Here is a 72,089-nt window from a genome sequence, read left to right as displayed (position 1 = left end):
TGCCATGCTTTGCATTACATTCCTTATGACTTATTTATTTTTATAACTTATTTATTTTATGCCTTTTATCCCTCTTTATCTATTTCTTCCATCCCAAACCCCCACCTCTAGCAATTACCAATCTGTGCTCTATATTTCTGAGTTCTGTTTTTTTTTTTTTAGATACCTCATATAAATGAGATCAGAGAGTATTTGTCTTTCTCTGTCTGACTTAGTTCACTTAGCATAATGCCTCAAGGTTTGTCCATGTTGTCACTAATGTGAAGATTTCCTTCTTTGTAGCTAAATATTATTCCATTTCTATATATCTTTTTTCTTTATCCCTACATTTTCTTTATTCATTTATCTATTGACTGACACTTAGATTGTTTCCAAATCTTGGCTAATTCTTATTCATACTATGAGCAATTTAATGGAATATCCTCTCGTTGTTTATATTTGATTTATTTTTAAGTGTGGGTCACAACTTTCTAAATGGATTTTATCACCCACTATATATGGCATTTGGTTTGACATTCATCGAAACATTCAGTTCTTATTCTAAAGAGACTTACATTCTAACTAGAGAGATAAGACACATATACACCAACATCTAGGGGACAGTATAACTTAGATAAGTTATGGCATCTGTGGCACTTGGGACTCTTCACTGGTAGTAGCTGGAGTTTCAGAAACCATAGATGAATGGTGATATTGGTCTAGGCTGCAGCCTTGACACATGGAAAATTTATTTGAAAGGAGGAGTGGGGAGAAATAAGTGAGGCCTGATAAGGCCTCACTTTAAGAAAAGAATAAGTCTTCCAAATAAAAATGCAGCTGAGGGCAGTTTCTTCTGATTCCATTCCCAGGATGAAGGAGGAGAGCCTCAATTAAAATTTAGCAGGGATTTGTTTACTGGAACAATATGTGAGAGCATTAAAGAAAAACGAAAGGTCCACATGATTCATTTCCAGAAGCCAAATGGAGTTATGGAAGGAAATGGTCTGAGAAGAGTATGATTTTCTAAGTGAAGATAATGTTTTGGAGAGAAGAGACAAAATTTGAAGATTGGTGAGATCAATCCAGAATTTTTTTTATTGGCTATTAAGATTTTTAAGTTAGGCAAATACGGAAATACTTTGGTAGTTTTCTTTGGCTGGGGGCCCCTAAATGGTCAAATCTGGTGTGGTTTTGGATAGATAATGGGGAAAAGAACCAAATGGGTAGTCAAATCATCAAGCAGATTAATTAACTTTGATAGCCACATTTAAGTTATGAGTTAAAACACATTGATTGGGGGCAGCCTGCGTGGCTCAGCGGTTTAGTGCAGCCTTCAGCTCAGGGTGTGATCCTAGGGTCCTGGGACCGAATCCCACAACAGGCTCCCTGTGAGGAGCCTGCTTCTCCCTCTGCCTGTGTCTCTGCCTCTCTCTCTCTTTCTATGTCTCTCATGAATGAATAAATGAATAAAATCTCTCTAAAAAAAATCACACTGTAGGAGTGAAGAGGCAAGGAATGGAAGGGATGGAATTGGCAGAGGGCCCAATAATCAAAATTACAAAGCAATTTTGTAGACTGCCATTAACATAAAGACTCTAGAAAGCAGGGGACCCTTGTAGAAGAGTTCTGAATGTGAGAACCAAGCCAAGTTGAAAAAAGTAAAATAAATAGAAATACAAAAAAGCTTGGGACAGATAAGCCCAAGAGAGACAAGTATATTTGAAAATCAGAAAATAAAAGACTGTATACCATAATTTAAGAAAAAAGGGCACAAGGCATGAAGAAAATAGAGGCTTAGGTTGAAACTGGAAGGGGAGGAAATAATGTAAATAAATACTGTTTTTCATTTTTATGTATGATTCTAACTTTATAATAAAAAAATCAACAGTAGCAAATGTCTTATGTAAAGATCATTTTCACTTGGATAATTCTACAATAGAGTTTTCAATTCGACAGGCTTTATGCAATAAACAAAAGAAATAAGAAAGTAATATCAGAAAAGGAGACAGAACATGAGAGACTCCTAACTCTGGGAAACGAACTAGGGGTGGTGGAAGGGGAGGTGGGCGGGGGTGGGGGTGACTGGGTGATGGGCACTGAGGGGGGCACTTGATGGGATGAGCACTGGGTGTTATTCTATATGTTGGCAAATTGAACACCAATAAAAAATAAATTTATAAAAAAAAAGAAAGTAATAATGAAGGAGAACAGATGGCATTCTATTACACAAACAATGACATTGGAAATCAGTCTGGTTTATAAGACATTTAATGGAGGGTGTCTATAATTATCTCCCAATGATGTGTACTGCCAAATGTTTCTCAAAATATAATTAATTTTAAACCACTTTTAAAAAACCTTGGATGTTATGAATAAATCTAATGCTACTAAGTTCATGAGAAACCAGGCTTCATTTAGTTTACTGACATAATGTGCTTCACACAACACATTTAGGAAAAACCATATATATTTTTAAAGCCATATATTATATTCTCTCTTAAAGTTTATCATCTTCCAAGTGGTTTATCCTATGTTTCCAAAGCACATCTGGAACAAATAATCTTTAGCAGTGGTATTATGGTTTCAAGGGCAAGGCTTATTGACCTTGGTTTCAAAGACCTACTCAAGATTCCTTCACTTCAGAAGAAAGGTCTAAATCTTTATCCTAATACTAGTTAAGAAATAATAAAGAACAAAATCAAGCAGCAGGACAGGTCCAGATAGTTTTGAGCCTCTATGTGAAAGAGGGGATAGAGGCTCCCATTCTGGAACCTAAAAGCTCAGGTACCTTGGTAATGGAAATGCATTGAAAATAAAGAGTAGTAAGAGTCATAGACCATCCATCCTAGCTGTGGGACTCTTCTTCAGGATGGGATCCCATCTTTGTCATTTGCTCTTGAGGACGACCCACTATCTTCTCTCTATTCTAGGCAACTTGCCCTAATGGATGGCTTTTACTCATACTATGATAGAAATTTTTTTCCTGGCCACTACATCAGCCCCCAGTGTTATTAAAATATTAACATTTTGTTACATTTTCCCCTCTCTTTATCATAGTTTATTTACAGAGGTAAATTCATTATAAACATAGATATGTTTGTGTATGCTGTGTAGACTGGCAAACAATAATCTGACATCCCATGTTATTATCCCCACACAAAATGCAATAAACAATATTAAATGAGAGGGGAAGTTATTATAAAGTGTCACAGACACCAAGCAGTGACCTTTGAAAAGTGAGGATTTCCCTAAATCTTTGCACAAGACCAGAATTTATTCTGCACATGTTCTGTATTGCAACTCACGGCATGGAGATTTCAGTGACAAGACTTCATAAGAGGCAGAATAAAAATGACTTGATTTTTTTTCAGGAAAAGAAAATCCTTGTTAGAAAAGAAACTGCATCCTAGAACCAAAAGCATATAACAATATTTTCTGAGTAAATAGGAAGATATTTTCAGGCTAAGGTGACATAACTTCTTTTCCTTATTGAAATGTCACTCCTAGTAAGCCAGGTCATCTAACTCTTGGTCACTTGGGAAGTGTGGCCAAACAAAGCCCAGGAGTAATGGTTGCAGGACTCAAATTGGAGTGCTTGCTTCGGAGGCACATATGCCCAAATTAGAAAGATACAGAGAAGATTAGCATGGCCCCTGCACAAGGATGACACACAAATTCGTGAAGTGTTCCATTTTTTCACATTTTCTGCATATTAAAAAATCCTATTGTACCAATGGCAAACTATTACATATCTATAAAATCAGAAGATTAGCATGGCCCCTGCACAAGGATGACACACAAATTCGTGAAGTGTTCCATTTTTTCACATTTTCTGCATATTAAAAAATCCTATTGTACCAATGGCAAACTATTACATATCTATAAAATCAGAAAAAAAAATCCTATTGTACCAATGGCAAACTATTACATATCTATAAAATCCAGAAAAAATGCTGGAGGCCAGCATACCATATCTCAATATTTAACTTATCAATCAAGCTAACACACTGTAAAAAAATATGTCTTATTCTCTTTCTTTGACATATGTCACTGTTAAAATGACAAAATGGGAAATATGTACAAATATATGGTTTTCATATGATTGGAAGTCAGCAAATTATCGAAGACATGCATATTAATTTTTATTGTACACATCTCAGTGTTCTGCTGTTGGCCCAATGATACTCCTGTGACTGATGTAATAGGTATATAAATTTTACAGTAATATAATAAATATTCTAGAAACTAAAAGATATTGCAAAATGTTCCATGGCCACCATATGCAACTGCTATGAATACCACACTTGTCTGGGAGTATCTGTGGAACCATGGATCAGAACACAAAGACTAGCAGGAACAATGGATACTCAGTACTAGTGGGAAAGCACACTGGGGTTATGCAAGAATGAATATGCATTCATATTATCTGCAAGGAGGGACTCGATAAATCACTCAATACGTTTTCTCGTACTTAAGGGTTTCTGCTGTCCAAAGTCTGTCTTCACTCCAGAGTAGTTTCTTTCTCCAACAGCAACAGAGACCCAGATATAATCACCTTTTCTAGGACACAGGGCACAAGATAGGTATGAACATTACCTGGAGCCTAAACAGTGTTAGGTCCAGTGTCAGTGTCTATGGTAACAGGTTGTGCTGTGCTGGTGCTGACTATCGACTGGATTCATAGTAAGGACACCCATGTTTCCTCACAAAATTCTTTTATTCTGTGTTCCTGATAGGCAGGGCTTGAAGTGCAGGACAAGGGAAGGAAACCTTTTACTCCCATGTGAATGTAGTGCTGGATTTAGGTAATTTCCTGAGCTCTTTCATAGATGTGTAGAATCTAAAATGGCTTAAGGCATGAACAAGCTTCCATAGAAAGATGTCACTATGAGGTTCCTTGACAGACTAGAATCTGGCGATTGTATGTACTACATTGGATTATTAAGATGGCCACTGCCATGTAGGAATACAGTTATAGATTCACTTCATGCAAAGGAACTTCAGCAATATTTTTTTTTCTCATGGTCTGGTCTATCCCAGGGGAAATCGGGTTTTCTCTAGTGTTTTGTTTTGCTTTCTTATGAGAATTCCTGATCCAACTGAACTTGACAACTCCTTGATCTTGAGTCCTGTTTTCTTGCTCTCCTGCCTCTATATCCTTTGACTCAAAAAATCTCTATCACCACTGGTTTAATTCCAGTTTAATTACAAGCATTTCAATTTCTGATCCATCAAAAGTTTGGTCTTCTCTAAGCATACATTTCCCACTGCAGTCTCAATACTTTATAAGTTCTGAACAATGGGTGTTCCCTCCTGCTAGGTTTCCAGAAACAGGCTTTAGAGAGCTGCCATGTGTTTGCCTTTCTTTGTACTCCAAGCACCTCTCTGTGACTCACAAGCCAAAAGCCCTGAATGGCTGTTTATTCTCACCAGCTGGATGACCCTGCACTTGGCTCTCAGCATTGGTGAGGATTAGAGATGCTGGAGAGATGTGTCATGTAGATCTAAGTATACACAAAACTGCATCCACTTGCACTTTGCTTAGATCCTTTAAGGAAGTTAAGAGTTAACCATGAAACTCAACTCAGCTCATCATCTTTGGTTTTCCTCAATTATATTCAAATGAGAGAGGAAGGATCAGATTGAGTGGCTGAGAGAAATACAAATACAGTGGGGACATATCATTTTCAAGTGTTTACAGCACAATATTCCACCTTTAGAACTGATGCTCTGTGGATAGGTAGCACATGACTCTTGATGGCCTAATTAGATCAACTTGCTACACCTACTTCAGAGAAAATGGACAATCCTTTACCCTAATCATGAATTATTCATGAGTTCTAAGAATTGTTCAGTTCAGAGCCCCCCAGTCATGCAGTTATTTTCTGCCTAGTTTTGTGGAGTTCTATCCTATGCATGCCCAGTATTCAACAAAAGACACATGTTGGATTTCAGTTATATCAAGATCATCCAGAGGGATGTCCAATAGGCAGCCTGGATATGTGACCTGAAGAGGAGAAATGTTTGGAAATTTGGAGGTCATCCGTGTATGGTCCTTGAAGCTGTGGTTATGGAGAATATTGCTCAGGAGAATAAGGAAGAGTGAGGGTACCAGTTTTAGTGGGGTACATGGTGAAAAACAGCCAACAACAACAAAAAACCTCACATGCCATAGTCAGAAAAGAGGAGATAAAAAAGAAACCAGTCCTGCAGATGTCATTTTGTTTATTGTATATATCCGTCAATTCTGGTCTTGGGGGACTATAGTACTCTCCTTGTTGAGGATAACAATTTTATCCTGCCCCTTTCCTCTCAGACATCTGAAGAAGGTTGGTTGGGTAAAATCCCAGATAAATCATGAGGACTAGCCTATGAGAAAAGGAGTACACACTGGATGTAAAGGGAGAAACTTGTGGAAACAGAGATGGATCTCAAGATTTAATGTAGCCAAGTCACATTCACTCTTGTTAACTTTGGTTATGTAACACTGTTATTTTGTTATTTTGGTTTTTTTTTTTAATTTTCAAAGTAATCCAAAACAAAGCCATAAAGATTACAACTCCTTAAAAGAAAAAGTTGTAAATAGGAACCATGTTGTTTACCAATAGTAATAATCATTTTTAAATGTACTTCTCTGAGTTTGACAAGCTTATGCAATAAAGCAAAGGAGCAACGGGTTTTTTTTTCCCCCACCAAAGAGCTAATAATCCTCTATGTATTAAAGAAATGTAACCAGAAACTGCCATTACAAGATTACTGATTTGGTGATTCCTTAGTGATTTTTCTTTATAGAATCACAAATGTCTTCAAAATAGCTGGGCTCAGAATTCTATAATGCCATAGTGCAAAGCTTTTAAAGAAATAAAATTTGGGGTTGGGCTCAAATAGGTTTAGAGGAGTACTATTTTCCTAAACTAAAGTAAAAGGAAAGGTATCTCTAACCATCAACTACAAACTAAAGTTTCAGGCTTTGACATATAAGTTGGCAACTGCAGAAAGATGCAACCAACAAATTAAAGCCTAGACAAATTCAAGATTACCTTGACATATACACATAAGGACAATCAACATTAGAAATAAATGTATTTGAATATGTGAGTTTGGGGCTGTTTTCCTTTAGAAGTGAAGATTATGTGTAGGATTACAAGGATTTAATGAGAGAATGCACATAAAGTACTTGCCCCAGGGCCTGGCACCTAGAAACACTCAAATGAGAACTATGATTATTATGACATCATCATTACAGCCAAGCCAATTCCATTATGTTATCCTTATTATAATAGTGTGAGATTTTATTTTTGCTTTCACTGGTATGGCCTAATGATCTGTCTACAAAGATGGGTAATATCAGTAGTCTGTTTGAGTTTAGGAAGTGGTAGATGAAGGTGAGCAAACAAAAAGTCTCTCCCTCAATAGTCCCAGTACTGAGCATGAGTCAAGAAGTGTTGAGGCTAATGATTGAAGGGAGCTCTACTAAGATGTTGCAATTACTATGGCTAAGGGTTCCCAGTCTTCTCAGCCCTACCTCTTTAAACCATTGTACCCATTCTACCTCCACTACCTTCTACAGGTAAGAGGGATACCAGATTGTGCCAAAGGAAACCAACTCTCTTGGACAACTCACTAACTAGTTTTATCTGTCTCCTTCCAAAGAGTGTAAAATAACTCAGCATCTCTTCAGGCTCATTATTATTCTACCTTTTGGACTCTGTACTGTTAACTCTTATAGCCTTCTCTTTAGGCTTACTCTGTTTAATATCAATTCTAAATGAGATATTCTTTTTCTGATAAAAACCTAGAAATACTGAAATGGCTTCAGAATATGCATCAGTGTGGGTCACAAAAATCCTATGAATTCTGTTTACCTCATTTTAATTTTCAGGTTTTTTTCCCCTCTTAGAGTCTTTTATAAGGTTTGATAAAGATTTGAATGCTTAGTGATTTACCAATAAAATTTATTGAAAGAGGGTTGACCATGCTACCTCAGTATCTTTGTGGCCCTACTGTTGAATGTCTATTAAATTCTGGGTACTTCCATGCTCAGTTCTAGGCTCCTTCATCTTTTCTATTAAATTGTCTCTCTTGACAATACTATCCTTCTACATGTTTCAGTTATAATCTATATGCGGACAACTTCAATATATTTCCAGTATAGTCCAATACCTAGAGCACAAAGTAAATACTACCAATTTTCTTACTATACCTGGATACTCTACAGATACCTTGACCCTGTTCCCATCATCTTCCCCCAGAAGCCGTGATTCTCTGTACTTCTATCTTCAGTGGAACTGAAGTCCACCAGGAGTCCAAACCAGAAAGAAAAATGTCTCCTCTGTTTTAACCCACATATTATTTAAGACCACCTGATTTTACCTCAAGTATTTGCTAGTTTTTCCATCTGTGTACAACACTATTGCCTTCCCTAGTCTTGGCCACTAAGGATCTCTAACCTAGATTTCTTGAAGAGCCTCATAACTCATCTCACTGACTAGTCTTGCCCTTGTTTATTTATGCTCAAGTCACAATGATCTTTCCAAATATCTGTGATATAACAGAAAAGCAAGTACACAAAATGGGATTAACACCTACTGAGAAGTAATACTAAGAGTTTATTAGAGTTTTAAGATTCATTAGGTCATTTGGGGTCCAAAAGAAAAACTAGCTCAGATTCACTGAGGGCTTTTCTTAGAACTGCTTGCAACATTGACAAAAATGATGATGATGAAGATGATGATAGTGGACATAAAATAATAAGATGTCTTGTAGGTTCCTAACTAATGTGAAGAGACCAGTGGGGAAGTAAATAAATAGGGCGGTAGTTAGGTTAGGCTCACAGAAACCAATCTATCTTCTATAGCTGGCCCCAGACTGGGTAGGGAGGACAGAACAAATCTGTATCCAAACAAGCAGCATTCAGGCAGATATCAATGCTGACCTAGTGGGTAAGTAGGACAGTGGAGATGTCAGCAGGCAGTACACAGGAACAGGTTAGGACAGCATTCTTGTCCTGGATGTCTGATAGATATGGAGGAGTAATAGCAGTGGGTATTAAAAAGGTATGTAGAGGCATCAGGGTCCTAGCAAAGCTGGCTGAGATTTAAGATAGGGGTATACCTAGAGTATAGGTGGGGACATAGAGAATAGGATAGAACTACAATTTAAAAAATGAGTCGAATACTGAGCAAGCATCTCTCTTCAGACACACTGGATATAGATTTAATGAAAGAAAGAGTGGTCTGGTCACCTGGCCTAAAGGTAGTGGATCTCAGTACTCGCAGTTGGATAGAAGTGGACAGAAGAGAGGCTAATGGAGCAGCAAATAGACTCTTTAGTTCAACAAATGCTTCCTGAAAGCCACTGCATGAAAGACACTTTAGCGTCTTAATGTGTCAGGCCCTGCCTGCAGTAAGTACTTCACATATATCTTCCCATTGAATTCCTACAGCCTTAAACATAACCTCAACTTCCATGACTTTTTGAAGTTTTTCATCAACCATGCAAATGGGCAGCCCTGATTTCAAGTAACATGGCAATAGTAATCAACGTTGTCTTGGCATCTAGAAAAATAGCTGGCAGCAAAGATGAGAGAAACCTCCTCTGAAAAGCTGCTGTGGAACTCAAATGCAAAGGATAAAAACGCAAAGTCACACCAAAAGATACCTTTAAGGGGCACCTGGGTGGAGCAGGTAATTAAGCTGCTGACTCTTGGTTTCAACACAGGTCATGATCTCAGGGTAGTGTGATCAAGCCCAGCTTCCAGTTGTGAGCTCAGTGGGGAGTCTGCTGGAGATCCTCTCTCCCTCTCCCTCTGTCCTTCTCCTGGCTCATGCACACTCTTTCAAATAAAAAATAAATAAAAGTTTTTTAAAAATCCCTTTAAGCATCAGTCCTTAAAATGTCCAGACTCTTAAGTTTCTGGACATCCTTTCAGGGGTCTGCAATGTAAAAATTATTTGCTTTATAATATTGATATTAGCTGCTTCTTGCACTGTGTGAACACACTCATAGTGCAAGAACTACCAGGTTAAAGGTTCTTATGCTTTAGCATGACTCAAAGGCTGTAGACTCAAACTACACTAGTAGTGATTCTATCCTCACTGCAATGCACTTGTGATTAAAAAAAAAATCTAGGGACACCTAGGTGGCTCAGCAGTATAGCGTCTGCCTTTCACCCAGGGCATGATTCTGGAGTCCCAGGATCGAGTCCCACAGTGGGCTCCCTGCATGGAGTCTGCTTCTCCCTCTGCCTAAGTCTCTGCCTCTCTCTGTGTGTCTCTCATGAATAAATAAATAAAATCTTTTTAAAAATCTAGTTTTGCTTAATATTTTTGTAAATATTCAGTAATAAGAATTAATGTTAGTAAATCTAAACCTTTAAGTACGTATCTTTTTAATATTATATATGATGAAATGGGAAATATGGGAAATACATATAAAGCACTCCTTGCTAAAATATGTTTGCTGTCTTCAGGAAAAACGTTTGTGATCTTTTTGTGTCAGAGTCAAGGAACATGATTTTCATTTAAAAAAATGACTGACAGACAAGCTACAGACAATTCACACTTGGGTATTTATCAGACATTTTCTCAAAAATGAAGTGATTCTATTACTCCAGGGAAAACAACTGACAGTTTTTGATACCAATGGTAAAATCAGAGTGAAAATGAAGATTGGGATTTTGGTAAATTTAAATTTTTCATTTTGAATTTGACACTTCCCAACAAATTAAGACTTCTAATGAGATGGGTGATGATGAGGGAGGGGGGCAGGGCAAGACGGCGGAAGAGTGGGGTCCCCAAGTCACCTGTCCCCACCAAATTACCTAGATAACCTTCAATCATCCTGAAAATCTACGAATTCGGCCTGAGATGTAAAAAGAGACCAGCTGGAACGCTACAGTGAGAGGAGTTCGCGCTTCTATCAAGGTAGGAAGACGGGGAAAAAGAAATAAAGGAACAAAAGGCCTCCGAGGGGGAGGGGCCCCGCGAGGAGCCGGGCTGAGGCCGGGGCGAGTGTCCCCAGGACAGGAGAGCCCCGTCCCGGAGGAGCAGGAGCTGCACCAACCTTCCCGGGCGGGCGGAAAGGGGCTCGCAGGGAGTTGGAGCAGGACCCAGGAGGGCGGGGGTGCCCTCGGGCTCCCGGGGACACTAACAGACACCTGCGCCCCGGGAGAGTGCGCCGAGCTCCCTAAGGGCTGCAGCGAGCACGGTGGGGCCGGAGCAGCTCGGAGGGGCTCGGGCGGCGGCTCCGCGGAGGGGGCTGCGGGGCGGGAGCGCGAATCCCACAGCGCAGGCCCCGGAGCACAGGGCGCCGGGACACAGCCCAGGATCCGGCCTCCCCCGGGACAGGCAGAGGCCGGGAGGGCCCAGGACAGCGAAGACGCTCCTGCCCCGAGCTGAGCAGATCAGCGGCCCCGCCCCGGAGCCTCCAGGCCCTGCGGACGGAGAACCGAGAGCCCCGAGCCCCGAGCCCCGTAGTTCCTGCGGAGGCTGAATCCAGGCTTCCAGAGCTGCCATAGCCACTGGGGCTGTTCCTCCTGGGGCCCAACGGGGTAAACAACCTCCACTGAGCCTCACAGTGGCCTCACCAGACAAACAGCTTAAACATCTTTCACTGAGCCCTGCACCAGGCAGGGGCTGAGCAACTCCCCCAAGTGCTAACATCTGGAAATCAGCACAGCAGCTCCCTCCCCCAGAAGACCAGCTGGACGAACAGGGGAAAAACAAATTAGTGACCAAGCAGCACTGGAAAGTTCCAGGGGAAGTCGAGGGACTTACAGTATACAGAATCAGAGGATACTCCCCCGTGTTTTTTTGTTTGTTTGTTTGTTTTTTGATTCCTGTTTGCTCCCCCCCCCCACCGTTTTTTCTTTTTTTTCTTCCTTTATCTTTCTTTTTTTCTTCTTCTTCTTTCCTTCTTTATCTTCTCTCTTTTTCTCCTTTTCCCAATACAACTTGGTTTTGGCCACTCTGCACTGAGCAAAACGACTAGAAGGAAAACCTCACCTCAAAAAGAATCAGAAACAGTCCTCTCTCCCACAGAGTTACAAAATTTAGATTACAATTCAATCTCAGAAAGCCAATTCAGAAGCACTATTGTAAAGTTACTGGTGGCTCTAGAAAAAAGCATAAAGGACTCAAGAGACTTAATGACTGCAGAATTTAGATCTAATCAGGCAGAAATTAAAAATCATTTGAATGAGATGCAATCCAAACTAGAAGTCTTAATGACCAGGGTTAACGAGGTGGAAGAACGAGTGAGTGACATAGAAGACAAGTTGATGGCAAATAGGGAAACTGAGGAAAAAAGAGACAAACAAAAGATCATGAGGATAGATTAAGGGAAATAAGTGACAGGATGAGGAAGAAAAATCTACATTTAATTGGGGTTCCTGAGGGCACTGAAAAGGACAGACGTCCAGAATATGTATTTGAACAAATCATAGCTGAAAACTTTCCTAATCTGGGAAGGGAAACAGGCATTCAGATCCAGGAAATAGAGAGATCCCCCCCTAAAATCAATAAAAACCACTCAACACCTCAACATTTAATAGTGAAGCTTGCAAATTCCAAAGATAAAGAGAAGATCCTTAGAGCAGCAAGAGACAAGAAATCCCTAACTTATATGGGGAGAAATATCAGATTAACAGCAGACCTCTCCACAGAGACGTGGCAGGCCAGAAAGGGCTGGCAGGATGTATTCAGGGTCCTAAATGAGAAGAACATGCAACCAAGAATACTTTATCGAGCAAGGCTCTCATTCAGAATAGAAGGAGAGATAAAAAGCTTCCAAGACAGGCAGGAACTGAAAGAATACGTGACCTCCAAACCAGCTCTGCAAGAAATATCAAGGGGGACTCTGTAAAAGAAAGAGGAAGTCCAAGGAAACAATCCACAAAAACAGGGACTGAATAGGTATCATGATGACACTAAACTCATATCTTTCCTTAGTAACTCTGAACGTGAACGGGCTTAATGACCCCATCAAAAGGTGCAGGGTGTCAGACTGGATAAAAAACCAGGACCCATCTATTTGCTGTCTACAGAGACTCATTTTAGACATAAGGAAACCTACAGCCTGAAAATAAAAGGTTGGAGAACCATTTACCATTGAAATGGTCCTCAAAAGAAAGCAGGGGTAGCCATCCTTATATCAGATAAATAAAATTTACCCTGAAGATTGTAGTGAGAGATGAAGAGGGACACTATATCATACTTAAAGGATTTATCCAACAAGAGGACTTAACCATCCTCAATATATATGCCCCGAATGTGGGAGCTGCCAAATATATCAACCAATTAATAACCAAACTTAAGACATACTTAGATAATAATACTTATACATGGTGACTTCAATCTAGCAGTTTCTACACTCGATAGGTCTTCTAAGCACAACATCTCCAAAGAAACGAGAGCTTTAAATGATACACTGGACCAGATGGATTCCACAGATACCTACAGAACTTTATGTCCAAACGCAACTGAATACACATTCTTCTTAAGTGCACATGGAACTTTCTCCAGAATAGACCACATACTGGGTCACAAATCAGGTCTGAACGGATTCCAAAAGATTGGGATCGTCCCCTGCATATTCTCAGACCATAATGCCTTGAAATAAGAACTAAATCACAACAAGAAGTTTGGAAGGTCTTCAAACACATGGAGGTTAAGGACCATCTTGCTAAAAGATGAAAGGGTCAACCATGAAATTAAGGAAGAATTAAAAAGATTCATGGGAACTAATGAGAATGAAGATACAACCATTCAAAATCTTTGGGATGCAGCAAAAACAGTCCTGATGGGGAAATATATCGCAATACTAGCATCCATCTAAAAACTGGAAAGAACTCAAATACAAAAGCTAACCTTACACCTAAAGAGGCTAGAGAAAAAAACAGCAAATAGATCCTACACCCAACAGAAGAAGAGAGTTAATAAAGATTCGAGCAGAACGCAACGAAATCGAGACCAGAAGACCTGTGGAATAGATCAACAAAACCAGGAGTTGGTTCTTTGAAAGAATTAATCAGATAGATAAACCATTAGCCAACCTTATTAAAAAGAAAAGAGAGAAGACTCAAATTAATAAAATCATGAATGAGAAAGGAGAGATCACTACCAACACCAAGGAAATGCAAACGATTTTAAAAGCATATTATGAACAGCTCTACGCCAATAAATTAGGCAATCTAGAAGAAATGGACGCATTTCTGGAAAACCACAAACTACCAAAACTGAAACTGGAAGAAATAGAAAACCTGAACAGGCCAATAACCCGGGAGGAAATTGAAGCAGTCATCACAAACCTCCCAAGACAGAAAAGTCCAGGGCCAGATGGCTTCCCTGGGGAATTCTATCAAACGTTTAAAGAAGAAATCATACCTATTCTCCTAAAGCTGTTTGGAAAGAGAGAAAGAGATGGAGTACTTCCAAACTCGTTCTATGAGGCCAGCGTCACCTTAATTCCAAAACCAGACAAAGACCCCCCCAAAAAGGAGAATTATAGACCAATTCCCTGATGAACATGGACGCAAAAATTCTCAGCAAGGTACTAGCCAATAGGATCCAACAATACATTAAGAAGATTATTCACCATGACCAAGTAGGATTTATTCCCAGGACGCAAGGCTGGTTCAACACTCATAAAACAATCCATGTGATTCATCATATCAGCAACAGAAAAAACCAAGAACCATATGATCCTCTCAATAGATGCAGAGAGAGCACTTGACAAAATACAGCATCCATTCCTGATCAAAACTCTTCAGAGTGTGGGGATGGAGGAAACATTCCTCAACATCTTAAAAGCCATCTACAAAAAGCCCACAGCAAATATCATTCTCAATGGGGAAGCACTGGGAGCCTTTCCCGTAAGATCTGGAACAAGACAGGGATGTCCACTCTCACCACTGCTATTCAACATAGTACTGGAAGTCCTAGCCTCAGCAATCAGACAACAAAAAGACATAAAAGGTGTTCAAATTGGCAAAGAACAAGTCAAACTCTCCCTCTTCGCCTATGACATGATACTCTACATAGAAAACCCAAAAGACTCCACCCCAAGATTGCTAGAACTCATACAGCAATTCGGCAGTGTGGCAGGATACAAAATCAATGCCCAGAAGTCAGTCACATTTCTATACACTAACAATGAGACTGAAGAAAGAGAAATTAAGGAGTTAATCCCATTTACAATTGCACCCAAAAGATTAAGATACCTAGGCATAAACCTAACCAAAGAGGTAAAGGATTTATACCCTAAAAACTACAGAACACTTCTGAAAGAAACTGAGGAAGACACAAAGAGATGGAAAAATATTCCATGCTCATGGATTGGCAGAATTAATATTGTGAAAATGCCAATGTTACTCTGGGCAATTTACACGTTCAATGCAATCCCTATCAAAATACCATGGACTTTTTTCAGAGACTTAGAACAAATTATTTTAAGATTTGTGTGGAATCAGAAAAGACCCCGAATAGCCAGGGAATTTTGAAAAAGAAAACCATAGCTGGGGGCATCACAATGCCAGATTTCAGGTTGTACTACAAAGCTGTGGTCATCAAGACAGTGTGGTCCTGGCACAAAAACAGACACATAGATCAATGGAACAGAATAGAGAACCCAGAAGTGGACCCTGAACTTTATGGTCAACTAATATTCGACAAAGGAGGAAAAACGATCCACTGGAAGAAAGACAGCCTCTTCAATAAATGGTGCTGGGAAAATTGGTCATCCACATGCAGAAGAATGAAACTAGACCACTCTCTTGCACCATACACAAAGATAAACTCAAAATGGATGAAAGATCTAAATGTGAGACAAGATTCCATCAAAATCCTAGGGGAGAACGCAGGCAACACCCTTTTTGAACTCGGCCACAGTAACTTCTTGCAAGACACATCCTCGAAGGCAAAAGAAACAAAAGCAAAAATGAACTATTGGGACTTCATCAAGATAAGAAGCTTTTGCACAGCAAAGGATACAGTCAACAAAACTCAAAGACAACCTACAGAATGGGAGAAGATATTTGCAAATGACATATCAGATAAAGGGCTAGTTTCCAAAATCTATAAAGAACTTATTAAACTCAATACCAAAGAAACAAACAATCCAATCATGAAATGGGCAAAAGACATGAAGAGAAATCTCACAGAGGAAGACTTAGACATGGCCAACATGCACATGAGAAAATGCTCTGCATCACTTGCCATCAGGGACATACAAATCAAAACCACAATGAGATACCACCTCACACCAGTGAGAATGGGGAAAATTAACAAGGCAGGAAACCACAAATGTTGGAGAGGATGCGGAGAAAGGGGAACCCTCTTACACTGTTGGTGGGAATGTGAACTGGTGCAGCCACTCTGGAAAACTGTGTGGAGGTTCCTCAAAGAGTTAAAAATAGACCTGCCCTACGACCCACCAATTGCACTGCTGGGGATTTACCCCAAAGATACAGATGCAATGAAACGCCAGGACGCCTGCACCCCGATGTTTCTAGCAGCCATGTCCACAATAGCCAAACTGTGGAAGGAGCCTCGGTGTCCATCGAAAGATGAATGGATAAAGAAGATGTGGTCTATGTATACAATGGAAACGACAAATACCCACCATTTGCTTCAACGTGGATGGAACTGGAGGGTATTATGCTGAGTGAAGTAAGTCAATCGGAGAAGGACAAACATTATATGGTCTCATTCATTTGGGAAATATAAATAATAGTGATAGGGAATAAAGGGGAAAGGAGAAAAAATAAGTGGGAAATATCAGAGAGGGAGACAGAACATGGAAGACTCCTAACTCTGGGAAACAAACTAGGGGTGGTGGAAGGGGAGGAGGGCGGGGGGGTGGGGGTGACTGGGTGGCGGGCACTGAGGTGGGCACTTGATGGGATGAGCACTGGGTGTTATTCTGTTTGTTGGCAAAATGAACACCAATAAAAAATAAATTTATTATTAAAAAAAGATGGGTGATATTAACCAATGCAAGATATATAAATTACATTTATATATAACATTTAAAATATATTTAAATTACATTTATATATAATTTTTAACATATTTATAGTTATAAATAAAAAATGAAATGTCATTATTCTAAGATTTACATAACTTCATTAATTAATATGTTCCAAATGATATATGTGGAATTTCTGCAAAATAAAAGATACAGTTAAAATACAGGACAGGTTTATTTTTTTATTTTAATTTTTTCTGACAGATTTTAAAATAAGAGTATGAAAGTTCATTGATAAGGTCTAAGATTTCACACTCTTATTCTTAAGAAATTACTACTTCTTAAAGATTGATACAATATCAGAGAAGAATATGCATGACTATCTAAAAGCACTATACCCATCCCTTGGTGCCTGGTGGCGCAGTCGGTTAAGCATCTGACTTTTGACTTTGCCTCAAATCATGATCTCAAGGTCCTGGGATCAATCCCAGCAGTGAGCAGGGAGTCTGCTTGTCCCTCTCCGTCTGTTCCTCCCCCGACATGCTTGCTTGCACATGATTTCTCTATCAAATAAATAACTAAATACAATCTTTTAAAAATAAATAAAATAAAATACCCTTCCATTTTTCTAACTACGTATTTGTGTGAGGGCAGATTTTCTGTATATATTTTAATTCAAAGCAATGTATCACAACAGATTGAATGCAGAGCAAATGAGATCCAGTTCTCTTCTATTGTTCTATTCTATTGATCTAGACACCAAAGAGATTTGCAAACATTTTTTGTTTAGAAAATATACTTATTTTTATAAAGATATGCTATTTGTATGTAGTAGATTTGTGACTTTTATTTTTAATTACTCAATCAACAAACATTTTTTCTTTTCTTAGTATTCCCATCTAATATTAACAGATATAATAGTAATAGATATAACCCACATAAACAAAAGCACTTTGGGGTTCTCAATAACTTTTAAGATTATAAAGGGATATTGAGGCCTTAAATTTAAGAACCATTATGTTTAGGCCATAAACTCATGAAGGCTAACCAGCATGGCTGGCACCAAGTTGTAGAGTGGTTCAGTTTGAACAATATGAACCAATTTGAATAAAAGGAAGAAAGGAACTCCAGGAGTACTGTTGAAAAATCAGGCCTGTTCCCATAATTTATGCCAAGTCAGTAGAAAATACTCGATCCCCTCATCCCACTGGTATGACCCCTTTTACCCCCTCATGTGATAAAGAGCATCAGTATGGCACCATATCCAAGCACAATAACTGCAGGTATACACACAACCTTCTACTGCTTTTAGGGAAGGCAAAGGATTTGCCAGAGCTCTCAGTGATGTTTACGTGGGGAGATAAAAGAGTGAAAGAGTTTTAATTTTGCTAGTGGTGCCTAGAAGGTGGGGAAGGAGAAGATTTATGTGACACAATGCAAGAAGCTTTCTCTTCCAAAGCTTTCTCTTCCAAAAGTAGAGTGGGCAAATGGGAAAAAGGTAAATGAAGGCAACAATCCAAGCGCTACTATTTCAAGGCACAGAGACATAAAATATACTCTCTATACTCAGTGAGACAGTGTAGTGTTCTATGTCATCAGATTATAACCACCCGGAATAAATTTTTAAGTGTGCCATTTACAACAGTTACCAAAAGGAGTTAAGGTAATCTTAGTTTTCTTCTATTTAAATTGTGTACATAAAGAGTATTTCTTGGAGAAAATTTTGGAAACTATAGCAATCTTTCAAACCGGATAGCCAGTATTATTACTACCATTTCAATTCTATATATTTAAATACTAGGCAGTGTAGAGTGCATCTGCAATTAATCTAAAAAATAATTCAAGTTTATTGATGATCAGGCTAACTCATATTTTATTTGACTGTCTTGTTTTTCAGCCCATGCATATTAACAGTATGATGTGAGTGTGAATTTACCAAAGCACTAGACTTGGGATCTGTGTTGTAACCGTGGGACTAACAGACTCGCCAAAACTTACTGAAACTCACAATTCCTTCTTTTTAAGTACACCTAGCAGTCCTGGATATTTTGATGTATCTACTCTCAACCTTCTGTAAAGATACTCCCCATGTGTGAATAATCATGTTTCTCATGCAAGTAAGTGAAAACTACGATTGTTTCTTCAGCACAGTAATAGGCAACCCATTATAATAACTCAGAAAACCAAGATATCAAAAATCTGATAAGATCATTTATTTGGTAAGCCCCTATTACGCACCCACCTCACTATATGGGTGATCTTAGCAGCTTGTCATTTGGCTCTTAGTTTTCCCATGGCTTATTCTTTCAAAGTGCTAGCATTTTGTTTTGGACTATTTTGCTTTTGGTTTTAACACCCCACTACCATGCTTATTTTCTCTGGGTTCTAGGCTCCAATGCTGTTTTGGGTATCTGACAGTAAGTAGAGTATTACACTTTAGAATCCAAAGGAACAAAATTCTTATTGTTTTGCAGAATGATTAAGAGCAAAGAAACTAATTTCCAGATCATTTGAATATATATACTTTCAGAGATATTATGTTCTGCCAGATAAGCATTCTCATTTTTATTCATATTAATTTCTGAAACAGAGACTAAACTATCTCACAAAGCTTTCCAAGAATGTTATCTTTTACTCTCAACTCAAGCATTCTTTGCCAACTACAAAGCTCACAAAGCTTATTTTATGAAAATAAGCCTTAAATGAATGATGTTTATGAATCAAAGCAATTAGGAAGCATTTAGCCAGTTAGCCCACATACGTTTTCCTCATCCCTGCTTTAACTCACTTGCCTACATTAAAAATAATGAGATGTGAAAAGAAAATATAGTTGATGGACCCTTATGATTCTGTTCAAATGATTCACTGATCAGTAGCCTTCATTTACCTTCTATTTCTGTTCCAATTCTCCCTCATAAATTTTTGACATTAGCAAAATTTCCTTCTATGATTTATTGTTCATGAAATCTTTCTTTACACTCATGTTTATCAGATCATGTCAATTAGTATCCTGAAGTTCTAAGAGGCTCTTTCTACTATCAAAAATCTCTTGTAAATCACTGACATTTTTCCCTTTCACGAGCTGAATAGCCTGAGGCAGGAGGACATAAGTAGTGATACACAGTGACACATGCATCTGTGAGCTTTTAGCTTTAGCATCTTAAAGAATTTGGACATGGGAAAATATTTCAAACAAATGGTGTTACCTTCTGGAAGAGGCCCAGTTTTAATTGTTCTCAAGGAATTAAAATGTTTCCAATCAGTTTTCTCCTCAACAATTATTGAGCACCCTTCATATTCCATCCAGGCTTTTGGTTGGACTCCAGAAATACAAATATGAACATTATGAATAAAATAGGGTCCCAGATCTCAAGATGCTCATAGTCTAGTAAACAGAGACACACTAAAGATAACCAGCATAGGTTGGAATATTATGCATTAACTCACATCCACTGAAATCTTCCTATACCACTCACTGTGTTAACCATGACAGAAGGGAACTCAGAGGAAAGGCCATTAGCCCAGCTGGAGGTTTCAGGAATGTCTTCCTGGAAGAAATCACATTTGAATTGTTGTACAGATGATGACACAGGCAAGGGCATCCCAGGTAAATAAAAGGCACAGTCAAAATCAGAGTTGTGTGAGATATCATGATGGACAATGCAGGAATCTATGCTATTTGTTGTTTGTAGAATATTAAGTGCTAGGATTACAGATATGACAGAGGAGATTATTGGAGTTCTGTGAAGGAGAAAGAGCTGGGCTGGAGAGAAAGAGCTCATCCACTCAAAGTCCGCTTGGCAAGAAGGATCTTAGAAAGGGTGAAGGTATTCTCTCAGCAAGATATCAGAAACTCATTAGGTTGACTTATCATTATTGTAAAGAATTTGGATCAGAACTCCGTATCATCTTATACAGATAGAAAAAAACAGGTTAGATTTATGCTATGGAAATCAACAAGAAGGTGAGTTGGACTGAGAAATCAAATTATTCACAGACATTCAGCACACAAATTCACATAAACACTAGTAGAGCAATTTATTTGTATTAGCTAAAAAATACTTACTTAGAATGTTGTATGTCTAAAAGCACTACCCAGATCTTGATTACCCTGAAAGTGAGTGAAAACAATCATACCAGTTTAAACCAGAGTCCTGCTCACTTTAGTTCCATACACTTTTCCCAGCACCTGCAACTTCTAAGCCTGGAGATACCTTTGCTGTATGCTTCTTTGGGGAGGTTAAGGAGAAGACCGAGGAAGGATTATCTCTGTATTGCCCACTTTTTCCTAATCCCTTTCTAGCTTTCCTTCAAGGGGCTGGAGAAAATCTGTTCCATGATGTGAACTGCACACTAACTATTCACAGTTGACCACATCTGCTGGGCAAGACTCATTAATCCCAAGGAACGCACAAACTCAAGTTCTAAAACACGGGCTGACCCATCATTCTGGCTGACTAAATTGGGAATTACTTAAATGTTTTCACTGGAAGTCCCTCCTCGCTGCAGCAGAACAGAGTCATTTTGAAGTAAACATTTCAATTAAACACTTCTTAGGGAGAATCCAATTTAACTACAAGAAACAACTGCTTCTGGTTGGCAGCACAACTTATTCCTACTCAATCTGCCCACATGTACGCACCCGCTAAAGGTCACTCACACTAAGAGATATAACCACAGAGAAAGAAAGATACTATGTCTCACATATATTAAAGTCATTAGACACAATCTGTTCTTACCTATGCAGGATTTTAATCCAGTCCACTGAGTCTGATGAAAGATTATATAAATTATTTGTGTAAAGGAGATTTTAGAGGAGCATTTAAACATGTTGGGTATTGTTTGAATGGAGTAATAATGCGACATTAAGTTATTCCTTTCATTTCCATTAGTAATTAGATGTTGGTTGAAGTATTTCTCCTGCCTGGCAATCGTCTTTAAACGTGTTATGTTTTGAGGCAGTAGTCTCCACATGAATTTATAGCCCCAGACTCTTTAGAGGGGCAACTGGAATTAGGTTAGCCTATATGGATCTAAGAAGGGAGCACAATCAGAAACTCTGAAGACCAGAAAAAGGAAGTTGCTAAGTGTCCCAAGTGAGATGTATCCCATTGGACTTATGGCCCCGGCTGCCTTAGGAAATCAGAAACCTTCCACATGACAAAGTCTCACATGTTATTAATAGGTATCATTCACTCACTCATTTTAGATTCAAAAATTAGTTTCAAACATGAAAATAGCTGCCACAAATATACAAACAATACTTCAAGTTGTTCAGCAGCTGCTCTTGGGTAAGAGCTGTCTAGATTTGAGATTGCCATCAATGCTGAGTAACTTGAAAATTTAATATGAGTCAGAAACTGTGCAAGGTGATGGTGCACAGACATGAAAAAGATACATAAAATGGGCAAATATATAAAAAGATAACTTCAAGTATTGTAAGGTAAATTCCAAGACAGAGACAAGCATAGAGTGGCATAGAAGTCATTCTAATGATAGAGCCCCAGGGAAGATATTCTGGAAGGAAATCCGGTCTAAATTAAATTTTGCACAATGAGTAGGAGTTGGCCACTTTAAGAAGGAAGGGGATAGGTTCTGCAGTTAAAAGGAGGACAAGAACCAAAGTAACATATGTATGGTGTTAGTCTCAGCAGTTTATTGTTACGAGACTTCAAACTGACAAATGAAGGTTGGTCAGTAATGCGAAGAGAGAACAACAAAAAGACAAGTATCTATCTCTAGTGAAAAAAAAGAACTTTTGCAAACCAGAAAAGACAGTCAAATTTTAAATATGGTCAAAAAATGTTACTAGGCATAGTACAATAGTGAATATCTGTCCATGAAACACAACTATTTGTTTGCTCACTGATAATCATGGACATGCAAGGCACAACTTTTATGCTATGATAAGAAACTTGGACTTTATCCTCTAGATAATGATAAGCCATTGAATAATTTTGACAGAAAACCAAGGAAAAAAAGCAAACAATATAAATAGTTCCACAGAGAATCCAGATATTGACATACTAGTTAAATGGAAATGTAAAGGGCCAAGAATAGTCAGAATATTCTAGGAAAAGAAGAATAAGGTTGGATGGCTCACTTTAACAGATATTAAGACTTATGATAGAGAGAGAGGTGGGGCAAGATGGCGGAGGAGTAGGGTCCTCAACTCACCTGCCCCCCCCAACTTACCTAGATAATTTTCAAACCATCCTGAAAACCTACGAATTTGTCCTGAGATTTAAAGAGAGAACAACCAGAATGCTACAGAGAGAAAGGTTTTTGCTTCTAACAAGGAATGAAGGTGGGAAAAAATAAAATAAAAAAGAATCAAGTCAGGGAGGGGCCCTGTGAGGATCCAGGCTAAGGCCCATGGCAAAAACATCTGGGACAGGAAAGCCCAGCCTGGGAAAAGCAGGAACTTTAAAAATCTGCACTGGATTTTTATTTCCTTTGTCCAGTAAAGGCGCTTAGGAAAGAAATTGAGCAAAATCACAGGAGGGGCAATGAAACCTCCAGTTTCGCAGAGTCACTAATAGAGGAAGTGCACCCAGGGGAGAGCATGCCACAAACGTTGGCCGATTTCAGTAAAGGTCTCGAGTGCACAGCTGGTGGGGCCTTGGGGAGAGGCCAGCCCGTCAGGTGGGGGCTCCAGACAGAGGGGCTGCACCCTGCTGCCTTCAGGAGCTGCAGCCCCAGGAGCTCATTCCAGCGGTGTAGGCCCCAGATCTCAGGGCGTGGGGGCACAGCCCAGGATCCTGCATGCCCCCCGGGACAGGCAGAGGCGGGGAGGGCACAGGACAGCGAAGACTCTCCTGCCTCTAGGTGCCCCCAAGCTGTCCTGCAGATCAGTGCTCCCCGCTGGCCCAGGAGCATCTAGGCCAGTGCGGACTGCGAGACTGTGGTAGTTACTGGGGGAGTTGACTCCAGAGCTGGAGACCTGGCCGTTACCAGTGCTGTTGATCCTCCTTGCTTCACCTTGTGCTTGGGAAAGGCCATGCCATCAGGGAACAGAGGCCTCATGGGTAAACAACCCCCACTGAGCTCGGCACCCTACAGGGGGCAGGGCAGCTCCCCAGGTACACACACCTGAGACTCAGCACAGCAGGCCCCTCCCCCAGAAGACCAGCTGGAAGGACAGGGGAAGAGCATGTTCTCGACCAAGTAGCACTGGAAAGCTCTAGGGGAAGTCAGAGGGCTTTGTAGTATATAGAACTAGAGGGTACCCCTCCAATTTTTGTTTTCTTCCTTTTCCTTATACAATTCATTTTATATCAGACTATAAATTTCCGATTTTTTTCTCTTTTCCCACCTTAACTGCAATATTTTACACCACCTCTTCATTTTTAAGTTTCTTCCTTTTTCGCCCTCATAGTTCTACAATTACAGGTCCTAGATATATTTTCCACTTCTAGATTCCTCCAACATTCTCAACTTAATTTTGGGAGATATACAAGATATTTTTTTGTGTTTTGTGTTTTTTGTATTCTCTGCCTCATTTTGTTCTACAAGGAAGAAGTTAATACCTTCTAATACATGACCAGCATGCACCCAGAACCAAGTGGTATACCATACTGGTTCATTCTGTGAGATTCCTCATTCCCATTCTGACCCCCTCTTTTATCTCATTTCTGTTTTGGTGGTCAATGGTGGGCCTCTCTACAAGCATTTCTGCTTTATGTAAATTTAGGACTGAGCATCTTCTAATATACAGAACTTAATATACTCAGAACCAAGAGGCTCACCCTCTAGGACCCCTCAGGTAGATTACATTCTGCCTCCACTACAAGTTCGTGACCACCACCATCTCCCAGTCCCCCCTTTTTTCTTCTCCTTTTTAATCTTTTTTCTTTTTTTCCCTCTTTACTTTTGCTTTTTTCCTCTTCTTTTTTTCTCTTTTCTTCTGCTTTGGAACTTTTGGCCTTTTATTTTTTACTACTTTGTTTTAAAATTTGTTTTTTCACTTAGTGGTCCTTTTCTTTTGTTCTGGTCTTTGTTTTCAATTTCTGGTCTCTAACCTTGGCAAAATCACCTAGGGTGAAATTTATGTAGGTCATGGTTGTATACTTGAATCAGCCTGCTCATACAGCCATTCTGCACTGAGCAAAATGACTAGAAGGGAGAATTCACTACAAAAGAAAGAATCAGAAACAGTACTCTCTGCCACAGAGTTACAGAATTTGGATTACAATTCGATGTCAGAAAGCCAATTCAGAAGCACAATTATAAAGCTACTGGTGGCTCTAGAAAAAACCATGAAGGATTCATGAGACTTCCTGACTGAAGAATTTACATCTATTCAGGTCGGAATTAAAAATCAATTAAATGACCTGCAATTCAAACTGGAGGTCCTAACAATGAGGGCAAATGAGGCAGAAGAAAGAGTGAGCAACATAGAAGACAAGTTGATGGCAAGGAAGGAAGCTGAGGTAAAAAGAGAAAAACAAAGACCACGGGGAAAGGTTAAGGGAAACAAATGATAGCCTCAGAAGAAAAAATCTATGTTTAATTGTGGTTCCAGAGAACACCAAGAGGGACAGAGGGACAGAAAGCATATTGGAACAAATCATAGCTGAGAACTTCCCTGATTTGGGGAAGGAACAGATCAGGATATAGAGAAGTCCCCCCCAAAATCTATAAAAATCATTCAACACTTCAACATTTAAGAGTGAAACTTGCAAATTCCAAAGATAAAGAGAAAACCGTTAAAGCAGTGAGAGACAAAAGATCCCTAACTTACATGGGGAGAAATATTAGATTAACAGCAGACTTTTCTGCACAGACCTGGCAGACCAGAAACAGCTGGCAACATATATTCAGGGTCCTAAATGAGAAGAACCTGCAGCCAAGAATACTTTATCCAGCAAGGCTCTCATTCAGAATGGAGGGGGGGTAAAGAACTTCCAAGACAGGCAGCAACTGAAAGAATATGTGACCACCAAATGAGCTCTATAAGAAATAATAAGGGGGACCCTGTAAAACAAAGAGGAAGCCCAAATAAATAATCTACAAAAATAGAGACTGAATAAGTATTACAATGAACTCAATTCATACCTTTCAATAGTAACTCTGAATGTGAAAGGGCTAAATGACCCCATTAAAAGGGACAGGGAAGGGAGTGTGGCCCAGAGGGGGGCTTTCCCTGTCTTCTTGCATCCCACACCCTGTCCCTCAAGGAGGAGGTGGCAGAGAGAAGCCCTCACCTTCTATCTGAATGGTTATCCAAGGCTCCAGGCTTCTTCCTCTCCCTGTCCTAATTCCCAGTTTTCAGACCAGATAAAAAAGCAGGACCCATCTATTTGCTGGATACAAGACACTCATTTGAGACCTGAGGAAACCTCCAGCCTGAAAATGAAATGTTGGAGGGAAATTTACAATGCAAATGGCCCTCCAAAGAAAGCAGGGATAGCCATCCTCATATCAGATCAATTAAACTTTATCCCAAAGACTGCAGTGGGAGACGAAGAGGGACACTATATCATACTTAAAGGGTCTATCCAACAAGAGGACCTAATAATATTGAACATTTAGGCCCTAATGGGGGAGCTGCCAAGTATATCAATCAATTAATAACCAAAGTAAAGACATACTTAGATAATAATACACTAATAGTAGGCAACATCAACACGGCACTTTCTACAAATGACAGATCTTCTAAACACAACATCTCTAAAGAAACAAGAGCTTTAAATGATACACTGGACCAGATGGATTTCACAGATATATACAGAACTTTACATCTGAACACAACTGAACGCATATTCTCCTCATGTGCCCCTGGAACTTTCTCCAGAATAGACCACATACTGGGTCACAAGTCGGGTCTCAACCAATACCAAAGGATTGGGATTGTCCCCTGCATATTTTCAGACCACAATGCTTGAAACTACAACTCAATCACAAGAAGAAATTTAGAAGAAACTCAAACACGTGGAGGTTAAAGAGCATCCTGCTAAAAGATGAATGGGTCAACCAGGAAATTAAGAAGAATTAAACAGATTCATGGAAACTAATGAAAACTCAAAATCTTTGGGATACAGCAAAAGCAGTCCTAAGAGGGAAATACATCGCAATACAACCATCCCTCAAAAAATGAGAAAAAACTCAAATACACAAGCTAACTTCGCACCTAAAGGAACTGGAGAAAGAACAGCAAATAAAACCTACACCAAGCAGAAGAAGAGAGTTAACAAAGATTTGAGCAGAACTCAATGAAATAGAGACCACAAGAGCTGTGGAACAGATCAACAAAACCAGGAGTTGGTTCTTTGAAAGAATTCATAAGATAGATAAACCATTGCCAACCTTATTATAGAGAAAAGACTCAAATTAATAAAATCACGAATGGAAAAGGAGAGATCACAACCAACACCAAGGAAATACAAACGATTTTAAAAACGTATTATGAGCAGCTATATGCCAACAAATGAGGCAATCTAGAAGAAATGGACACATTTCTGGAAAACCACAAATTACCAAAACTGGAACAGGAAGAAATAAAAAACCTGAACAGGCCAACAACCAGGGAGGAAATCGAAGCAGTCATCACAAACCTCCCAAGACACAAAAGTCCAGGGCCAGATGGCTTCCCAGGGGAATTCTATCAAACGTTTAAAGAAGAAACAATACCCATTCTACTAAAGCTGTTCTGAAAGATAGAAAAGGAAAGAATACTTACAAACTCGTTTTATGAGGCCAGCATCACCTTGATTCCAAATCCAAAGACCCCACCAAAAAGGAGAATTATAGATCAATATCCCTGATGAACACAGATGCACAAATTCTCAACAAGATCCTAGCCAATAGGATCCAACAGTACATTAGGAAGTTTATTCACCATGACCAAGTGGGGTTTATCCCCAGGATGCAAAGCTGGTTCAACCCTGGTAAAACAACTAACGTGATAGATCAGATGAACAAGAGAAAAAACAAGAACCATATGATCCTGTCAATAGATGCAGAGAAAACATTTGACAAAATACAGCATCCATTCCTGATCAAAACTCTTCAGAGTGTAGGAATAGAGGGAACATTCCTCAGCATCTTAAAAGCCATCTACAAAAAGCCCACAGTAAATATCATTCTCAATGGGGAAACACTGGGAGCCTTTCCCCTTAGGTCAGGAACATGACAGGGATGTCCACTCTCACTACTGCTATTTCAACATAGTACTAGAAGTCCTAGCCTCAGCAATCAGACAACAAAAAGAAATAAAAAGCATTCAAATTAGAAAAGAAGAAGTCAAACTCTCCCTCTCCATCATCTTCAGTGATCACCTGATACTGTACTGAGAAAACCCAAAAGACTCCACCCCAAGATTGCTAGAACTCATACAGCAATTCGGCAATGTGGCAGGATACAAAATCAATGCCCAGAAATCAGTGGCATTTCTATACACTAACAATGAGACTGAAGAAAGAGAAATTAAGGAGTCAATCCCATTTACAATTGCACCCAAAAGCATAAGATACCTAGGAAGTAACCTAACCAAAGAGGTAAAGGATCTATACCCTAAAAACTACAGAACACTTCTGAAAGAAATTGAGGAAGACACAAAGAGACGGAAAAAATATTCCATGCTCATGGATTGGAAGAATGAATATTGTGAAAATGGCAGTGCTACCCAGGGCAATGTACACAATGCAATCCCTATCAAAATACCATGGACTTTCTTCAGAGAGTTGGAACAAATCATCTTAAGATTTGTGTGGAATCAGAAAAGACCCCGAATAGCCAGAGAAAACCAGACGTGGGGGCATCACAATGCCGGATTTCAAGCTGTACTACAAAGCTGTGATCATCAAGACAGTGTGGTACTGGCACAAGAAACAGACACATAGATCAATGGAACAGAAGAGAGAACCCAGAAATGGGCCCTCAACTCTATGGTCAACTAATATTTGACAAAGCAAGAAAGACTATCCACTGGAAAAAGGACAGTCTCTTCAATAAGTGGTGCGGGGGAAATTGGACAGCCACTTGCAGAAGAATGAAACTAGCCCATTCTCTTACATCAGACACAAAGATAAAACTCAAAATGGATGAAAGATCTAAATGTGAGACAAGACTCCATCAAAATCCTAAAGGAGAACACAGGCAACACCCTTTTTGAACTTGGCCACACCACGTTCTTGCAAGATACAGCTATGAAGGCAAGGGAAACAAGAGCAAAAATGAATTCTTGGGACTTCATCAAGATCAAAGGCTTCTGCACAGCAAAAGGAACAGTCAACAAAACTAAAAGACATCCTACAGGATGGGAGAAGATATTTGCAAGTGACCTATCAGATAAAGGGCTAGTATCCAAGGTCTATAAAGAACTTATTAAACTCAACAGCAAAGAAACAAACTATCCAACCACGAAATGGGCAAAAGACATGAACAGAAATGTCACCAAAGAAGGCGAGCACATGGCCAACGAGCACATGAGAAAATGCTCCGCATCACTTGCCATCAGGGAAATACAAATCAAAACCACAATGAGATACCACCCCACACCAGTGAGAATGGGGAAAATTTGTTTAATAAATTAATTTTTATTGGTGTTCAATTTACGAACATACAGAATAACACCCAGTGCTCATCCCGACAAGTGTCCCCCTCAGTGCCCGTCACCCATTCACCCCCACCCCCTGCCCTCCTCCCCCTCCAGCACCCCTAGTTCATTTCCCAGAGTTAGAAGCCTTCATGTTCTGTCTCCCTTTCTGATATTTCCCACACATTTCTTCTCCCTTCCCTTAACAAGGCAGGGAACAATAAATGTTGGAGAGGATGTGGAGAAAGGGGAACCCTCTTGCACCGTTGGTGGGAGTGTGAACTGATGCAGCCACTCTGGAAAACTGTCTGGAGGTTCCTCAAAGAGTTAAAAATAGAGCTACCCTACGACCCAGCAATTGCACTGCTGGGGATTTACCCCAAAGATACAGATGCAGTAAAGCTCGAGACACCTGCACCCCGATGTTTCTAGCAGCAATGTCCACAATAGCCAAACTGTGGAAGGAGCCTCGGTGTCGATCGAAAGATGAATGGTAAAGAAGATGTGTTCCCCATATACAATACAATATTACTCAGTCATTAGAAATGACGAATACCCACCATTTGCTTCAACGTGGATGAAACTGGAGGGTATTATGCTGAGTGAAGTAAGTCAATCAGAGAAGGACAAACATATGGTTTCCTTCATGCGGGGAATATAAAAAATAGTGAAAGGGATTAAAGGCATTTGACAGTTGAGTACTGGGTGTTTTAGTATATTTTGGCAAATTCAACTGAATTAAAAAATATACAGGAAAAGAAAAAGACTTCTGATAAAGCAACAGTAATAAAGACAAAGTGTAATGATAGACAAAGTAAACCAATGGATCAGACTAGAGGTTCCAGTAATAAACATACATATATGAACACTATATTTTGTAAAGGTGACACTGCCAGTCCTACCAGACTGAGGTCCAGGTACCCCATCTTAGTAAATGATGCTGGGTCCTCTGGATGTGCACATAGAAAAAGAAAGTAAAATTTGACTCTTACTTCATATCACATACTCAAATCAACTCTAGGTATACTATAGAGCTAAATGCAAAAGGTAAAATCATAATGCTTCTAGAAGGGTGCCTTGGTGGCTCAGTGGTTGAGCATCTGCCTTCTGTCTAGGGCCTGATCCGGGGGTCTTGGTATTAAGTCCCCTATTGGGCTCCCTGCAGGGAGCCTGCTTCTCCCTCTGCCTGTGTCTCTGCCTCTCTCTCTCTGTGTTTCTCATGAATAAATAAAATCTTTAAAAGAAAATTAAAAAAAATAAAGCTTCTAGAAGAAAAGGTAGGGAAATAATTCATGATTTGGGGGAATGTAAAGATTTCTTAAAAAGGACTCATAAAGCACTAGTCTTAAAAGAAACAATTGATAAATTGGATTATAAAAATGTTAGAAACATCTGTTCACCAAAAAATTATTATAGAGTGCAAAGGCAATGATAAATATGTGGATAAATTATGCTATATTCATATAGTGGAATACCATGCAGAGATGAGAATTAGTATTCTATACCCATATGCCAACATCTGGTTGACTTTCACAAACATAATATTAGAGGAACAAAGCCAGACCAGAAGAAAGTATATTTCACATGTCACTTTCACAAAATATAAAAGTAAGCAAAACTAATATATGTTTTTGAAATCGGGACAGTAATTATTTGGGGGGATAGGTAGTGATTAGAAGATAGCAAAAAGAAGACTTTTATGGGTGTTGATGCTATTCTGAGTTTATGCGAGTGGGCATTATATAGATATAGTCAGTTAATGAAAATGATTTGCCTGTACATTTATGCTATGGCCATCATTCTACATACCCTGTATGTTTGATTCAACATAAGGCTAAAGAGGTCCAATCAAGTCAGGCAGATAAAGTAAATGATAATATCAAGTTAGGTGTAAGTAAAATACTGTCTATACTTGCTATGGTTTGTTCTTAAGAGCACCTTAAACTGTCTTCTTTGACACACATGTTTGCATGTTACATACCTGAAAATATTCTTTATTTAAAAAAATTGAGCAGGCTGTTTGGTACACCCAACAGCATTTCAAAATCAAACATAATGTTAGTGGAAGAAGTCAGTCATTCCATGTAGATAAAATTCAAAAACAGGTAAAACTAGTCTATGGTATTAAAAGGTAGTGCGATAGTGTTTGGGGATATGGTGGGGAATTTTTGGATGCTGATAATGTTCTTTTGATTGGGTGGTAATTACATGTGTCTACTTTGTGATAATTCATTAGGGTACATACTCAAAGTTTGTGTACTTTTTGTAAATTATATATCAATAAAATTATATTAAAACATAAAAATATAGAATAAACCTTGTAAGAGAGTCAGTGCAGGATATAACATTATTTAGGACTAAGAAAAAAGTAGGAAACTGGCAGAAAAGGCAGAAGATCTGACCTTGCTAAAAAGAATGCTGTTGGGCTCATATTACATTGTCCCTGTCCAAGGTCATTCATATCTTAACCAAGTAGACTCTTAATAAATGTGCTCCCCTTCTAGGTGCAGAATTGTCGGCCTGGTGCATCTTTCTGAAGAGAATTTCTGATCTTGAATGAGCCTTCTTTGGGAAATATGCACAGAATAAATGTTCACATGTAGGATTTTTTCCCAATTATTTATAATGTTTCAATATACTGACTATAGATTGGTTTCTACACAAACCCTTTTGTTTTCTCGCTAAACTTCCATCTTAAGAATTAGCTGTCTTTATATATAAGCAAAGTTACCAATACACCCTAGACATTTTGCAATACAACTGTAGCCTGCAATTCCAAAGTTTTATATATTTCATCTTGGTTTGGCTGATTCTTATTCATTTTTTAATTAATGTTTTTGTTTTTGTGTATTTGCTGTTACACTTTGAGTGGCTTAGGTAACTTGCCTCCAAATAAGCATCTCCTTTGTGGATTGTTGCCTTGAAATTGGTCTTTATACTGCTGTTCCTTTTCAGCAGTCCCCAGCATGGTCAAATCTTTTGGAACTCTGCTTCAGATAATCACAGATAACTCTTCACTTTGTCTGTTCTGCATGGCCTCCTTCAGAGCATGACAGTTGCTTAGAGTTACCATCAGCCTATATTCTTCATTTTTGTTTACCCTAGAAGATGGAACTAAGCTGCACCAGAGATGCAGCCAAGGGCAATGCACTTTTTGCAGTCCAAAACTGAAGGTGGAGGTGTCCTTGCTGAATTATATTTTATGTATCACTCAGTCATTTTGATGAAGCCCTTGCATAAAGTCTTCTTTTGAGTGTAGCAAATAAAGCAATTGCATTGGTACTGTGCTTTGGAGATCCTGCCCTCCTAGGTGCTTGTGTCTGATTAATTTTTCCTGGCAGGTAGGGCCCACATAAGAGCTCGGAAGGCTGGGAGAATAAAACCAGAATAGTAATAAGCATGAGTCATGTTCTGGAGTAGGGCCAGAGGCTGACACTTGGGTGGCAAATCTGAAAAATGTCATTGATGCAAGTGAGAAGAGAGGGGAAGCTGAGATATGGACAGGAATCATAGAAGAGGGGAATCAGAATTGAGGAGGGAAGTAGACAACCAGAAGTGGTGGTCTAACTTGGTAGTCAACACACCTGCTATGAATTAGGACCACCTAAGCAGTAAGAAGTCATTGATACTGGGTCCCCACCAATATACGCACTGAATGAGGATCTTCAGAATGAGGCCCACACATCTGTCTTTTCTTATAGCTCACACATTTCTGACTTCCTATGTTAGTGGAGCCGTGTTAGGGAACCACTGCTCTGGAGAAACCTGAAGACAGAAGTGGGGCTCTCACAGGCTGTTTACAAAACTCTCAGATAGATGGCTCAGGCTGTCTCGGGTTGTTTAAAGGGGCTGGCGTGAGGTGAATAGTTTGTTGGTGACTCAGGAAAATGGCAATAGAAGAGAATATTTGGTTCACAAACTAAGAAAGGAAGCCAGTTTAGTACTAACCTCTCTCATGGGAATGAATCCAGAATATTGCCTGGCTTTTTTTTTTCTTTTTAGAATTTCATTAAATTTATTTTTTAAGTTTTTAAAAATGTTATTTAAATTCAATTAACTAACATATAATGTATTATTGGTTTTAGAGGTATTGGTCAGTGATTCATCAGTCTTATATAATGTCCAGTGCTCATTACATCACGTGCTCTCCTTACTGCCCATCACCCAGTTACCCACCCATTCTCCACCCCACTCCCCTCCAGTAACACTCAGTTTGTTCCCTTTTTAAAAAAATTTTTCGGGGGAGTTTGATTTGCCAACATATAGTATTACACCCAGTGCTCATCCTGTCAAGTGCCCCACTCAGTGCCCGTTACCCAGTCACCCCATCCCCCCGCCCTCCTCTCCTTCCACTACCCCTTGTTCATTTCCCAGCATTAGGGGTCTCTCATGTTCTGTCACCTTCTCTGATATTTCCCACTCATTATCTCTCCTTTCCCCTATAATCCCCTTCACTATTTTTTATATTCCCCGTATGAAGGAAACCATATAAGTTTTGTCCTTCTCCGATTGACTTACTTCACTCAGCATAATACCCTCCAGTTCCATCCACGTTGAAGCAAATGGTGGGTATTTGTCGTTTCTAATGGCTGAGGAATATTCCATTGGATACATAAACCACACCTTCTTTATCCATTCATCTTTCAATGGGCACCGAGGCTCCTTCCACAGTTTGGCTATTGTGGACATGGCTGCTAGAAACATCGGGGTGCAGGTGTCCCGGCGTTTCATTGCATCTGAATCTTTGGGGTAAATCCCTAACAGTGCAATTGCTGGGTCGTAGGGCAGGTCTATTTTTAACTCTTTGAGGAACCTCCACACAGTTTTCCTGAGTGGCTGCACCAGTTCACATTCCCACCAACAGTGTTGCCTGGCTTTTCAGAAATGATGGGAACACTCCTAGTAGATCATTTCCCTCTCAGTGGAAAAGATACTTCCTACTGTAGGTGAAACAGTTGGAAGCAAAAGGGAATGACAATATGAAATCTGGCCACAAGCTGAATATTTGGTTCTCTCTGGTTATTATCACAGAAGATGATGATACCTGCATTTTCAAACCAGGGAAAGGGGTAAATAAGCTAACATCAGAGGCAGCTGGACTTGGGTTGGCCTGCATGGAGCTCCAAAAGGAGTCTCACCAGAAGCTCTGAAGCCCATAAAGGAGGAAGTGGCAAAGTGTTTCATTCAGGGAAAAGAAAGCACCAAGACTTGGTTACCTAGTAATGAGCATTCAGCAATTCCCAAATATGTCTTGGGATGACAACACAAACTGCCTGGAGCAGGGCACTGGGCTTGTTTAAAGACTGTGCCTGCATGTCCTTGGCTTTGCTCTCTCTTCTGCATGGCTGGCATTGTGTCTATGCTATTGTCCACTTCACTAAAACAGAATTAAGGGAGCTGAGGTAAGCCATTGACCAGAGTGTTTCCTCAGCTTGAGAGGAATGTTTACTGAGGTGTGGTGTTTTTCAAAACCTTTAATAAGAAGTACGCCATGTCCTCCGTACCTTTATTTTTCTAAATGTGTGGGGAGGACACACTGTTTTTGCTTCTTTGCCATCATTCCAAAACATTCTTGTCTCTTTGAATTCCATGGCACCCTCTGAGGGGGAACAGCACGATGAGAGGTTTGTATTGCAATAATATACTCAGGTTTTCCAAAGAGAAACCAGACTCTGTGGAGAGAGACATCCTAAAACAAAGGCCCCTCAAAGGTGTAAAGTGGAAATCTTTTTGTAAAAGGCAATGTGTATGGGAATAAAAATAGGATTCACCTTTGTCTTCAGGATTATAAAACAGAAACAGAAAAAAATACTTTATTTAATATCTTCATGGCATTTTGATTCCTCCTGAAATCACAATCAATAATTTAGGCAGGCTACAAAACATTGTATCAGAAAGCAAGCTGTAGATTTAATGATATAAATTTTTGTCTCTCTAATGTAAGCACTGAAACTTCACTTATTTTGCTACTCTCCACCAACCTCTGTGACACACAAAATATTCTCTCCTTGCAGAACAACTAGCCTATGAAAGTTTTTTTCTTTTCTGCTGGATAAAAACAATGTGGAAGTGCATTTAACCCAGATGACAACAAGTAAAATAGGAGACACAGTAGAGGAAAATAAAAAAAAAAAAAACACTTTTTGTTTCTGTTAGTTGAGAGATATAGGTTTACCAAGAATCCACAGGGGAGAAATTTCTGAACTAAACTAAGAACAGTTTGAAGACTCCACTAAAATGCTCATTTCCTTGAAGTGCATGAGAAATTCTGAACTCAGTGAACTAAGGGGGCCCATGTTTTGGGAATTATAAGTGTGTATCCTATTATGTGATTTCTTTTCAGAGCATCCCAGAGTAACATTCATTTACTTTCCGAAATGGGACAGCAAGGTGCACTATGGTTTAGATGTTAATAAAAATTAATGTCTGGAGAAAGATGAAGGGAAATCTCTGTAGGAACTACTATAGTTGAGGGGCTGAGGTCATCATCATCCAAAATATCTAAAAGACATTTTTTTTAAGATTTTATTTATTTATTCATGATAGACACAGGGAAAGAGGGAGAAAGAGGCAGAGACACAGGCAGTGGGAGAAGCAGGGTGCATGCCGGGAGCCTGATGCAGAATTCGATCCGGGGACTCCAGGATCACGCCATGGGCCAAAGGCAGGCGCTGAACCACCAAGACACCCAGGGATCCCCTAAAGATATTTTTAAAAGCAAAAGTTGGACCTGCAGTCTTTGAAAGGGATGGTCTAATGGGTTCACTGGACATCAGTGGTATTTATTTATTTATTTATTCCCCTCTGTATACTTTTATTGACATTTTCTTTCATTAACTACATTTCTTTTTTTTTTTTGTATACTTTTTTTGTATAATTTTTTAAATTCAGGTTCGATTTGCGAACATATAGCGTAACACCCAGTGCTCAACCAGCCAAGTGCCCATCACCTGGTCACCATCCCCCCGCCCACCTCCCCTTTCACTACCCCTTGCTCATTTCCCAGAGTTAGGGGTCTCTCATGTTCTGTCACTGCCTCTGATAATTCCCACTCATTTTCTCTCCTATCTCTTTTAATCCCTTTCACTATTTTTATATTCCCCGCATGAAGGAAACCATATAATGTTTGTCCTTCTCTGATTGACTTACTTCACTCAGCATAATACCCTCCAGTTTCATCCACGTTGAAGCAAATGGTGGGTATTCGTCATTTCTAATGACTGAGTAATATTGTATTGTATATATGGAACACATCTTCTTTACCATTCATCTTTCGATCGACACCGAGGCTCCTTCCACAGTTTGGCTATTGTGGACATTGCTGCTAGAAACATCGGGGTGCAGGTGTCTCGAGCTTTACTGCATCTGTATCTTTGGGGTAAATCCCCAGCAGTGCAATTGCTGGGTCGTAGGGTAGCTCTATTTTTAACTCTTTGAGGAACCTCCAGACAGTTTTCCAGAGTGGCTGCATCAGTTCACACTCCCACCAACGGTGCAAGAGGGTTCCCCTTTCTCCACATCCTCTCCAACATTTATTGTTCCCTGCCTTGTTAAGGGAAGGGAGAAGAAATGTGTGGGAAATATCAGAAAGGGAGACAGAACATGAAGGCTTCTAACTCTGGGAAATGAACTAGGGGTGCTGGAGGGGGAGGAGGGCAGGGGGTGGGGGTGAATGGGTGACGGGCACTGAGGGGGACACTTGACGGGATGAGCACTGGGTGTTATTCTGTATGTTCGTAAATTGAACACCAATAAAAATTAATTTATTAAACAAATTTTCCCCATTCTCACTGGTGTGGGGTGGTATCTCATTGTGGTTTTGATTTGTATTTCCCTGATGGCAAGTGATGCGGAGCATTTTCTCATGTGCTCGTTGGCCATGTGCTCGCCTTCTTTGGTGACATTTCTGTTCATGTCTTTTGCCCATTTCGTGGTTGGATAGTTTGTTTCTTTGCTGTTGAGTTTAATAAGTTCTTTATAGACCTTGGATACTAGCCCTTTATCTGATAGGTCACTTGCAAATATCTTCTCCCATCCTGTAGGATGTCTTTTAGTTTTGTTGACTGTTCCTTTTGCTGTGCAGAAGCCTTTGATCTTGATGAAGTCCCAAGAGTTCATTTTTGCTCTTGTTTCCCTTGCCTTCATAGCTGTATCTTGCAAGAACGTGGTGTGGCCAAGTTCAAAAAGGGTGTTGCCTGTGTTCTCCTTTAGGATTTTGATGGAGTCTTGTCTCACATTTAGATCTTTCATCCATTTTGAGTTTTATCTTTGTGTCTGATGTAAGAGAATGGGCTAGTTTCATTCTTCTGCAAGTGGCTGTCCAATTTCCCCCGCACCACTTATTGAAGAGACTGTCCTTTTTCCAGTGGATAGTCTTTCTTGCTTTGTCAAATATTAGTTGACCATAGAGTTGAGGGCCCATTTCTGGGTTCTCTCTTCTGTTCCATTGATCTATGTGTCTGTTTCTTGTGCCAGTACCACACTGTCTTGATGATCACAGCTTTGTAGTACAGCTTGAAATCCGGCATTGTGATGCCCCCACGTCTGGTTTTCTCTGGCTATTCGGGGTCTTTTCTGATTCCACACAAATCTTAAGATGATTTGTTCCAACTCTCTGAAGAAAGTCCATGGTATTTTGATAGGGATTGCATTGTGTACATTGCCCTGGGTAGCACTGCCATTTTCACAATATTCATTCTTCCAATCCATGAGCATGGAATATTTTTTCCGTCTCTTTGTGTCTTCCTCAATTTCTTTCAGAAGTGTTCTGTAGTTTTTAGGGTATAGATCCTTTACCTCTTTGGTTAGGTTACTTCCTAGGTATCTTATGCTTTTGGGTGCAATTGTAAATGGGATTGACTCCTTAATTTCTCTTTCTTCAGTCTCATTGTTAGTGTATAGAAATGCCACTGATTTCTGGGCATTGATTTTGTATCCTGCCACATTGCCGAATTGCTGTATGAGTTCTAGCAATCTTGGGGTGGAGTCTTTTGGGTTTTCTCAGTACAGTATCAGGTGATCACTGAAGATGATGGAGAGGGAGAGTTTGACTTCTTCTTTTCTAATTTGAATGCTTTTTATTTCTTTTTGTTGTCTGATTGCTGAGGCTAGGACTTCTAGTACTATGTTGAAATAGCAGTAGTGAGAGTGGACATCCCTGTCATGTTCCTGACCTAAGGGGAAAGGCTCCCAGTGTTTCCCCATTGAGAATGATATTTACTGTGGGCTTTTTGTAGATGGCTTTTAAGATGCTGAGGAATGTTCCCTCTATTCCTACACTCTGAAGAGTTTTGATCAGGAATGGATGCTGTATTTTGTCAAATGTTTTCTCTGCATCTATTGACAGGATCATATGGTTCTTGTTTTTTCTCTTGTTCATCTGATCTATCACGTTAGTTGTTTTACCAGGGTTGAACCAGCTTTGCATCCTGGGGATAAACCCCACTTGGTCATGGTGAATAAACTTCCTAATGTACTGTTGGATCCTATTGGCTAGGATCTTGTTGAGAATTTGTGCATCTGTGTTCATCAGGGATATTGATCTATAATTCTCCTTTTTGGTGGGGTCTTTGGATTTGGAATCAAGGTGATGCTGGCCTCATAAAACGAGTTTGTAAGTATTCTTTCCTTTTCTATCTTTCAGAACAGCTTTAGTAGAATGGGTATTGTTTCTTCTTTAAACGTTTGATAGAATTCCCCTGGGAAGCCATCTGGCCCTGGACTTTTGTGTCTTGGGAGGTTTGTGATGACTGCTTCGATTTCCTCCCTGGTTGTTGGCCTGTTCAGGTTTTTTATTTCTTCCTGTTCCAGTTTTGGTAATTTGTGGTTTTCCAGAAATGTGTCCATTTCTTCTAGATTGCCTCATTTGTTGGCATATAGCTGCTCATAATACGTTTTTAAAATCGTTTGTATTTCCTTGGTGTTGGTTGTGATCTCTCCTTTTCCATTCGTGATTTTATTAATTTGAGTCTTTTCTCTATAATAAGGTTGGCAATGGTTTATCTATCTTATGAATTCTTTCAAAGAACCAACTCCTGGTTTTGTTGATCTGTTCCACAGCTCTTGTGGTCTCTATTTCATTGAGTTCTGCTCAAATCTTTGTTAACTCTCTTCTTCTGCTTGGTGTAGGTTTTATTTGCTGTTCTTTCTCCAGTTCCTTTAGGTGCGAAGTTAGCTTGTGTATTTGAGTTTTTTCTCATTTTTTGAGGGATGGTTGTATTGCGATGTATTTCCCTCTTAGGACTGCTTTTGCTGTATCCCAAAGATTTTGAGTTTTCATTAGTTTCCATGAATCTGTTTAATTCTTCTTAATTTCCTGGTTGACCCATTCATCTTTTAGCAGGATGCTCTTTAACCTCCACGTGTTTGAGTTTCTTCTAAATTCCTTCTTGTGATTGAGTTGTAGTTTCAAGCATTGTGGTCTGAAAATATGCAGGGGACAATCCCAATCCTTTGGTATTGGTTGAGACCCGACTTGTGACCCAGTATGTGGTCTATTCTGGAGAAAGTTCCAGGGGCACATGAGGAGAATATGCGTTCAGTTGTGTTCAGATGTAAAGTTCTGTATATATCTGTGAAATCCATCTGGTCCAGTGTATCATTTAAAGCTCGTGTTTCTTTAGAGATGTTGTGTTTAGAAGATCTGTCATTTGTAGAAAGTGCCGTGTTGATGTTGCCTACTATTAGTGTATTATTATCTAAGTATGTCTTTACTTTGGTTATTAATTGATTGATATACTTGGCAGCTCCCCCATTAGGGCCTAAATGTTCAATATTATTAGGTCCTCTTGTTGGATAGACCCTTTAAGTATGATATAGTGTCCCTCTTCGTCTCCCACTGCAGTCTTTGGGATAAAGTTTAATTGATCTGATATGAGGATGTCTGTCCCAGCTTTCTGTAGGATCTTTTTTTTCTTTCAGATTTTATTTATTTATTCATGAGAGACAGAGAGAGAGAGAGAGGCAGAGACACAGGCAGAGGGAGAAGCAGGCTCCATGCAGGAAGCCCAATGTGGGACTCCTTCCTGGGTCTCCAGGATCACGCCCTGGGCTGAAGGTGGCGCCAAATCGATGAGCCACCCGGACTGCCCTCTTTAGGACCATTTGAATTGGCAGGTATGCCTGGGTGCCTCAGCGGTTAATGGCATGATCCTGGAGTCGCAGGATCTAGTCCCACATCAGGCTACCCGCAGGGAACCCACACTGGGCTTCTCCCTCTGCCTATGTCTCTCTCTCTCTTTTCTCTCATGAGTAAATAAATAAAATCTTTAAAAATAATAAAGAAATAAAAAAATAAATGATTTGACATTAAATATAAATTACAGAAATTGCCTTAAGATCAGACTGTACCTGTAGATCTTAAATATCAAAATATGAAAAGAGAAAAGAAAATTGACTCTAAAGCAAGAAAGTACTGTAATATTTCAAAACTTATATAATTAGGTTGGATGTAGAAAATTCAGGAAGGTAGCTTGCTGTAAAAGACACATTTATGTTAAAAAGGCAAACCATTATAACTGGTTCTTTTTTTAATAAGAGAGTTTTAAATCTACTTGTCTATTAATTAGCATTATTGAGGCCATTTTGTCCATTACACTTTTGAGCCCAGTGTGAATGGGCTGTGAGATTTTTAAAGGCCCAGAAAAATGATTGAAACTTGGGGGAAAATAAAAGTGTGGCTCCAAACTACAAAATGAAAGCTGCAAAATGAAAATTAATTTGCTTAATTAAATGTCTCCAAAAAAATAACATTACATCCAAGTAGTCAACTGCAACTCTACTCTCATAACTGCAGTATAAATTTTATTTACTGCAGGATATGGGTGGACTTTAGTTTGCCTGGTATGTGCAGGGCAGCCAAGAGTAAGATGAGAAGGCCTCAAAACAACTCTGAATAACATTCATATGATCAAAATGGCAGTCTGCTTTCCTAAAGGCACTGGAAGTGGAACAAGAGAAAACAGAATTAGGAATGCCAATGTTAACTACCAAGACAGTGGGCCCTAGAAGGAATAAAGCCACTCCTATGAAAAAGCAATACTAGCTGAAATCTTCACCTCCTTCCCTTTGCATTCAAGCACTGCTGTATCATAATGTTTTTTTGTTTGTTTGGTTGTTTTTTTTGTTTTGTTTTTTTGGTTTTTTTTGGAAGGAAGGGTGGGAGGTTGTTTTTAAATGGCCAGCTTTCCTTCGAAGAGGTAAATATGTCTCACTGGGCACCATACTCAGAAAAGTTAAAAAATCAGTTCAACATCATTCCCTGAGTGGTGATATCTAGTGAGTGTGTGGGTTGCAGGGTTATTGAGGGTGAATTTTAAAGTTGAAGGAAGATCTCATTCTGAGCAAAGCAGGCCTGGCTGAAATGTAAGATTAGTAATGGCTGAGCTGCAGTATCCTGGGTAAATCAGTTTAATTTGGGACCAGTCCTAAATCTTGATTCTCCCTTGATCTTTCTTACTGAAGGAAAATGATCTGCTGCTTATCCTCTTTTCACCCAATAAATATAGTAATGTATCCATTGATACCGTAGCAATAAAATCCACATTCAGTGGACATAATGGAGAAAGCTCAAAATATTTTCCTTTTTAAGGTCGTTTAAAGCCTTTGTTAAATCTCTGTCTCTCTTTCTTTCTTGCTCTGTCTCCCAGTCTCTCTATCTCTCTCTACACACATTTGCACATGTACACACAGAAATTATGTGATGTGAGTTGCTAACTCAGGAGCTATAAAACTAAGCTGGGGAACCTAGGCAAACAGCTCACAGCTAAAAACTTGTGATTTGAGGAGTTATAGTATTTTGTGCAATATTAAATCATACAGACTATCATAGAACAAATAATTTTTAGGTTTTTTATTCATCATTCATAAAGTGGCTCTTGGACCTCTTAAATTGGGAAGGTCAAAAATAAAACCAGTCCAGGAGATAAATGAGGAACCAAAGGAGCCAGGTCTACAAAGCAGGGTGGGGGTTACAGGGAAGGAAGTTACTCAATTAATTTAACAAAATTATTTTGGATTTCCCAATAACTCCAAGTGTTTGTCTTTTTTTTTTTTTTTTTTTTTTTTTTTTTTTTTTTTTTACATAACAATTCTCTGTTTGGAATGGTTCTGTTGATTTGCAGAGAAATCAGGACTGAGGTTTAGAAGTGATTTGAATTTCTTTTTCATTTTTGCTTGTTTAAAAAGCTGATTACTTGGACAAGTTCTTTCCTATCACCCTAAAGTTCTTCAAAAGCAGCTCTTTAATTAGGCTTTATTAAAACAACAACAACAAAAACACAAAACCTGTAATTTTCTTCAGATCAATGATGCCTTTATGCTTTTTACTGACAGAATAGAGAGAAAATATTGTTTTCTTTGTATATGGTTTTTGAAAATTAATTTTAAATAAAATGAATACCTACCTGTTATAAACCAGTCCAATGATGTAGAAGGGAAAAGTAGGGACGCCTGGTGGGTGAGTTGGTTAAGTATCTCACTTTGGCTCAGGTCACAGCCTCAGGGTCTTGGGATCAAGGCCTGCATCACACTCCATGCTCAGCAGGGAGTCTGCTTCTTCCTCTGCCCCTTCTACCACTCATGGTCTCTCAATCTCTTTCAGATAAATATATGAAATATTAAGAAAAAAAAAGAAGGGAAAAGTAAAAGTTCTCCTATGCCAATTATCTTATCCTTTCTTATCCCACCTTTGCAGGTACACAATCATTACTTGCCTTTTCCATTATTAAAGTGACAACAAAGATTTTTGCTTTCTCACAAAATAGCAATACAGCTCTATCCTGGATAATTAGAACAAACTATTTTCTTTTGTACCCTACACTTTTCCTTTGAGCTGAATTTTTCAGGGTGCTGAAGTACATCCTGCCACAAAAGCACTCACATCTGTGTAAAGGATGTGTAAGATTATGCATCATTTTGTAAAACATTGCAAATTTGGAAGTGGCTTTAAACGTCCCATCAATAGGGGACAAGGCACATCTATACTAATGACTAACAGTCATTAAAAGGATGTGTGGGAGATATCAGAAAGAGACACAGAACATAAAGACTTCTAACTCTGGGAAATGAACTAGGGGTGGTGGAAGGGGAGGAGGGCGGGGGGTGGGGGTGAATGGGTGACGGGCACGGAGGGGGACACTTGACGGGATGAGCACTGGGTGTTATTCTGTATGTTGGTAAATTGAACACCAATAAAAATTAATTTATAAAAAAAAAATAAAATAAAATAAAAGGATGAGATAAATTTATATGTGTTGATATGGAAATGTATTTTGTTTGATGACAAAAGCAAAGAAAAAACATACCTATTTTTAAAAAGTTATATATATATATATATATTAAAGATTTTATTTGTTTATTCATGAGAGAAACAGAGAGAGAGACAGGCAGACACAAAGGCAGAGGGAGAAGGAGGCTCCATGCAGGGAGCCTGATGTGGGACTCAATCCCGGGACCATGGGATCATGCCCTGAGCCTAAGGCAGATGCTTAACCACTGGGCCACCCAGGCATCCCTATTTATTTTTAATAAATCATAAAGACCATGAGTGTGACAGTGTGAGCATGAATGTGAGAAGCAAAGAGAGAGGGAGCGAAAGAATCCTACAGACTCCTCACTGACCATGGAGCCAGACATGGGGCTTGATCTCATGACCCTGAGATCATGACCTGAGCTGATATCAAGAGTCAGCCACCTAACCAACTGAGCCACACAGGTGTCCAAAAACATGACCTATTAATGCCAAAAGCAAATTACTGAGTATGTACTGCATGACTACAAACACCCCTGCAAAATGAACCTAGGCTTTGCTCTGCATTTACACACACATGTCATATAAATGCAATATATACTATGAAATGTATGCCAGAGAATGACTTAGAAGTGACTAATCTTAGTACCAGAAAGAGTCATTTTGTATATATTCCACTCTTTTGATCAACTAAAAAGAGTGGCTTTCTTTTATCCCCTTGTAGTCATGAGGGCAGAGATTTCCACTGCTCTTTTTCATTGCTGATCTCTGCATCTAGAACATGGTGGGCGGGCTCTTGACAAAAACATACAGAATGAAGGAAAAAATCTCCCTGCTCTCATATTAGGAAAACTGCCTATGAGAAATGATTGATAGGTTAGGTTCAAAGTACAGAGGGAAAAGAACTAAGACTCTATTTATAAAAAGGAATCTATAAAAAGATGTAAGAGGGAGTCAGAATGGTAAAGAGATAAAAGGGCCATCCTGAGGTCTGTGCCACCCTTTCCCAAAGGGGAGTCTTATTGTTTATGGGTTCTGCATCCATACTCCTCCAATTATGAAGAGCAGCCAAAAGGGGATGGCTAGTAGTATTAGTGATTCAATTAGTGATTCAATTCAGAAAGATAACTTTGGCATTGCAGAACAATATCAATATTGGCGGGGAGGGTGGCTCAGGAAACCACAGTTTTGCTTTTCTCATCAAATAAATATAAACATATTTGTTTGACTACAGCCCTAGGTTCCAGTTGTGGGTGAATACAAATTAGACACTCTCCTTTCTCTTTTAATACTCTTTGACTTTCTTTAGTTTTTGAATAAAGAACTTCTGAGTTATAATTGAAGAATTTAAAGCTTAAGTTGGTTGAATTAAAAAATATTCAAAAGGACAGACAAAATAGGAATAAACTCACCATAATGTATTTCTAGTTTTCTCTGATAGTTATTGATTTAAAGTTGAATCTGTTACTGATAAATAGATTATTTACCCCTCATGAAGTCCTTAATTCCTCGTAGGACACTTTCCCCTATGACTAATTAAATTTATCCAGTAGAAATCTGGATGTGTGTAATCTTTTAGAAATTTTTAGGGACACTTATTTCACAATTATTTACAGTTAACCCTTGAACAATTTAGGCATTAGGAGGGCAAATCCCCCACACAGTTGCAAATCCTTGTGCAGCCTTTGTCTCCTGAAGAATGTAACTAATAGTCTGCTGTTGACCAGAAGCCTTACCAACAACATAAACAGTTTAACATACTTATACTTTGTATGTTATATGTATTGTGCACCTTTTCTTAAAGTAAGCTGGAAAAAGAAAACATTATTAAGAAAATCATAAGAGAAAATGTACTTAGACTTTAATTAGGTTTGGAGACATGTATATTTACAGTACTGGACTATATATATATAAAGAAAAAATCCTGTAAAACTGGACCCGCACATTTCAAACCTGTGTTGTTCAAGGGTCAACTATACTTTCTTTTTTCAAATATGAATTTTTATTCCTGATAAGATCAGAGGTACAGGGCCTATGCAGCACCAAATATTTTCACTACGATACGCAGTGTTGAAGAATAAGACCTTACACTTTATGAAGCCTAGATATGTTTTAGCTATCTTAGCTATTAAGATACATCTGATGTAAATAAATAATATATTAGACTTGTAAATAATATTCTCTGGGAGTTAACTGACTATATGTCCTATCTGCCTAAGATAGTTCCCACTTACTACCCTGGTCCTGGTAAAATTATTAATTGGGTCCCCTTTCATATCTATCCAAGTTTTAAAAAGTAGTTACATGGTTATCTCATACTAATTAAAAAATGGTTGGCCTTGTTTCAAATTACTGTCTTTACTCCCTTCTACGCCATATCATATCTTATTTTCAGATGCTCAAATCACAGGACATTGGTTGGATAATGATAGAAAGATAACAATATCTGAACCTCCCCTGAACATTGAGGAATACCATTAAGTTGGACCACCACAGGGTTGCAGCTGTTCCCTGGCAGAAATTCAGGACAAAAAAAAAAAAAAGAAAGAAAGAAATTCAGGACAACTCTTTCATACTGTGCTTTTGCATGAAGAGAGTTGCTTGCTAATGGGCCTTTTTTATTGAAATGAGGCAGTCAGTGCTTCTCCCCGTCTCTGCCTCCCCAAATTCCTCTGATTAGGACAAACAGCATTATAACAAGTAAACTGCTATTCTACTCCCTGCAAATCATAACAGATAAACTTAAAATTCCAGTGCAATGAAATAATTTGGGCTTTTTCTACAGATAGCTTTTAACCTGCACAACAAAATCAGTTTAATACTTGGATTGATTTACAGCCTAAGTAACTTTGGTCCTCTGTAGCTTTCTGACCCTTCTACCATGTCTGATTCTGTCATTCAATGAGCTCACTTATCTGATATTCTTAAGAAGCCCTTAACATTCCCAGGATTTTTTTCTACTTAATAATCACTTTTTAGTTCCAATCTTTTATTGGATGCAAATTTAACTGACTGGCCCTCTGTAATGAGGTTGGAGGCATGTACCATTCAAAGCAAGAAAGAAGTTAACTAAACTGGAATGGACCATAAAAGGTGGCTCTGTCTTTTAAGAAAAAATAGTAGTAGTGATAGGTAGTTTTTCATTTAATTTTTGTTTGTTTGTTTTTAGCTGTGGCTGCTACCATGGCTCAGATCTGATATGGTATGCTGGAAAGCAACCTCTTCCTTTTCATAAGCATTCAGTGAGCAGTTGACATTTTTGTACAGATATTTAAAACTAAACATTCTTTGAGTTAAAATAGCATTGTTATATTAATATCCTGTAGAATGTTTATTTTGGCATTTTGGATTCCAATTCATCGGTAGTAAAAAAAAAAATCATTGACTCCTACTTTATTTCCCTTTCCCAATATTTTTTTTTGCATTTTGTTTGATTATAAGTGTCTGCATAAATAATTCTACTTCAAATAGACCAATTCTCCCTGCCCATGTTCTCATTGGCTATTGCAGTTTTTGTAGGGCCATCTTTCCTACTTTCATATGTATAGCAGGCTAGACTCTGTCTGAGCTTCCACTCCTGCATCCTTTTATACCTCTGCTCTATTTTATGTCAGACTCACAAGTTAACAAGACCATTTGATATCCCTAAAAGCTGCAATGACAAGGTCCAAATATGAACCAGCTGGACTAAAAGTACTTTGTTTTAATGGGAGTTCCTCTCAGAAGAACTTCTCATGCATTCTTGTGCTGTTAAACCATACCACAAAAGCTGGCCCAAAAGTGAGGGAGATGTTGGCAGCCTAGGAACAACTGTCATAACCCAGTTGAGCCATTGTGTGGACTTACCCCCTCAGTCTAGATCCACAGACACAATTCTCAGGCTTCTGTCTGCATTCTGATTTTGTTGGCTTCTTTCCTCATTAGTCTGAAATTGGAAACTTAATCCATAGCTATATCCCCAAACTCTCCTCTGGACTGACTTCAAGTCTAATGTTGTACCCAGCCACCTCTTCAGACTCAAAATTCTACTGAGTTGTCCAGTTTGGCTGTTAATATAGACCTCTGATCTCCATTCATATTCAAAACTCACATCGATGAAAATAATTCTCATTTCTAGAACCCTCCATCAAGCTGCAATCTCCAACTTAATCTATTGAAGTTATTCATGACTGCTGAGACTCTTAAACTTATTCTTCTGATACAGTGTTCTCTCCTGGTAAGCACAAATATTGGGAGAAAAAGAAAAAAATCAAAGTTGTCTCAATTCTCATTAATAATTTCTCTGCTTAATAACTTCTGCTGGTTCCTCATAAATGATAAGCAAATTGCTTGCTTTGGTAATTGGTAGGTTTTTTGGTAACTAAATAGAAATGAGACCGCCAAGGCAAGCGAGGGTCCAAGAACAGATTTTATTGCAGGCACCTCGGGCGAGGTTCCACGACTCACGGAGGGGAAGAGTGAGTTGGGGAAGTCGCGCCAAGACAAGGTGGCAGGGGGTTTACATAACGTTGTAAGGCAGAACGGTTTCCTATTGGTCGGCTCATATGCAAAGGAAGGATTGCAATCCAACCAGTCAGAGTGACCCTCCCCATGCAAAGGAAGGATTGCAATTCGGCCAGTCAAAGGTGACTTCCTCCTCTGGGGTTTGAAGGGCATTGGGTCTGGTTGGGTAAGTCCAAAGGAGAGGTCTAAGGGTCTGCGTCAAGCTGTCAGCGGGTCATTGGTCCATTGGCGTCCCAGGTGGAGGTGGTGACAGGAACCTCAGCCATTTGGGGTATCCGCCATCTTGAGGAGTTTCTCTTCTCGCCTGGCCCCAACAGTAATTAAATTGCTTAAGATCTTATTTCAAACAAACTTTCATCTCTAAACATCAGCTTTTTATAACTATCCCTATGTGCCCTACACTTTGAATCCTAATTAAGTAGGACAACTAACACAATTCCCCCAACTTACCATGTTATACCTCATGTAATTACCCTTTCTCTTTGATTGGTCTGGAAATTCTGCTCGTATTTTCCTAGTGATCTCTATTCATCCTCTATAGACCCACTGAATAGTCATCTCTACTAGAAAGCCTTCTTCAACCCATCCAGAAGGTAAAAACTGCTTATATACCACTTACTATGGTGTGTTCTTAGTGTTCCCATGATTTTTCAAGCCACTGTTACTTGAGGGAAATATATCATGACTATAAGATATCTATACTTGTCAAACTACAAAGAACAAGTTAGAATATTGGCTTATAGCATAACATTTAAAGTTGTCAATACAGTGGTATCATACATCCAAAACTAATGTATGTCAACTATATTTCAATTTAAAAAACATAATAAAATAATAAGAATATTGGCTTTTAAGCCTGCAAAGATAATCTGTGCTTCAGCTATGATGTGAACTTTTCACTAGCCCTACCCTGAGAAGTCAAGACATCAGAGAGGAAAAAAAGCTTGCAATACAGAAAAGGCATTACTGGAACACTCCAGACTCCTCAAGGAAATGAGCCTTTTCTTAAAATCCTGGCACCTTACAGAATCCTATATCCAAAAGTCTTTTTCTACTTTCCATCAAGACTGACTTTAGTAACAGCAGAGCTCATCTTCTATGAGATCAACAACCATGCCTCTACTCTATTTTTGGAGAACCACCTGTCCATACTCTGAGGGGTTGTTCCCAGTGTTCTATACAGTAGAATGAAATAGAATTCTGACTGGGTGATGGGCACTGAGGCGGGCACTTGGGATGAGCACTGGGTGTTATTCTATATGTTGGCAAATTGAACGCCAATAAAAAATAAATTTATAAAAAAAAGAATACAAGAGTTAATTTTCTCTGTTATAACCAGAGTTAAGGTGAAAGGATCCAGTACATATAGGGTGTTTTAATTGATTAATAAAGTAAATTAATGAGTTAACTTAAAAAAAAGAATTCATTCATTCATTCACTGACTGATGACTAGGCATTGTTAAAAAGAAAATCATAAGCCTAAAATGGAGTCACTTATGCTTGGCATGCCACCACACCAGGGCTTCAAATACCTAATAATTGTACTTTCAGCCTCCCTCAGAAATGTAGTCTTAAGCAGCTAGTCAGATACTTTCTGGTTAGCACCAATGAGGTCATCTGTCACATGGATCCTCTCCAGTTCCCCAAAGGAAGGTGAACTCATTTGAAACAGCCCTTTCTTCTGTTTATAACTTCCTTGTCCTACCTTGAAAAACCTTTCCTTTACCTTTCTGTAGCCCTTTGGAGCTCCCCTCTACTTGCAAGATGAAATGCTGCCTGATTCATGAATCAATAAATAAAGCCAATTAAATTTTAAAAATCTATTTGGCTGAATTTTTGTTATTTAAAAGTTTTGGTGGCAGCAATGGGATCCAAGGTGAACCCCTGATGGCATTTGAGGAGAATGAGAAACACAGGTGTGGTGCTCCATAAACCTCTTTCCAAGGCCATTGGTGAGTTCTTCTCAATTGAGCTCCTCTAGTCAAGCTCTGCTCATTTTGCACTCAAGCTTTTGACCAATTGGCTTTCTAGTCCAAGGTTAACAGGTCAGCCTAGACTGACAGGAGGCTCTAATGGAGCGCCAGTTGTTGGTCCTTGGTTCAGTCCACAATTCCACGTTGGAATCTCTTCCCCAGTTCTAGTTTGCAGTCTCCATAGTAGAGGCATTGCTGGGAATTGCTCATGGTGTGGGCACAGTCTTCTCTTGGCCAGTCCATAGTGACATCTTTTGGCTACAACTGGCGTGTTGAGGTGAATGTCCTCTTTTGTGTAAAGGCTATTGCCCATGGGGACCTAGGAGGTGTAAAAAAGAAAACCATGGGCAGAAATTGGTGGATACAAGTCAAGCATTTAAGAGCTGTTAAAGTGCTTGCCACCTAACTCACGACTCCTATGTTCCCATAAATCAGTCACTGAATGGGTTAAATTGACTAAGTTACCTGTCAACCTCAAGGAAAACTTCAGTGCCTTAAGGTACACTGTAAAACATGTACAATCTCTAACCCAGGGGGATCCCTGGGTGGCGCAGCGGTTTAGCGCCTGCCAAAGGCCCGGGGCGCGATCCTGGAGACCCGGGATCGAATCCCACATCGGGCTCCCGGTGCATGGAGCCTGCTTCTCCCTCTGCCTATGTCTCTGCCTCTCCCTCTCTATCTGTGTGACTATCATAAATAAATAAAAATTTAAAAAAAAAAACTTCTAACCCAGTGGCACATTCTCTTTAGGTATTAGTTTGGTTCTGAGTGACCCAAAGTCTTACTTAATAGGATCCTTAAATTCCAAAGAGATGAGTGAGCCTCCTTCCAGGACACCTGCTTCTTTTATATCTAAAACCTGTAGTGCCCAAAGTTGCAGATATCTAGTAAAATGGCAAAATCTTGCTAAAAGCAACTTAGAATTATAATGGCCATTATTTAAAATGTTACAATTAAATAACACCATTTAAGAAGTACACTTGAAAGCAAGGGTTCCTAAATTAAATAGAATTAGATACCTGTTTTAATCAGCATGCAGAAGTCTTCAAAGGTTTCATAATTCCAAAATAGTTTCCATTGTATTTTGATAGGGATTGCATTAAACGTGTAAATTGCCCTGGGTAACATTGACATTTTCACAATATTAATTCTGCCTATCCACGAGCATGGAATATTTTTCCACCTCTTTGTGTCTTCCTCAATTTCTTTCAGAAGTGTTCTATAGTTTTTAGGGTATAGATCCTTTACCTCTTTGGTTAGGTTTCTTCCTAGGTATCTTATTCTTTTGGGTGCAATTGTAAATGGGATTGACTCCTTAATTTCTCTTTCTTCAGTCTCATTGTTAGTGTATAGAAATACCATTGAAAGAGTTGTTGCAAAAGCCTAATGAAAAATTAAAAATGTAAGAGGCCTGAAACAAAAGATTAAGACTGACAGGATTCTTATTTCTTCTCTTTCTGCTCCTTTGAGTATTCATTCTAGTAATCCTGTCTCAATTGTTTTTCCACTGTGAAAAAAAAGTGCTCTATAACCATAAACAAAAGGCCATTAATGGTTTTTCAGACACGCCATATCTACTTTCAGAGAAGGATCCTCCTGTGGGCCCCTTCCAGAGTTGATGAAAATGAGGAAAATTCTGGTAAAATGCTACATTATTCCCCTAAATAGCCAATGGGAAACTGGATATCAGAGGCTGCAGAGGTGATCCTCAAAAAATGCAGAAGCCAGGGAAAGGTAAGAATTCTTTCCAGAATCAGTTCTTCCCAATCTGTCTGTAGTGCCCAGTTGAGTAAAGAAAATCAAATTTCACATTGTCCTTCCTGTCCCAGTACAGACCCCAATTCTGACTGGTTATTGATCCTTTCTCTCCTAGGGACAGCTAGTGACTTCTTGCTTGCCTCATTTTGCATCCTAAGAACTGAGCGGGGCTTTCTGCCAAGAGATTGTTAGTTCTTTCTTTGGGTGTCTTTGGGGAGTGACTCTGGAACTTGGGAAGACAGTATCCTTTGCACTCTCTTTGGGGACCCCTCTTATACCCAAAGGGGCTTAGTCAATACTGCCAGAAATATTTATTGTATGTGCCAGCTGAATACTGACAATATTTAAGCAAAAATTTTGTAAAGTAGTTCTGTAGTCAAAAGGTTGGCCAAACTGGAAACTGATTTCAGAGCCTGATAGGATTTTTTTTAAGGGCCTTCTCCCCTAAGTTAAAATTAGAGCAATGTACCAGATAGAAGCAAACTGCAGATAAGGTTGTTGGATAGGTGGATCATTCCATTAGATTATTTAGATTACAACCAAATTCTTTTTTTTTTTAAGACAGGGAATACTTTATTCAAACCCATCAGAGAAATGGACAGCTTGGGTCTGTAACAAAGCGTTGTGTTTTAAAGCATAGGTCAGTAATTGTATATGAGAGTATGCACTGCTACATACAAATTAACTGATCAGAGCACAACTTTTCAATGTTCAAAACAGAATAAGTTTCCCTGTAAAAGCAGCACCTTTGTGACATTTTTAACTTTAGTATTCCTCTCCTTCTTCTTCACCCTCTCCTTCAACAGAATCCACACCAACCTCCTCACGGGAGCCATGTCCTCATGGGCCTCAGAAAACTCTCCTTCCTCCATGCCCTCACCCACATACCAGTGAACAAAGGCACACTTGGCATACATCAGGTCAAACTTGTGGTCTAGGTGAGCCCAGGCCTCAACAATGGCTGTGGTGTTGCTCAGCATGCACACAGCTCACTGTACTTTGGCCAGGTCTCCACCGGGTGCCACAGTGGGAGGCTGGTAGTTAATGCTCACTTTGAAGCCAGTGGGGCTCCAGTCCACAAACTGGATGGTACGCTTGGTCTTGATGGTGACAATGGCAGCATTGACATCTTTGGGAACCACGTTGCCATGGTACAACAGGCAGCAAGCCATGTTTTTACCATGGCGAGGGTCACATTTCACCATCTGGTTGGCTGGCTCAAAGCATGCATTGGTGATCTCTGCTACAGAAAACAGTTCATGGTAGTCTTTCTCAGCAGAGATGATAGGGGCATATGTGGCCAGAGGGAAGTGGATGCGGGGATAGGGCACCAGGTTGGTCTGGAACTCAGTCAGATCCACATTCAGGGCTCCATCAAATCTGAGGGAAGCAGTGATGGAGGACACAATTTGACCTATCAACCTGTTTAGATTAGTGTAGGTTGGGCGCTCAATATTGAGGTTTCTATGACAGATGTCATAGATGGCCTCATTGTCTACCATAAAGGCACAATCAGAGTGCTCCAGGGTGGTGTGGGTGGTGAGGATGGAGTTGTAGGGCTCTACTACAGCTGTGGACACCTCGGGGGCAGGATAGACGGAGAACTCTAGCTTGGACTTCTTGCCATAATCGACAAAGAGACGTTCCATCAGCAGGGAGGTGAACCCAGAACCGGTTCCCCCTCCAAAGCTGTGGAGAACCAAGAAGCCCTGAAGACCCGAGCACTGGTCAGCCAGTTTCCGAATTCGGTCCAAGACAAGGTCAATGATCTCCTTGCCAATGGTGTAGTGTCCTCGGGCATGGTTATTGGCATCATCTTCCTTGCCTGTGATGAGCTGCTCAGGGTGGAAGAGCTGGCGGTAGGTGCCAGTGCGAACTTCATCAATGTCTGTGAGCTCCAGGTCTACAAACACTGCCCTGGGCACATGCTTGCCAGCACCCGTCTCACTGAAGAAGGTGTTGAAAGAGTCATCTCCTCCCCCAATGGTCTTGTCACTTAGCATCTGGACATCCGGCTGAATGCCGTGTTCCAGGCAATAGAGCTCCCAGCAGGCATTGGCGATCTGTTCACCTGCCTGGCCAACGTGGATCTAGATACACTCACGCATGGTTGCTGCTTGGCGGCTGCCGGGTAGATGGCGGAGAAGAGCAGAGGTTGTTGCTTCTTACAGCGCGACTCTTAGGCGGTCGATGTAAGATAACCTGCCAAATTACAACCAAATTCTTTGAAGAATTGAGAACAACTGACCTTACCTTACAAATCTTTTGCAAAAGTAGAAATGCAGCTCCAGAGCAAGTTTGAATTGTACCCATTCCTTTTCACCAATCCCAAAACCTCCCTTCTTTATCTCAAAACATTTGTAACCTCTCTGGAAACTTATCCAGATCATTCCCAATTTCTAAGACTGAACTTTTAAAAAAACACACAAATAGAAGCCTTTTTAAAAAATACAAATGGCACCCTTGCCCAAAATCTAGCCCATGGCTTCTATAAGGTTACTTGTCAAGGACAAATATAAATCTTACATGTCTTCTCCACCAATATTAGGAGAAAAAAACTTTAGCCATAAGAGCAGCTAAACTTAATTCTTCCCATCTGCCAAAAAAAAAAAAAAAATCAGTTTGGATCCAAGTGTTCTTTTATAAACTAGTGAGTTTTGCATTACTATACTTCTTATAGCTCAAAATGTTAAAACAATAAAGTGTTTGCCTATTCTGTCTGTATGTCCCAATATATGTGTTGTAGATGTGTGGTATTTTCTACCTCTGGATGATATTGCCAAAATTCATTTGCAAAAGAGTACTATTTAATTGGACCTAAAAATCCATGCTTAGGGATCCCTGGGTGGCTCAGTGGTTTAGCACCTGCGTTTGGCCCAGGGCGTGATCCTGGAGTCCCGGGATCGAGTCCTGCATCGGGGTCCTGGCATGGAGCCTGTTTCTCCCTCTGCCTGTGTCTTTGCCTCTCTCTTTCTCTCTGTCTCTCATGAATAAATAAATAAAATATTTTTTAAAAATCCATGCTTATACAAATTAGACTCTCAGAAATATAACAGAAATTCAGCCCAGATGTTTTTCAAGTTCGTGTGTTCTAGGATTAATCTTTAATAAGTAAAATCTAATTGAAGTTTGTTGGTTTAACTAAAACAGACATGTTTTTTAGTTTACAGCCTTAAATATAATACTTTTGGTTTACTTACATGCAGTATAAGTCAAATAAGCTCATGTTCTATCACAGAATTTGTCAACATGAAAGGTCACTTAAAGATGGTGCTTAGCTGTTTAATGTGGTGTGGTGTTTTAACAACTAATCTAAACATATTTAAACAAATGAATTAAATAGATATATATAAACATTTATAAACGAACTTTTCAATGAAATTTGTCTACTTAGTTTTCACAGATCTTTTTGGTATCTTAAAACCAAAGAGTTTTGCCAAGTTAAATTAGATGATGGATAGTCATTAAATGTCTAGATCATTTCCAAATAAGACAAAATACTAAAAATAATTACTTAACATGGGTTTATGTGCTTTGGCTTCTTATTACAGAGAAACTGGAAAATTAGAAAAAGCATATGCTTCTAGAAGCTTTGAAATTTGCAAAATCTAAAGAATGGTAGTATAAGTTCATACTTGCTTATACTTAGCTTTTACTAGAAATTAAGGTTTCAAAGGGTTAAGAAAAATTCTAATATATGTAATTAAAGCCACTAAGGTATGTGGAAAAGGGATCTTTGAAAAGATTTTTTTAATATGTAATCAAGCTGGCTTTCATGCAAAGTCAGTAGCAGTAGAATCTATAAAAATTGTGGCACACATGGATGAAGTCCATTCTGCTGCTTCTTCTTTAAAAAAAAAAAAGACCTCTTGGTATCATATTTTTGCCATCCAAATGCCTTATAACATGGCAATAGCATGCTCCTAAATCAGAGATACTAAGATGGGGAAACAATGGTTGAAAATTAATAGGCTGGGACTATGGGAAACCCAAGATAGTTACTTGGTTCTTCCTGGATCCCTGGAAAAATCCCATTTTTCAGCGTTTGCATTCCTTCACCCACCACAGTACATTTCAAATTACTCAAATTATAAATAGATGTTGTTGGGGAGACTTTCATAAAATTGTGAAAATAGTCTACCAGCAATGTCTGACCTGTCAGGTCCATAATCCTGAAACAACCATTTTTATCCCCACAGGCCTCAGCAATTACAGCAACCTGTCATTTTACCTGAAACAGACAAGCCTGTGTATTATGAATACTTTCAAGCTTCCCTTTGGAATATGCCCAGAAATGCATTTGGAGTTATCTTTGTTTTTTCTGTCGCTGTAAATTTAGATTCTGGAATTGGCATTTGGTGGTGTGAAGCGTTGCTCACGAGTGGCCAGAACTCCTCTTCCTAAAGGATTTTGAGATTGAGGAACACCTGTATATCCTCCCCTCTGTGCCTTGGTTCTAGTTCCTCCCTCTGAGTTGAATAACCATTTTTTAATTTTTTTTTTGTTTTTGTTTTAGTTGGTGCTCTGACGCTTAATCTCAGTACCCTTTACTCTTGATTGTCAAATTTTGATAAAACATGTGCCATTTTCTTTGGTAAGAGAAAGCAGGTCTCATGTCTGCCAGAACACGATTTATATGCCTTATTGGCCCATTAAACTTTTAAAAAACTTTAAAAAAAAAGAGTCCTCCTTCTGGACTCTTTAAAACCTGCAGCTGGACATCATTCAACTGCTACTTAGTACAAGTTATCAATATGTTCTTGTTACTGTACATATGGTTTCTGGATGGGTTGAAGCTTCCCCCTGCCCTAAAACTGATACCCTCACAGTGGCAAAGGAAATGTATTTTCCATTTAGGGTGTACCTTCCATGATCTTCAGTGATCAAGGAACTCACTTTACTAGGCAAATAATACGATGCTCAAGCCTGTCATCAACAGGTTAAAGAAACCTTTCCAGATGCCAATTCAAAGAACCTTGTTGCTCACAGTTTAGAGCCTGGTAACTGAGTATTCTGGAAATACCATCAGAGCAAGATAACCCTTAAGTTCCATTTAAAGGGACCTTATAAAGTGCTCTTGACCACTGACACTGCTGCAAAAAGCCTTGAGTACACATCACACAGCTAAAGACTCCGCCTAACACTTGGTCCTGTTTAGACACTGGAGACCTCTGAATCAAAGTGACAGGGAAGAGAAGTATTTGACATTGAGGTAGACTGCTTCCAGTCACGATGATGGATCGACTTCCTGCTTAAAAGAACATGAAACCCTTTCTTCTTTTCCCTTCCTTAACTCTGGCATTAGCCTCAAAAGATAAGACCCTCACTGTATCTCTTAAGTCATTGCTAAGGTGCGTAACCTCTAGAATTTAGAATAACCTTTTATTTCAGACTGCTAGGAGAAAATCTAACTGAGCCCCTTCCTTTTCACAAACAAATAAAGCATCTCATTGACTGACTCCCCTAAATTTACAACATCAAATTAGAAAGCACCTACCAGGAGGCTTTCGTGACTTGGATTCACTCCTTTCACCTTGTTGAAAATGTAAATGATAAATGTAAATGAGGCTATGATCAGGGATTTCTCCCTAATTCTTGAAATTATTGAAAAATCCACTGCTAATGCAATAGCTATGCACAAAGATCCGTAGACTCCCTGGCCAAAGTTGTTCTTGACAATAGAATAGCCCTTAATTATCATTTAGCTGAGCAAGGGAAGTGTCTATGGTATGGCCAACACTATCTAGCTACACCTGGATTAATACTTCTGGAGAAGTTAAAACTCAATTACATAAGATCACCGAATGACCACTTGGCTCAAAAAGGTGACTCCTGCACCTTTTTGATTTATTTATGATTTATTTTATTTTGATTGGCTTGGGTCTTGGGGACCTCACTACAAAGTGCATTGCAAACATTGGGAATTGTTCTGTTCATAGTGATCATAATGATCTCCCTGGGGTGGTATATTAAATACATATTTGTAGTCACCAATCAAGTGAATGATCTCCCTAAGCCTGGACTGTCAGAAAAGGAACAAAGAGAATGACCAAATGAAAAAACATAAACTTGAAGCATGACCTGTGAATTTCACAGAGGCTAAGCAAAAACATCATGACTACAGACATCATACAAAGGGAACAACAAAAACTGCAAGAACTTCAGAGAGGTGACATAGAGTGGCACCAATGCCTTAAACTGTTATCACATCTCTCAATTAAGCTGAGAGTCTGACCAAAGTGGTAGGGTGGTGATGAGGTTGTTAAAAAGAAAACCATACACTCAAAATGAAGTCACTTATGCTTAGCCACATCACTAAACCAGGGCTTAATACCTACTACAATTGCACTTTCAGCCTTCCCCAGAAATGTAGTCTTAACCAGGAAGTCAGGAATTTTCTGGTCAATGCCATTGAGGTCATCTGTCACATGGGCCCCCTTTATTCCCCAAAGAAAGGTATATTCACCTGAAATAATTCTTTTTTCTGTTTATGACTTTTTTCTGTTAAAGACTTAAAAAAAGTCTTTAAAAATCTTCCCTTACTGGAACCCTGTGGAGCTCCCCTTTCCTTGCTAGATGGGATGTTGATTTATGAATCAATAAAGCCAATAAGAGCTTAAAATTTACTTGACTAAATTTTTTGTTATTTAACAGCACTAAATAAGACAGATCTGCTCTTTGCCATCATGGAGTTTTAATTTTATGCAGAAGAAAAATGTTAACCAACCAATTCTTCTTAAATTTCCATTATCAGAAGTGCAGCAAAAAACAAAGTATGGGCAACTGTGGCTTTGTATATTAATCCCACCAACTGATCTTTTTTGAAGAACAGAGAAAGCTTCCCTGAGTATGTTCATATCTGTTTAATATTTGAATATATTTACTTAAGGTGAATCCTAGATGTTGGCCTTTATTTTCATGTTTGATAGTTTTTCCAAGTTTTACCTAATTAGGCACAGAGGAAAATAATTCAGAGTCTTATTTGTAAAGATCAGGCATAACTTGAGGTTTGCTTTTCTTATTTCCTTACCTTCCGGTCTATTATAAATTGTGTCTTTCCTCTTTCAAATTCTGTTATGTTTTTGTTACTCTGATAACTTACTAATAAACCAATAAATTAGAAAAATCAGTTATGGGAGATCCCTGGGTGGCTCAGCGGTTTAGAGCCTGCCTTTGGCCCAGGGCGCGATCCTGGAGTCCCGGGATCAAGTCCCGCGTAGGGCTCCCAGCATGGAGCCTGCTTCTCCCTCTGCCTGTGTCTCTGCCTCTCAATCTCTCTCTCATGAATAAATAAGTAAAATTAAAAAAAAGAAAGAAAAATCCGTTAACTATGAAACATTGTCATAAGGGAAAAAAGCATCAGGAAAGAGCATCAGGAAAATACACTTTCTGTATTTTGTACTTTGGCAAGCTTTACAAATTCCAATTAACTTTATTGGGGATGAAAAGAATTATGGCCAAATGACCCTCTGAGTATAAGAGGGTAGGACTATTTGACCTCTGATTATAAGGATGTGAAATCTGTGTCCAGTTCCTCAAATCTTTCTCTGATAGTTTTCAATGAATTTGTTAGGAATATTTTTTTCCTTAATTCAAGTTGGTCATATAAAAATATTGCTTTAAAATAAAGAGTCTTCTGCCTGAGTGGCCATAACTATTAGCTTATACTTGTGATGGTGGCATACTTTATCCCTTAAACAGGTTCTTAGGAAATTATCAGGTTGCTCAGTAAAAGATGGCTTCTCTCAGTTCTGATTAAGTTTATACATGTGCACATACACGTTTATGTATGAAATGTGTACACATATGTGATATATATATACATATTAAAAATTTACTCAGTTCCTTTAATACATTCTTTAGTCTCAAATTGGAACAGCCCTGAGCCAAAGAAATGTAGATGCACTGTTAATAAAAAATTAGTGGATCATTTGCTTTAAAAGCACATTCTATTTCCCTAGGGCATCCTGGAAACCTGCTCATGTGTAGTCTGTGAAATTGACCCTGCCTATGTAAGGCCAGCAAATAACTAACTTGAAGTTTGATCTTTGAGTTACTCACATAGCCTCCAAGAAAGTGTGACTTGAAAGTTCTTTGTATAAATACAGAGGCAACCATGTGTCTTTTCCATGTAAAACTGGATTTCATTCCATTGGGAAGGAGAATCATGACAGTGATCATGATTCAGAGCTTCTACTTCATTTACCAACATCTCCCTACTGTTTCTTCAGAGCTCTGGGATTTTCAAATGGACACTGATCCACCTACAATTCTATCTTAATTTCTTTCTCAGCTCTAAAAAAACCTACTTTATTTATATGTTTAATCTGTTCTGATTTTTTATCCCCATTGGGAACCTGGATGTCATTCATAAGCTCTGTAAATATGATTACTTGTACCCCAGAGTGTTATGCTCTCATTCTGGGGATAACTAAACATAAGGAACAAAGGACTGAAAGTTTGTTTTTTATATACCATCATCACAACTAGGTATAAAAATCTATGTCATTTGGAACATATTTTTGAAGAGGGAAGGGTTAAAAATCAGACATTGTATTAGATAACTATTGCTGCATTGAATAACACTTCAAATCTCAGTAGTTTAAAAAAAGGATTTATTATTTTTCATAAATCTGAGTGTTGGCTTGGTGGTTCTCCTGCTTGCACTTGTGGCTGCATTCAACTGGAGGGATGGCTGGAGCATGACTAGAGGCTAGACCATGAGTCCTTGTGACATGGTGATCTCGGGGCTCCAGTCCTAATGCATAAGTGTATATTAAACTTCCACTTATGTCACATTTTTGGATGTTCAATCAGACAAAGCAAAGCAGATGCTCAAGCCCAGAGTCAATGTGGAAGGGACTATGTAGTCCATGGCTACTAAGAAACATCATTCACTGGGGCCATTATTATAACAACCTACCACAAATGGTGGCTACCTGAGAGCACATTTTATACTCACACTGAGACAATACCTTAAAGAATAATGACTTGTATTCCAGATTTAACATGGTTGCATACATGCGGAGAAGCATAAACTAATCACTGGGTTGTCAATATGAAAGCCAGGATTACTGATTAAAGGATTATTGATGTAATAATTACAAAATAAAAAGACATGCATTCTGAGATTGAAAGTGTACATCAAGTAAAATATAGGAACAATAGGGATAAATTCACATCTAAATACATTATAAGGAAACTATGTATATCAATGTACTTACATCAAAGATAAATATAAAAAGCCTTTTAGGAAGGAGAAAGGGCAAAATAGATGAACTATGAATGAACAACATTCAGAAAGGCAAAACAAACCATATCAGGAACAACAGATTGTATATAACACATTGGAGTAGTATCTTCCAGGTACTGAGATTAAATAACTTGCAATTACAATTCTATACTTAATTCAACATTCAACAATGAGGGAAAATTTAAAAAAATTTTTTAGATCAGAAAAAAGTTTAAGAGTATTTGCTACTTTCAAGTGATAGATAAAATTCAATATATTAGTTAATAAGAATGATATTGGATTGGGTATTGTGTGAATAGTTAAAGCATACTGAGATCCATTATCATGCATGAAATAAGTATAAATATTTTTAATAACTTTGAGCTTTAAAAAATATACTTAAATAACTAGCATAAACTTAATAGGTATCCACTATGTGAAAAGAAATATAATCCATAGCTTCCAAATGAGCAAGAAAAATAAAGATAAATTTTCTAAAAGTTTTTACTGAAACAAAATGCAGAAAAGAGGAAAAACAAAATGTATAGAAAACAAAATCAAAGTAAGATGTTATAATCAGCAAACATAATAAATGCAAATGTGTCAAACTAATATATTAAAAGAAGAAATTACTAAATTGATTTTATAGAAATCCAGCTAAGTCTATTTTAAGAAACATACCTGAAACAAAAAGACAGAACTTTACAATAAAGGGACAATTGTTACAGGCAAATGAAGAGGCAAAGCTAATTTAGCAATATTAATTAGATACATTAGAATTTAAAGTAAAAACTAGTAGAAAAGTTCAGATTTATGCAATAATCAGTAATTAAATGTGAGTAAAGACAAATATAAGAAAAAACTTCAGGAAAAATGAACAAAAGCACAATCAATAAAAATTTTTAACATACTTCTATTAGAAATATGTGGAAGTAAAACAGATAAAACAGATAAAAATTAACAACTGTATGGAAGAGCTCAGTGATATAATTAATAATCTTGATCAACAGAACTCCTGGATCCAATAAATAAAGTGTATATATTTATTTCAAGCACAAAAGGGACAGCTGAAATATTTGACCACATATTAAATGACAAGACAATCTTAACAAATATTAAAGAAAATGTATAATGTATATTATATAATGTATAATGTATATTTCATGTTTTCTGGGCAATCATATGAGAAATCAACATTAAAAATGTATTCCTAAACCATATGGAGATTTTAAAATGTACTCTCTAGTTAATCGTTTGAAGTGGAATTCACAAATGAATATTATAAAATGTATAGAATTGAGCAATAGTTGGTATATTATACATCAAACTTGTGAGATGTACCTAAATGATTTTCAAGGAACATTTATTTTTAGTAATCAATCATTTTATTAACAAATTAAAAAGACTGACCATAAATGAGTTAAAAATTTGACCCATAACACTAGGCTAGGCAATACATAATAGAAAATATCAAAATTAAATAGGATACAGGAAATATTAAATAGAAAATAGTGAGATGAGGCTTCTCTGATAACAAAGAGTAGACATGTGAGTAAGTTATGGCCACTGGAGTATCGTAAAATAAATGTTCATCCTTGTAAAATGTAAGCCTCTCTTTTTCCTCCCCATAGTCCTTACAACTGGCTAAAATGCATATGAAAAAACTGGAGTTAAAGAGGCTACCTCTGGGGGCACCAGTGTGGCTCAGTCAATGAAGCCTCTGACTCTTGATTACTATGGCTCAGGGATGATCTCAGAATCCTGAGATGGAGCCTCCCCTCAGACACCACCTTGAGTGCAGAGTCTGCTTAAGATTCTCTCCTTCTCCCTCTGCCCCTCACACTTGGGCTCAAGTGCTTGCTGTCTCTCTCTCTCTCTCTCTCAATAAATAAATAAATCTAAAAAAAGAAAGAAGAAGAGAGGCCACCTCTGACCAGTCCACCTACTTGGACTCACATAAGAAATATCCCCTTTATATTTCTTATAGAAAGAAAAAAAATTACACAGAGAAATTGAACCCTAAAAGTAAAGTCGTAATTTATCTCAGAATGCAATGCAATGTAATTCATCCCTTAAAGAGTCATTAATTTATGATATCCCAAATAAATGATGAAAATTAATTCAATACCCATTCATGTAGAAAAACAAAACTTAGCAAATAGAAATAGAAGAAAAACTTGCTTAACCAGATAGAAGATTCTTATCAAAAGTCTCCAGCAAATATCATACAAGGAAAACTTCCACTATCTCTTTTATTCAATAAAACATTAAGTATGCTAGGCAATTTAATAATACAAGACAAATAAAATGGCTTACACCATGAAGATAAAAACAAAACAAACTTAATTTGTAAATGGTATGGCTGCCTCCATAAAAAATCCAAGAAAATCTATATATTATTAGACCTAAAAAGGAGTCTCTAAGGCTGTGAGAGAGCCTGAGACTTTTTGGAACAAACTATGGCAACTTTTCCTACAGATAGAACCTCTTGGTATTTTGTACAGTTAATTATAAGTGAATTTTTAAATGGATAAAAAAAAAACTTGGCCACTTTGCAAATCAAACTAACCAATCATATTTACATTGATATTTGTTAAAGATAAGTGTCTTTATCATCCATGCTGAAAAAAATACCATGGATGAGGTGCTTAAACAGTAGAAGTAAATTCTCTCATAGTTCTAGAGACTGGAAAGTCCAAGATCAAGATCTAACAGAGTTTGCTCTCCAGTAAGAGCTCTCTTTATGGCTTATAGATAGAGATCTCTTCTGCCTGTGTCCCTACATGACAGTGAAAGAGAGAGAGCACAAGCTCTCTGGGGTTTTTTCTTATAAGAGCACTAATCTCATTATGAAAGCCCCATTCTGGTAAACTTATCTAAACCTACTTATCTCCTAAAGGCCCTGTCTCCAAGTCTCATCACATCGGGGGTTAGGGTTCCAACATAAGGATTGTAGGGGGGGATCCAATCATTTGGATCTTGATGAGACTCATTGCCAGCAGCAGCTGCCTAAATAGGATGACCAGAAATCCCAAGAAAATAATCAAGAGAAAAAAATATACCATCATCAGCTTCTGAATAAGAAACTGACTCACATTCACACACCAAGCCATAGACTAAATAGAAATTTCCCATCCTAAAAATGTGCAGAATTCTTGGTGATATCCAGTACAACATATAGCTAATATTATCATTATTTGAAACATACTCTGAGTTTTCTTTGTAAGAATAAGCCTCCCATTAAGATATTGCTGCTCAGTGAATGGGAACATCTCCTAAGGAGCAATGTGACACCTGATAGCAAAATTGCATAGCATCGATTCTAGAAAAACCGCCTACTTAGCTCAGTCACAAAATTCTCATTTTGCTAAAAGAATCAGGAGTTTCCCAACTCAATTGTTTTTTTATCTTAGTTGGAGATATCCCAAAACATTCTTAGCAGGCTGAGGTCTAAAGATGGAGAAAAGATCTTATTTAGAGAAAATTTGTATGTGATTTTGTGTGTTTCTTTACTTTGTGTTTCTGTGTGTACTCAGAAGAATAAAATATGGTGTTCTTCATTTATAAATTGACCCTACCGACTCTTATTTTCTAGCAGTAATCATCTATTTATAATCTCAAGTTGCCTTATGAAAAGGGTGGGGGGAAGGCCAGGCAAACCCAACATCCACCAACAAAAACATCTGCAATTGTCCCACACAAAACTGAACGCAGAAAGGCAGGTAAGTTTCCAATGCTGTGTCTACACAAGTCAATACTGTGGTAAACTATTTCAAAGTCGAGAGTGTCATTTTACCATGTGCAATTTAGTAGCAGTGTATACATCCAGACCCTGGTTTCAGTTCTGCAAGGCATAAGTAACTCATGCCTTTTCTGCTCAGTTTCAATACCTACAAGACAACAAGGAGAATGATAGAAAAATGAAAAGAAGTTGCAGAATGTGAAGTCAGAAAAACTGGGTTGAAGTTCAAAATGACTCAACTCTCTTGAGGCAGAACACCTTTGGGGTAAGTATGTACTGAACAACCCCAGGGCTTCAGCCCTGAGCTAAAGTTGACATGAGGAGGGGGTGTAGAGAATGATGCTCAAAAGCTCTGCTCCACAAAAATGCTTCACCTGTCCTTCCTCTGTGGGTCTCTTCTACACCAGACAACAATTCTCAGAGTGCCTCATATTACACATTACTACGTTATTACTTTAGGCATTATACAATCCATGTGTTGGCACTACTTTTCTGAGAAATAGTGTTTCGATGGAATATAAAGTGTGAATTTAATATAATGATACCATTATTTTTTCCTGTGATTTAAAACTAAGTATGCTTTTAAATAAACAATGCTAGGCCTTCAAATGGAAAAATTTTTAAGAGAATCATGGCACCCTAAAGCTTTTAAAAAGGAACAGTAAACAATGTATCCCAGTTATATTGTTTATATAAATCTCACAACCAGGATAGGCAGATTCCTGTTGCTGGGCTTTTAGCCCAGCACTCATTGTAACACCAAAGACAATAGTTCTTTCACATGCATCACTGATGCTTGCCAGTTGCTGACAGCCTACTTTGTTCTGATCTCTCTTCATAACATAGGATAGTTTAAATCTTCCAAGATTTTTCACCAAAGCAAATAAAACAAAACCAATCAAAACCTAATAGGCTTAGCACACAACTAGTAGAGTTATAAAGTTATTTACTATGTGTTTATATGATATAATGAAAAGTATAACTTGTATTTCAGATAACAGAATCTAGTAGTCAAAAGCATATATTCTGGAATCATAAAGATTGGTGGTCCTGCCACTGATTAGTTGCATGATCTTTTTAAGCCTCAATTTTCACATTTAAGAATGGAAATAATCATGCCAGTTACTCTTACAAGGTTGAGAAGATCATGTGAGATAATCAACACACATACTCAAGTCTATGGCTAATGTAATACATGTGCCATCATTATAATGTCTTGATAAATATTTATCCCTTTCTGTATTTTAACACTGACTAAAAACTTCCTCAATTAATGTTTAAAGTCACAACAATAGGCTCTAATTTGTATGTATACTATTTCATTTGATCTACCCAAAAAATCTGCTAAGATAAAACTCCAAAAACCCTAAAGGTTGATCTAGATTTTCCTTCTCTGTTATTCTGAAGATGTTTGCTACAGTAAGGTAATGGTGATGGGCATTAAGGAGGGCATGTGATCAGATGAGCACTGGCTTATAAGCAATTAATGAATTATTGAAAGCTACATCTGAAACTAATGATGGCTATATGAATTTAAATTTTTTTAAAAAGGTAGTGAAATAGGCAGCTTAGGAAGGAATCTCAGATTTAAGTCTCAAATTCATATCACAAACTGATCTAGATTCAGTATTTGTTCCCTAGTGGGTCTGACAGCTTAGCAGTGCTGAAATGGAAGAAAGATTCCTTCCCATCATTGTGCCCTGGCATGAAGAAGAGATGCTATTGATAACAAACACCATCATCTACAGATGTGTTTCTGGGATGCTGAGAATCTCACAGACATGACTTTGTGTCTGCAGGAGAGCTCAATATCAATTTAAATAAGCACTCATAGAGAGGAAGAAGTATATTTCTCACATACAATTTCGGCTAGGAGATTAAGTTTAGCTATGAAGGCAGGTTTAAAAGAATGGGTTCCATTAAACTGATCCAACTCCCACTGTACTAAATCCTAAACAACTCAATGAGAACATTTCTTTAAAAAAAAAAAAGATTTTATTTATTTATTCATGAGAAACACAGAGAGAGGGAGGCAGAGACACAGGCAGAGGGAGAAATAGGCTCCAGGCAGGGAGCCCGACGTGGGGACTCGATCCTGGGTCTCCAGGATCACGCTCTGGGCTGAAGGTGGCACTAAACTCCTGAGCCACCTGGGTTACCCAATGAGAACATTTCAATACCCTGTATCTCGGTCTATTTTTCACAACACCAGCACCACCCTCCCTTGAAATACCCAGCGACTTTATTCTCCCTGGAGATAACCAAACCAGATGAACCTAAGTACTAGTAGTATCAAGATGTTGTAGCTTATTTATGGCTGCTACACAGCTACAGAGCCACAGATAGGTTGATAGGTCTAGAGATTGCCAATGGACTACATTGCTCTAACACCTTAGAGACATGCTGTTTGTAATTTTTGATATTGATGTGTATTTCTCATTGAAGGGTACTCTTGGACAGGGAGACAGGAAGCCATGAGACATAATTCCAGTTCTGTGATAACTGGCTAAGGTATAGGTTATTTTACTTTATTTTATTTTTTTAAAGACTATTTATTTATTCATTACAGACACACAGAGAGAGAGGCAGAAATACAGGTACAGGGAGAAGCAGGCTCCACGCAGGGAACCCGACATGGGACTCGATCCTGGGTCCCCAGGATCACACCCTGGGCCAAAGACGGCACTAAACTGCTGGGCCACCGGGGCTGCCCAGTATTAGGTTATTTTAATTAGTGTGTCTTGCTTTCTTCATCTGAAGAAGGTATTGGACCCAGATCTTTATGTGTCCTATATGGATCAAACATTATCCTTGAAGGTTCCTCCAGTTTTATTTATTCTGCAAGCACTGAAATAACCCCAGCATATTTCAGAAACACCTGCAGAAAAAGCATCTTTTTGACTTCACCATGTATGGTTTCAATCTATCTGTTTCCCTTTTCACATCACATGCTATTCCTGAGGTGGGTTGTCACAAACCCAACATATAGCCACATCCCCCAAAAGGGCAAAGGATGCTTGCTGAGAAGAGGCACATAGAAATTCAACCAATCATTTGAAGCTTTTATTCTTAACCAAGCACTGAATAGTTTAATAGCTCATCTTGCCTGCTATAAATAGGTTCTGCTGCCTATCACTATAGCTCACTGGGAAAGAATGCAAACAGTCCTAGGAATGAAATACTCAGGAAGACTGTCCTGCCTGGTCAGAGCTATTTTACTTAAATGACAAAATTCTCCTCCAGACACAGAGAAAGCCTTACATTTTTAGCCTGTGAGTTTTTCATCCCTAGGAATGATGTGATGTTTTGTATGGGGGGGGGGGGTAGGGGGAGGAAGAGAGGGAGAGGGAGAGAGAGAGAGAGAGAGAGAGCTGCATCAGTGGTAAAAATGTGCTGGACAAATCCTTTATCAGCTGGCCTTTAAAGGAATACTCATTATTTCGACCAAATCTGTGTGGTCATGCTGCATTCTCTAGGAACAAATATAGTTCATGTAAAGGCCTGTTCAGAAGGATATCTAGAAAGCCAGCAGCAAGCAGCAATTAGGAAGACATACAGACAACACCAAGTTGAGCCCCCAGAATCAATTTTTAAAAATCTCAGGAGCAAAGGAAATGGACTTGTTCTTTTTTTATTTCATGCAAAGAGGTAAATGTGAGAAATACTCTATATTAATACATAACATTTTTTCTTTGAATAGAAACAAATCAATCTTGCATATAAGAAACAAGCACATGAAGACAAGTACAGTTGCAAATTTTTCTGGCTCAAGGATCAATAAACGAAACTATTATCATTTTTGTAAAAGGGATTTTGAGGTTTCAACTTCTGAATCTAGAAATATTTCTCATTCCTGTTACATATTAAGGAGAAAGCACATGATGAAAACTTATGTCTCTTTACTGCGGTAACAAAATACCATTCTAAAAGATTTATGTGTCTTTTAAACCTAGATAACTTGCCTTTGCCAAGATCACCACACCTGAAACTCAACTGCACATGACTGTGTCTCCGGTTTTGTGTAGCTGCAATTCTTTTCTTGACCTGAATCCCTAAGTCTGCAGTTGGGAGGTTAGATTATGTATGCTTGTCTGAATACAGTTTTAATGACTTTAGATTGAAGAGTCTTAGAATAAATAAACCTGTTCAGAGCTAATGATATATATAAATAACTGGATGGCACAATAATGATGCTATATGATATTTAATTTTCAATAGTATGGCACAGAATTTTGAATTCTAGGCTGGTCCATATTTACAGCACAAATCAGAGAGTATCTTATATTTATAATGTTAAAGTATTTAAACAAGGAGGCCAGCACACTGGGGTGGCTCTAATGCAGCCTGCATAAGTGAACTAAAAACTGAGCCAGAGTCAATGCACTTGAATCCAGAACAATGAAACTTAAGAACAACCAATCACAGATAGTGAAGGAGGCTTTCCCAAATAAGGCAACCACTGAAGCTGTAACCTATCAAATCATCTCTTTGCTTTGGTTCAGTGTCTGCTCTATAAAAACCTTATCTCTCGTTCTGATGGGTAGAATTCTTCTAACCACCTTTCATTTTGCATTGCCCAATTTGAATTATAACATACTCAAACTTGAAAAGTTTAATGTGCCTCAGTTTACCTTTTAACCATGGATAACCAACAAAGTTTTTCCTGAGATCAGAACTAGCAACGGGATTGGAACAATTGTCCTAGTCGGGTTTTGTGGGGCTTTTTTTTTTTTTTTTTTGACTCTTGTTCTAAGAAATATATACCTATTCCAAATCAGGGAAACATAAGTGTAGTAGTGTTGGAGTTATGAGACACTTCAAAACAGTTTTGTTACAATTCTTTTTGCTAGCTCAAACTCTGTGTCAAACCCTAATGACTTGCACACACAAAGGTTTTATTTCAGGCATTTGAAATATTTACACAAACTTCACAGAGTGTCTAAATAAAGCTATTTTTAAATTGAATTTTCTTAACTGCTTTCACTTCAAAAAAATTCCTTCCTTCACCCCTCATATTGATATGAGAATATCCATGTCAATTCTCATTCTTACCAAAGTTTAGCAGATATCCAAAGGGGCTATTAAAATGCTTATGTAAACTGTCTCTGCCCCAAGAAGCAAAATCACATGACTGACTATATTTTGTCTAATTTAAATATAATCTTCAAATCATTTTTATTTTTGGGGGGAGTGACTCATTTCAGCTTCTTAGCATCTGGGCTGTTTCCCATGACCCTATCAAGCCAACCCTAAGAGCTCACCTTTCTCCTGGCCAATTAATCCACTCATCAAAGCTGTGTCATCTGCCACCAAAATCCCTAGATGAAATGGAAACTTGATTAATTGCACAGAGTATAATTAGTCATGGTATTCGTGATGTTAACTCATGTACTTATAAAGTCTAAGTCTGAAGAGTAGCACTTGAAAAAAATATCCTGACCCACTTGTTTTTAAAAAGGGCCAAGGCAGTTCAAAGAACAGAAAAGGTAGAAAATACAAAAGGTGAAGGCAGGGTTTTGCAGAGGCCCAGAACATATTGAGGCTCAGTCTATTCTTGCAATTTCCACATACTAAGGAAAATAAAAAGAGCAAAATCTTTATTTCATTTCCCAATCATTACTTCCATTTCCAAAATCTTTTCTTCCTTTCCCAAATAGGCAGAGTTCAGTTAAGATAGGGACACTCTTCTATGTTTCAAATCAAGAAATGAAATCTTTCCATCACAGCTACCAATAATGTTGCCTTGCAGTGTGACAACTACAATAAGACATATCAGAAGGTTCAGTTTAAGGATGACTGGGTGTTAAGCATCTGGCTTCTGCTCAGGTCATGATCCTGGGGTCCTGGGATGAGCTCTGCATTAGGCTCCCTCCTCAGCAGGGTGTCTGATTCTTTTCCACCATTCTCTACCCCTGCTGCTCCCCCCTGCTCCTGTGCTCACTCACTGTCTCTCAAATGAATAAATAAATAAAATCTTTTTTAAAAAGGATTCTATTTATTTATTCATGAGAGACACACAGAGAGAGCCAGAGACACAGGCAGAGAGAGAAGCAGGCTCCTCACAAGAAGCCGGATATGGGACTTGATCCCAGGACCCCAGGATCATGACCTGAGCTGAAGGCAGATGCTCAATCAGTGAGCCACCCGGCATCCCTAAAAAAATCTTTTTAAAAAAGGTTCAGAGTATAAAGGCACACAGAGATCTGAAAAAAATACTGTCCTCTCTAATTAATATTACAGTAGTCCAGATGTTAAACAAACGGACCTCACTGCTAATCATCATACTACCAAGCTAAAAGACAAGTGGTTAAACTATTTTTTCCCCAAACACAGACATTTCAAACCGACGTAACTGCAAACAGAGGCATGAGTCAGTAGAAAGTGAACAAAAATTAGAAAATTGTCTTATATTAAAATTAGAGCAATTCCCAAAGCCTCCATTTACTTTATACTTAGAAATGATGAGCTTTCATCTTAGCTTCAGTGAAAAACCACTATTCCAGGTACTGTTTTCCTTTTCTTTATAGTTTGGATTTTTTAAACCAATGTCAGCAATTTCACATCCTCTCCTGCACCTGGAAAAGTGCTGTTTCAGACTTAAAGGTTATCCTTCAATTCCCTATTCATTTCACTTCTTAGCTGTAAGTGGAAAGTGGGGAGAAATATTCTCTCCTCTAAGACTATCTTTCGTATGCTCTTTGTTTATCCTTATCATCATGGTCATTGAGTTTCTTGGATTTAAGTCCCCCCAAATGTTAAAATTGTCAAGATCTTTAATCTACAGACTGTGCTCTTTGCATGACAAGAGAAACCATACAAAAAGTGTTTCCAAAAGAAGCATTGACATCTGGTGGACAGAATGCTGTGCAAGTTTCCAAACAGGAAGGGAAACTTTCCTTTCAGGCAAGTTTGAATATCATTTGATTAAGACATAGCATTAAGATATGACAGGTTTTAAGAATGATTTTGACAAGTGATTTTAATTTTTAAAGATCAAATAGGAAATGGATATAAAAAAAAGTCAGCGAAACATAAAAATCTCTGACAAGAAAAAACACTGCCAAGTACATTTTAAATTTCAGCTTTATTGAAGTATAAATGACAACATGGTAAGATATTTAAACTGTGCATCTTGCTGATTTGGTGTACAT

The 72,089-nt window shown here is 38.6% G+C and overlaps 1 non-coding gene and 2 pseudogenes across 1 annotated transcript; 2 read left to right on the top strand and 1 right to left on the bottom strand.

Annotated features, from left to right (window-relative positions):
- Window positions 1-3,570: 3,570 nt before the first annotated feature.
- On the top strand, window positions 3,571-3,677 carry LOC129509315 (U6 spliceosomal RNA). The gene has a single exon (XR_008664335.1). It is a non-coding gene; the product is annotated as a U6 spliceosomal RNA (small nuclear RNA).
- Window positions 3,678-3,705: 28 nt separating this feature from the next.
- LOC129509306 (U6 spliceosomal RNA) lies at window positions 3,706-3,804 on the top strand (annotated as a pseudogene).
- Window positions 3,805-52,520: 48,716 nt separating this feature from the next.
- Window positions 52,521-54,072, bottom strand: LOC129509280 (tubulin alpha-1A chain-like; annotated as a pseudogene).
- Between the last annotated feature and the right edge of the window lie 18,017 nt (window positions 54,073-72,089).

This window comes from Nyctereutes procyonoides, unplaced genomic scaffold, assembly GCF_905146905.1.
Source record: "Nyctereutes procyonoides isolate TBG_1078 unplaced genomic scaffold, NYPRO_anot_genome, whole genome shotgun sequence".
NCBI classification, from domain to species: Eukaryota; Metazoa; Chordata; class Mammalia; order Carnivora; family Canidae; genus Nyctereutes; species Nyctereutes procyonoides.
This window is presented reverse-complemented; position numbering and strand designations above follow the sequence as displayed.